General features: G+C 36.5%; 1 protein-coding gene and 1 pseudogene across 1 annotated transcript; both read left to right on the forward strand.

Moving 5' to 3' along the window:
- Positions 1-6,200: 6,200 nt before the first annotated feature.
- Positions 6,201-6,329, forward strand: LOC111753762 (U2 spliceosomal RNA; annotated as a pseudogene).
- Positions 6,330-9,211: 2,882 nt separating this feature from the next.
- On the forward strand, positions 9,212-54,952 carry Naa16 (N-alpha-acetyltransferase 16, NatA auxiliary subunit). The gene is given in 28 exon segments (XM_063232820.1): positions 9,212-9,274; positions 10,107-10,149; positions 10,152-10,190; positions 10,800-10,911; positions 12,310-12,373; positions 12,375-12,421; positions 12,423-12,465; positions 14,642-14,673; positions 14,675-14,715; positions 14,718-14,773; positions 16,869-17,022; positions 19,735-19,824; positions 19,827-19,853; positions 23,200-23,295; positions 23,380-23,432; positions 34,282-34,354; positions 34,781-34,833; positions 39,281-39,338; positions 39,341-39,408; positions 49,403-49,466; positions 49,469-49,495; positions 50,019-50,117; positions 50,309-50,336; positions 50,338-50,447; positions 52,455-52,471; positions 52,819-52,937; positions 53,608-53,649; positions 53,651-54,952. Coding segments are annotated over 28 exon segments (1,776 nt in total). The 3' UTR covers positions 53,709-54,952.
- The last annotated feature ends 17,137 nt before the right edge of the window (positions 54,953-72,089 follow it).

Consider the following 72,089-nt stretch of genomic DNA (forward strand, 5'->3'; position numbering starts at 1 on the left):
TCTTGGCTCTAGTGTAGAACCTTTAACCTACCAACACAGCTCCTTCATCTCATTTTCATTGACTCTGGCTTCCATCACTGACCTCTGGGCTTTCTCAGCAGACCCGTAAAACAGACTGGCATGAGCCCTTGTTGTGGGCTCTAGACCTCCACTTGGACTTGTGAGAGAAACTGTCATGCACTCTAGGTCTTCAGCTGGACTCATGCAGGACATTGCTGTGGGATCCAAGCCCTTGGCTGAATATTCTGGGTCTCTAGTGTTGTGGACAGATTTCCTGCACTTTCTTGTGTTTAACTCTGGGTGACCATCATAAATAATATTATAAATTCTGCATCCTGTTTGTAATTGTTTTCTTGATAGTAGCCACTGTAATTGATATCTTGATAGCTACTATTCTTTCTGGGGTGAGGTAAAAATCTCACTGTTGTTTTGATTTGTGTCTCTCAAATGACCAGTGTGATGCTGGAACATTTTTTCACGTATGTATTTGCTGTTTGTTTTCTTCATCTGAGAAGTGTGTGTTCATGTCAGATGCCCATTTTTGGATTGGGTCTTTAAATCTGGGAGGATTGATTTTTTTTTTTTTGAGTTCTGTATATGTTCTCAGTAGTAACCCTTTATCTGAAGAACAGCTGGCAAACATTTTCTCCCACATCGTGCATGGCCTCTTCACTCTGCTGGTGGTTTCTCTTGCTATATAAAAGCTTTTCAGCAGGGTGAGATCCGAGTGGTTGATTCTTTGTGATAGCACCTGTGCAATCTGAGTTTTGTTCATAAGTCTCTGCCTACACCAATGTCTTCAAGAGTTTTACCTATTCTATCTTTGAGCACATTTTGTTTTGTTTTGTTTTTTGTCTTTTTGAGACAGGGTGTCACTACACAGTTCAGGCTGGCCTTGAGTTTACTTTGTAACCCAGGCAAGTCTCAAATTCACAACAATCTTCGTACTTCAGCCTCTCAGGTGCTGGAATTGCAGTCTTCCAGCACATTTGGTGTTTCTGTTTTAATATTAAGATCTCTGATCCATTCTGATTTTAGCTTAGTCCATGGTGAATGATGATTTTAACCTTAGGCATGTATAGAGCCAGATGCCTGCCACTTTTTCTTTTTTTAGTTTATTAAAAAAATAAAGAAATTTTAAAAAGAGGAGATTGAGATAAAAGAGAACATAACAACACAGGTCAGAACAGAGCAATTTAAGCAACATAGTGTTTCACCACAAGATAACCCGACATAACAGTAGTTACCATAGTGTCTCTTTCCTCGAAATTATCTGAGTATAACTTCATATACTATAGCATCAAACATATCAAGACAATGTAAAACCATTCAAGACAATGAAAGTATTACAGGGTACTGAGACCCAATTAACAGAAAATACAAAAAGGTTTCTATATTATCTCCTTGTCCATAAAAATTTTGTTTATACTAACACATATAATAAAATCCAATAAGATACAACAAGATAAAACTGATGGAGACAGAAGAACAAAAACTTGATGGGACTTCAAAACAAGATTATATTAAATCAGCACTAGCTATTATGATGTCATGTTTTCTTCAAAATAGCTGTTTATACCATCACAGACAATAAAATCAAACAATCCAGAATAAAACCATTCCAATTAATGAATGAAAACATTATAAGTCTTCAAAGCAATATAATGGGGAATCATGGCTACCACATACTTTTATGTATTCTTATCATTTCTTACACTAGGGAAACTATTTGGTATTTATAAATGTGAGTTTGATTTATTTCACTTATGAGTATGGACTCAAGCTGTGCCCATTTATTTATAAATATCTCAATGTGATCCTTCTTTATAGCTGAGTAATACTCCATTGTATAAAAATACCACAACTTTTTTTTTTATCCATTGCTCAGTTGATGGACACTTAGGTTGTTTCCAAGATCTGGCTATTACAAATAGTGCTGCTATAAACATGAGTGCACATATATCACAGTGATATGAAGTTTTCAGTTCTTCTGGGAATATGGCTAGAAGTGGAATAGCTGGATCGAATGGAACTTCCAATCCCTGATTTTGGAGAAATCTCCAGACTGACCTCCACAATGGTTGCACCAGTCTACACTCTCCAACAGTGCAGGAGAGTTCCTTTTCCCCCACAGCCTCTCCAGCATTTGTTGGTAGTTTTCTTGATCCTGGCCATTCTTTCAGGAGTGAGATGGAATCTCAGTGTGGTTTTAATTTCCATTTCTCTAATGAGTAATGATGATGAACATTTTTTTCCATGTATTTGTTTGCCATTTGTATTTCTTCATCTGAGAAGTGCATATTCATCTCAGATGCCCATTTTTGGATTGGATCTTTGAATTTTGGGGGTCTGATTTTTTGTAATTCTTTATATGTTTTAGACAGAATTCCTTTGTCTGAGGTACAGTTCACTAAGATATTTTTTCCCAGTTTCCCAGGGTTTTCTTTTCACTATGCTGGAGATTTCTTTTGATATGCAGAAACTTTTTAATAAGAGGTGATCCCAGTTATTGATTCTGGGAAGCATTTCCTGTGTGGTTTGAGTCCTGTTCATGAATTCTCTACCTACCCCTATGTCTTCAAGGTTTTTACCCAATTTGTCTTCAAATAGATTTAGTGTTTCTATTTTAATATTTAGATCTTTGATTAATTTATATTTTAATTTAGTACATGGTGATAGCCCTAGCTCTAGTTTTAGTTTTCGGCAAATGCAGAGCCAGTTTTTCCAACACCATTTATTAAAGAGACTGTCGTTCTTCCAGTGAACATGTTTGGTCCCTTTATCAAAGATAAGGTGGTTGAGTGTGTTTGTAGTTGTGGTTGTATCTTCTAATCTATTCCATTGATCTTCGGCTCTGTTTTGATTCCAGTACCCTGTTGATTTTACTACAGTTGCTTTGTAGTATAACTTCAAGTCAGGGATTGTGATGCCTCCTGCCTTGCCTTTGCTGCTTAGAACTGTCTTTGGTATTCTAGGTCTCTTCTTGCTCCAGATGAATTTTGGGATTGATTTCTCTAGATCTATGAGGTATGTTGATGGTATTTTTATCGGGATTGCATTGAATCTGTATAACAGTTTTGGGACAAAGGCCATTTTCACAATATTTATTCTTCCTATCCATGAGCAAGGGATGTTTTTCTACTTTCTGAGATCCTCTTTAATTTCTTTTTTCAGTGTATTATAATTTTCTCTGTATAGGTCTTTCACTTCTTTCGTGAGAGTAATTCCTAAATATTTCATTTTTTTGGTTGCTGGTATGAAGGGTGTGGCTTCTCTTATTTCTCTTTCAGTGATTTTGTTGTTAGTGTATAGGAATGCCATTGATTTTTTTTGAGTATTGATTTTGTATCAATAATCTATATTGCTGAATTTATTTATTATATCTAAGAGTTTTTCAATGGAGTTTTGGGGGTCTTCTATGTAGAGTATCATGTCATCTGCAAATAATGATAATTTAACTTCTTCTTTTCCTATCTTTACCCCTTTTATTTCTCTCTCTTGTCTAATTGCTCTGGCTAGTACTTCCAGTACTATATTAAATAGGAGCCGTGGTAAGGGACATCCTTGTCTTGTGTCTGATTTTTAAGGTAAAGGCCTTCAATTGTTGGCCATTTAGTATGATACTGGCTGTTGGTTTGTCATAGATGGCCTTTATCATATTGAGGTAAAGACCGTCTATTCCAATTTTCTGTAAGGTTCTTATCATGAATGAATGTTGGATGTTATAAAAAGCTTTTTCTGCATCTATAGAAATGATCAGTGGGGGCTGGGGGTTTAGCTCAGTGGCATAAGCGCCTGCCTTGCAAGCAGGCAGTCATGAGTTCGATCCCTGGTACTGATAAAAACAAAAAAGACCAAAAAAAAAAAAAAAAAAAAAAGAAATGATCAGTGATTCTTACTTTTGGCTTTATTGATATGGTGGATTACATTTATTATTTACATATGTTGAACCATCCCTGCATGCCTGGGATGAATCCCACTTGGTCATGGTGTATAGTCTTGATAATTTGTTCCATTCTGTTTGCTAGTATTTTACTGAGGACTTTTTTTTTTTTTTTTTTTTTTTTGTCTTTTTCCTTTTTATCGGTACCGGGGATCAATTTACTGAGGACTTTTGCATCTATGTTTATTAGGGATATTGACCTGTAATTCTGTTTGGTGGTTTTGTCTTGCTTTTGTTTTGTTATTGGGGTAATACTTGCCTCTAGGAATGAGTTGTGGAGAACTGCTTCCCTTTCAATTTCATTAAAAAGTTTGAAGAATATTGCCCTTAAATCTTCTCTGAATTTTTTGTAGAATTCAGCTATGAATCTACCAGAACCTGGGCTTTTCTTTGTTGGTAAGTTTTTAATTATGTTTTCAATTTCATTAACTGATACTAGGCTATTCAGAATTTTTATATCCTTGGTTTGGCTTTGATAAATCATATGTTGCTAAAAAATCTCCATTTTTTTTCTATGAGTAAAGATTTTCCAAGTAAGTATTTAGGATATGAATTTCCACAGGATCTGTAGTTATATCACCCTTTTCATTCATCACTCCATGAATTTGAGTTCTTCTTTCCTTTTTTCAATAAGATTAGCTAGGACTTTATCAATTTTGTTTACTCTCTTTTTTTTTGTCTTTTTCGTTTTTATTGGTACCAGGGATCGAACTCAGGACTGCCTGCTTGCAAGGCAGGCACTTATGCCGCTGAGCTAAATCTCCAGCCCCAATTTTGTTTATTCTTTCAAAGAACCAACTCTTTGATTCATTAATTCTTTGTATTGTTTTCTTAGTCTCAATTGCATTAATTTCTGCTCTGATTTTTATAATTTCCTCCTTCTCTGGACTTTGGGCTTGATTTGCTTTTCTTTTTCTAGAAGCTGGAGTTGCACATTAGGTTTATTTGTGCTTGTTCTGTTTTTCTGATGTAAGAATTCACTGCTATAAATTTCCCTCTGACGACTGCTTTCATTGCATCCCACAACTTCTGATATGTTGTATTTGCACTTTTATTTGATTGTAGATACTATTTAATTTCTTCTGTATCCCATTGGTTGTTCAGGATGGTGTTATTTAATTTTCATGTGTTTATGGTTTTTTTGTTCTGTTTTGTTTGCTAGTGGGGATCAAACTCATGACCTTGTGCTTTCTAGGCAGGTGCTTATACCACTGAGCTAAATCCCTGGCCCAATTTATGGGGTTTTGGGGTTTCTTCTGCCATTGATTTCCAAGTTTGCACTATTGCCAGGTAATATTCTTGGGATAATATCAGTGTCTTTGCATTTACTTGAGCACGTTCTATGGGCTAGTATGTGACCTATTTTAGAGAACATCCCACGTGCGGTGAGAAGAATGTGTGTTCTGATGTTGGGCAGAATGCTCTGTAAATGTCTGAGTCCATTTATCCAATTTGATTCAGCTCTGTCATTTCTTTGCTGACTTTTTTGTCTAGTTGATCTACCTTTTGTGACATTGGGGTATTAAGGTTCCCCATTACAGGTGTGTTGTTATTTATTTGATTTTTTAGGTCTGTTAATATTTGTCTTATATACTTGAGTGCTTCCATATTTAGGACATGTATATTTATAATTGTTGTCTCTTTCTCTTGAATTTTCCCCTAACAGGTAGGTAGTATCCTTCGTTTTCCCCTTTGATCATTTTGATTTGAAATTCACATTGTTTGCAAACAGAACGGTACCCCTCCTTTTTTTCTAGGTTCCTGTTGCATAGAGTATTGTTTTCTGCCCTTTGACTTTCAATCTGTGAATTTCTTGTTGACTTAAATGTGTGTTTTATATGCAGAATTTTGTTGGATCTTTGTTCTTGAATCCATTCTGTTTGTTTTGATTGGTGAATTGAGGTCATTTACATTGATGGTTATAATTGGTATGTATTAGTTTATCTTTTTCATGTTATTTTCCTATTCTTGGTTTCCTGTTTTCCCACTCTGTTTCATTGTTTCCCTATCTTGTAGTTTTTTTCTCAAGCCGTTGTTGGAATTGTGATAGTTTCAATCTCTCTATAAAATGTCTTTCAGCTCTTTGTAGGGTTGGCTTGGTGGTTATGAATTTTTTCAGTTGTTCTTTGTCATGGTAGTATTTTATTTCTCCATTAAATTTAAAGGCAGGGACTAGGGATATAGCTCAGTGGCACAAGTGCCTGTCTGTGAAGCACAAAGTCTGAGTTTGAATGCCAGTAACTGCCCCTCCCCGGCCATCGTTTCTCAGCCTTTTGGCTCAGATCAAGTATAATATCTGTTTTTATCCTTTTCCTTTTGAAAGATAGTTTTGCAGGGTACATCAATCTGAGTCACAAGTTGTTTTCTTTCAGGACCTGAAACACTTCATTCCAATCTCTTCTTGACTTGAAGGTTTGTGTTGAGGATTCTGTTGGGTTTCTAATGTGCTTTCCTTTTTAGGTGATCTGTTTGTTTTCTCTAATAGCCTTTAATATTCTGTTTTTGTGCTGAATTTCTGGTATTTTATTATAATCAGTGTAGATTTATTTATTTTGGTCATGGCTGTTTGGAGTTCTATATACCTGTCTTATTTGTATGTTTAGATTCTCTTTCTATGCTTGGGAAATTGTCCACTATCTCTTTAAGTACTTTTTAATGTCATTTGTGTTCACTATTGCTTTTTCATTGACACCTTCCAGTCTTACATTGTTTCTATTTGCATCATCTTGGAGCTGTTGTATTGTTATTTTTAAGAGATCTTTCCTTTTGTAAAGATCACTTGTTGTGATCCTGTCTTCAAGATCTGAAAGTCTATCTTCAGTTTTGTTCAAGTGGTTTTGCCAGTTTTCAATGCAATGTTTAATTTTTTGGGTAACTGTTTGAATCTGTTTTATGCATTGTTTCTTACATTGTGAATTTAAGATTTTCATCATTTTACTATGCTCTCTTGTATTTTTTAATCTATGTCATCCTAGCTGTGCTGAGCAATTCCTTAATTGTGGTTGTCTTTTTTTCTTTTTTTTTACCTGAGAGATTATTTCAGGTCTGATTTCCTTTGTGGCCTCATTAACTTTTTTCTTTACTTCCCTTGCTATCTCTTCTGAGATTTCAGATGTGTGGCTTCCAGTTTCCTTTTTGTTGATGTCTCCTGTACTTGTTCTGGGTGTGCTGGAGGTCTGAGATAGATTGCATTTTGCTATTTTCTATTTCATAAAAAAAAATTTTTTTGTGATGATCCTTGTGAGTTTTTTTTAGTTGGAAGATACATCACTCTTATAAAGTCTACTCTTCAATGATGTCATCTGTGTATAGGAGATTCTTACTTTATGCCTATTGTGGCATCCTGCCTTCCCTATTAATTAATAGTGAGATTTTGGTATGTGCTTGGCTCTGTCCTCAGTCTTTTGGTATTTTTCTGTGGTAAGGTTATTACTCCAGAGCGTCCCAGTATTGTTACAGAAGTAAGAACACTGATTAAAACAGACATTATATCCTAGCTAAATAGTACAATTAGCAATAACTGTAGCATCAAACACAATTTAGAAAGAGACAAACTTTGGTAACTAATGACTTTGTATGATGTATACTATAGGAGCAGAGGCTACCATTATATAACAGAACTCTTGTACATTAGAAGGTCATATGGTAAGTGTTTCCCTTTGACAGAGTGGTTTTACCCAATTTGTATTTTGGTCTTTCAGTCTCACTGCTTTTGCCTGTCTATGGTGTGTGCCTTAGTCAGGGTCCTATTGTGTGACCAACATTCCCCTAGTCACCAGGTTTGCAGTGTGGGGAGGGGCCGTTTGCCTGAATTCCTCCTGTAGGGCCCGTTGGTGAGTCCTGGATTCCTTCCGAGATGCTTTGGACTTTTCCAGGCCACCCGTCCAGTCTGTCCATCCTGCGCACCCCGGCTGGGGCCTTACTGTGTGACTGGTGATTTTGCAGGCCTACCCAGGCCCTCTGGATGGAGGGAGGGGTCACTGGTGCCCTCGCAGGCCCACCAGCGTCCAAAGGATGGAGGAAGGGTCTGTGTTACTATACTTATTGAGTTGCCCTTATTGGTTTAAGTCATAGGGATGTTTGTCCTACACAAGATTCCAGTTTTTCTGGAGCTTATATGTACAGAAAACAGTTTCTAAATAAGTAATCAAGTAAGAATTTCGGACAGTAAGAGCACTGTAGAAGAGAAAAGTAATACTACAGAGAATAAGTTGGAGGGTGAGGTGGAAGCCTGAAGGGGCCCATCAGCAGATGAATGGATAAAGGAGTTACGACATTTTAATACAATGGAGTACTACTCTGCCATAAAGAAGGACACACTTGAGACATTTCTAGGTAAATGAATAAATACTCTTTAAGTGAAATAAGTTAGACACACCTGTTTAAATACTGCATTGTTTCTCTGGTGTGAGAAATTGAAAGGGTAAGTAAGGTACAAAATGTATAACAGATGCCAGGAGATAGGGAGAAAATATCCAAATGGGAAGGGGATCAAGAGAATGGGAAGACAAAAGAAAGGAAGGGCAAAAAAAGAATAGAAGAAAAAAGTGGAAACAAATCTTTTGTAAATAAGGAGGGGAAGAGGGTTGAAAAGAGCAGAAGAGATTGGGGGAAAAAGAAGAATCCAGATATATTATCTACAGGTACAAATTATGTACAACTAAAATAACAATTAAACAAATACTACATGATATCACTTATATTTGAAGTCTAAAAAATGTTGATCTCAGTTGGGTGTGCTGGTAACCATCTGAATTGTAACACTGTGGGAGGCTGAGGCAGAAGGATCACAAGTTTGAACTTGGTGCCGGCAACGTAGTAACTTAAGGAGAGCTTGTCTTGAAGAAAAAGTTGATCTTATAGAAGCTGACTAGACTGGTGGTTATTATCCAGAACTGACTGGGTTCCCTACCTGGGTGAGTACACAGCAAAGGATTAAAAACAATGAACCGAAGTAGTGTGGTATTTGGGGGTTCAGGAAGATCAGAGCTCTTGTGGCTAGGACAGAAACTTCTCCAAGTTGCCCACTATTTACTCGGGCGTACAACCTTGGCAGAGGGCGTGCAGTGCACAGAACAGCTGAGAGGTAAGAAGCTGTGAAAGTGAGCGAGGCCTTGTGAAGATGGCATGAAGACATTCCAAGCAGTAAATCTTTACTTAATGAGAGATACGTGCTTAAGGAGAGGTTGGCAGTGTTGCCCTTGAAAATCTGGGGGAGAGCTCGTGCCCGCAGCTGTGGTGCATCTGACCTTCAGAGATGTTACAGTCATGGGCCACTACAGAGTTCTGTTTTCTGTTTGTGGAGCAGCAGGTTGGATCCTGGGACAGACGGTAAGTTAATGCAGAAAGCCAGCTGATGAATTTTAAAGCCTGCCCAGTGCCACCTCAGTGTGGTCTCCGGCGGGTTACCAGAGGCCTGCAAAAGTGGGGTGGTGGGGCTGGGGATTTAACTCAGCGGCATAAGCACCTGCCTTGCAAGCAGGTGGTCGTGAGTTCGATCCCCGGTACCGATAAAAAAGATTTTAAAAAAAGATAAAAAAGATTTAAAAAAAAAAGAGTGGGGTGGTGTGGGGAATTAAGAAAGGTTATCAGTGACAGCTTGTGGTTTGACGGGAGCAGAAAGTTCTGGCATGCTATTGTTCAGTAGATGTCTATAAAAATAGATAATGGACAGTCTAAAAAGCTAGAAGAGAAAATTTTGAAAATTTTATCCTAAGAAAATAATGTTTGAGATGACACATTTAACCTGATTTTAAAACTATACAGTGTGTATATCTTAAGTTACAGGCACAGTTTTTATGTATTAAAAATGAAAGAGTTAAGATACAAGATTTATATCTTGTATCTTAGTAGCCACTCAGTAAATGGTAGTGTATGTGTGTGTGTGAGCATTGGCTTCATTTGTTGAGTAACAAACACTTGGAATTCCTAATATCATTTTATAATGTATGTTTTTTCTTTTGGATTTTCAGTTAACTTCGGTGGTGGTTGAGATTGACAGTTAAATTCCTTGTGTATAGCCATTTAAAGTGAAAATACTCAGTTTCTAGAACAGTTTGGCAAGGAGTGGGTATCAAAAAAGGGTACCTGTTAAAAGTAATATCCAGTGATAAAAAGGTTTTGTGCATTTATTATAAAATAATTTGTTGGTTTATCTTTACAGAAGTGTTATGAACAGAAGCAATATAAAAATGGCCTCAAGTTTTGCATTTGATTCTTTCAAACCCCAAATTTGCTGAACATGGAGGTAATGTCTTAACTTTGGGGAAATCTAGCAGCTAGGATTCTGAACAAGGAAAGAATGCAGTACTTTTCCAGATTCCAGGAGCTGCAGGTCCCTGTTGAGTCCTTAAAAGTTCAGCATTTTTAGTTATATTTCATATGAGTTTTATTCTAGACTACTATGATTTTATGGTATACGTAGGTGTCATTATTTTTAGACGACAAGTAGTTTATCTATTGGGAGAAAATTGGTTGAGGTAATGTTGGTTTCCTGTATATAAAATTAGGATAGTATTTTCGCTGTAAAAGTAGTATAAAGATAAAATCACATGGATTTTGTTCTTTGGTAGATAAGCCTTTCATATTTCTGATGATATTTATGTATAAATATAGTACTGCTGATCTACCTTTAGATTTTCTTTTCTTTTTTCTTTTTGGTACTGAGAATTGAACTCATGATCTCCTGCTTGCCAAGCAGATTTTATGTTTTGAATTTTTTTTTATCATTAGTGTTAATACAATCTTATGTTTGTATAAGCATTGGAACAGTAAAAGTTTTTCAGATTTCAAATAAAATTGCTCAGAGAATAAGTTGAATTTTTCATGTGTAAATAGAGGTTAAATTATTTTTCAGAGACTTTGGCTATGAAAGGTTTGACATTGAACTGTTTAGGAAAAAAAGCAGCATATGAATTTGTTCGTAAAGGCCTTCATAATGATGTCAAGAGTCATGTCTGTATCATTTTGCAATAGCTACATAGTTTAATTTTATTTAGTATTTTTTGAATTCAACTTTGAAAACTCTGCTATGAAAATTTTCAAATGTACATAGAATTTAATGAAGTCAGTAATTATCAACATTTTGTAAAACGTTTCATTTTTGTCTTGTTAGAGTATTTTAAAGAAAATTTGTGCACAGTATGTATAAATGTGTGTACTAGAAAGAATTAAGCTTAGTGTTAGAGGATAGTTACTTTGATAATTATTTGTGGCTTGAAACTATTATTTTGTTAGATGTGTGAACTGACATAGTTCCCTATTATTCCAAATAATGATATTTAGTTACTTATTTACATGGAAAATTTTGTATCCTTTAAACTTCTTTTAGAAATTTTAAAAGAAAATTTAAATAAGTTTGGTTAGAGATGTAGCTTAGTGATTGAGTGTTTAGCATATGTGATTCTCCAGCATCACAAACAAAAAATAACAATAAAATAATGATAATAATAATAAACAATAAAACACCAGGTTTTACTTAGTATTAAGAAAGACATTATACTGGGTTTTATTTTGGTTTATGTTATGTTAGCTGCTACTTTACTGAATTTTTGTGTATGTTCTTTGGCTTATTTTAATATGAAACAGAATACTTTGTAAGGTTGGATCCTTGAAATTGGTTTTTCTTTTGCTCATTTATATATTTATTCACAATTTCTACATAGTACCCTTGTATTTTAGTTTTTCATTTAATTCACTTAGCAGTTGAATAGTAATGGACATGAAAAGTCTCAGTAATGTTTTTCCATATTAAGCTTAAGGTACTCTTAAAATATTAAACATCTTTTTTCTGTGCCATTGCTTACCCCAGAATGAAGAGCGGGGGCATGTAAGTATGATAGTTTTGAGTTTTGTGCTTTTGTTTTTGGCTTAATATATGCCAAGACTTTAATTGCTAAAAAATAAAACTTAAATTTTGTAGTCTTCAGCATGACTAGGGAATTAAATGATGATTACATTATTTTAGAATTGATCAATTGCAAATTTGTTTTAAAAGCTAATTCCATTTTTTGTATAAGTAAATGTAGTTTCTAGAAAAAAATGAGGGAAGAGAGGGTAGAAAATGTAAAGAAATTTTGCCAAGAATTTTTTAAAGTTATGTAAACTATTACATAAAATTTCAATGCATAAAAAAGCAGAAAGAATTGAATAGTGAACCCTATGTGCTCATCGCCTCACTGCAACAATTTAATATTTGTTGAATCAAAGCTAATCTGGTTCCTGCTTTAGCTGTTCCTCACTGTCCCATTCCATCTGACCCCAAATCATTCTGAAATAAAATACCATTTTCTTAAGGTTTTGCATGAGAGATACAGCATAGTATATTCTAGTGTCTATGAGTGTCTTTATTTCTTTAACTTCATAAGTTGGCATGTATATGGGCTCCTACAGCGTTCTGATAAAAAACATGATGAAGCTATTAAGTGCTATTAGAAATGCCCTCAAATTAGATAAAGATAATCTGCAAGTCTTGAGGGATCTCTCTGTTGCAGATCCAAATGAGAGATCTTGAAGGTTACTGTGTAAGTACTCAGTTTTAAATGAAAAAATTTTTTTAAATTTTTTCTTTGAGACAGAATCTTACTTTGGAGTCTCTGTTGGTCTTGACCTCACTGTATAGTGTAGGTGGGCCTCAAACTTGGAGCAGTCCTCTGGCCTCAGCCTCCAGAGCAATGCGATTACAGGCGTGTATCATTCATCCATGCCAAGGATGAATTTTGTTTTTTAAACGGAAGGTTAAATTTAAAGTCATGTGAATTTAGAATAAGGTGAACAGCAGCCAAGATCATATCGATTTGATTCAGAAGAATCTATAGCAGAAAGGGAAATTGCTTAGCACTTTCCAAGAATATTAATTCCAAAACTTCATATTTGAGTATTAAATAGAAATTCATTGTATTCTTGTGTAATTTTTAAAAAACTACAATGTCTTTATATCCTAGGTGCAAATGCTGTGCTACAGTCCTTGTGGGTTTGACATTCAGTATTTTTGGTGGGGTTTTGATTTGTTTTGTTTTGTTATTTGAGACAGGGTCTCTATGTAGTTCAGATTAGCTTTGAACTTACTATAACACAAGTTAGCCTGGAACTCTGTACACTTTCCAAGTGCTGGGATTACAAGTGTGTGCTTGGCTTTGACATTCAGTTTCTATAGGTAAAATATAAATAGAAATATCAGTAGCCTCCTTTCCACATAATGGGGATTGAACAGAGTGTACATTGCTAGGTAAGCAGTATTTCACTGAGTTATCACGTCTCTGTCCACAGTTAGCTTTCTTTGTGGTAGGTTAGGAAATCTAAAATAATGTGAGGCCGATTGCCATGGTCAGTCTTTTTGCAGTTTAGACGTCTTCAGAATTGTCTTCAACTCTCTGTTGGGCATCTCCATGTACTTACTATTGTTAGTGTCCTAGAATCAGCATGTCCAGAATTGAATTTTCTCTTACGTGAAGGAGCTACTGCCTCTTAACAGATCTGATCAAATAAATTCTTCATTTCTACTTTTGCCCTTCTCCTGTCATATAAGTGTTTAAACTCACTATCAAAATTTTTCAGAAGTTTCAAGAGCCCAGGTGAACTTTATAATGGCACTATTTTTCAAGGAGCATGTGTGTATTTCTTCAGCTGTGCATAGCCTGGTTGTGGGAGGAGTTAAAATCAATTACTACTTTTATGAATGAAGCATAGAAATTACACATTTTTGGTATTCTGATGGTGATTAAACTGGACTGAACTAAATTAGAGAGCTGGTGGTGAAAGCTGGTGGGAACTAGAGGTACTGATGAGGTCAGAGAATACAAGTAGGCATAAAGGAAAATAAAAGTAAGACTATCACCAAGTGAGAGTGTCGGTAGCATAATAGCTGTGGTTGGCATGTCATTTCCCAGAGTAAGGAAGAGATAGAATGATTCAGCTTAGTGTCATATGCTAAAAAGAACCAGATGCACATGAGGGTACAGGTTGTCATTTTACCAAAGTTTTCTTTTTAAAAAGGAATGGGAAATTATCCCTGTGGCACATAGCATGTCTGGACAACAGAATCATGGAAACTGAACACTATTTTACAGTTTATATTTGTCATGATACCTGGTTCCTTCAAGAAGTATCACTTGCTTAAGACTTGGAGAAAGAAATGAGCTCTGAGGCATGGGGAATCTCTTTGGGGTCTTTTGGGGAGGCTGGTTTTTCTGCTCGGGCAGATACTTTGATCTTTTATTCCATGAATATGTGAATACATGTGATTTGACCCTAATATTAGCGGAGTTGAGGTGTCCTAAGGGACTGTGGAGGTGTTTCTGCTAGAGGAGTCAAGTCAGTGACTGTTTTCCACGGCTGTGTTCATCTTGAGGTCAGTTATGACCATGTGAATAGATGGAAGTTCTTATCATTTTTAAATGACTCTAGTATGATAAGAAAATATTGTGGGATTTTCTTGGAAAAATGTTTAAATTTATCAGAAGAAATTTTAAGGTAATTTTGTAAGGAAACCCATAAGCATGACCCCCAAAGTTAAGGTTTCATTGACAGCACCATGGTATCACAGAGTATTAATTATAGCTATAAAGAAACCCAAGTAATTTTGTTAAGAAACAAGAAAACTTTTTATGTACTATTCTGGAATTGATATTTATTGCCTTCACTTAAAAATGTTAAACACCTTAGGTTGTTTTCTTAAAAATAAAGGATTTTTTTTTAAAGGAGACAAGATACCAACTTCTGCAGTTGCATCCAACAGCATGCTTCCTGGATTGGATGTGCCATTGCATACCATTTGTGAAAGATTATGATATGGCACTAAAACTATTGGAAGAATTTAGACAAACTCAGCGAGTGAGAACTTCATTTTAATATTTCTTACCTTTACAGACTAAAATAGTCGATTTCTAAATTCACTCCACTCCCAAATTTGAATTAATCTTTGAAACCTATGGAAAAACTAGAAACTTTTTTTTTATGAGATAATGGAAGTACTTAAAATGTAGAATTCTTAGTACAAAATAAATAATATAATAATTTGTGTACTATACTTTCAACAACATTCAAATAGGTAAAAAAAGAAAATATGTGAAAATAAAAATAGTTTTAGTGTTGTAGAATTGTTTCTCTGTTGTACGTATGTTATTTTATGTAGCTGAAGATTACCCCAGTATTAGAATGCCTGCTTAGAATGCACAAGAGACAAGCTAAGTGTGGTGACCCTCACCCATAATCTCAGCACTTGGGAGGCTGAGGCTGAGGATCATTGCAAGTTTGATACCAGCCTGGGCTGCAAAGTGAGCTTAAGGCCTGACTACATAGAGGACCCCATCTCAAAAAGAGCCAAAAAACAAAACAAACAAACAAACAAAAAACCCCCAAAATACACAAGACATAGTACTAGGTTTGATTTCTAGCACTACTAAAACAAAACAATGTATATATGTAAAATTTTTTATGTTACTATATTTTAATATATTTATATTCCAAATAGAAAAATTGAACATATACTTGTGTATTGTCAAAGTAAATATTGACATTTTACATAATTGGTCTAGATTTTATTATTAAAAACAATGAAATGTTGTAGAAATAGCTGAAGTCCTCCCATGTGCCTCTCCAGAGGTAACTACTATTCTGAAATCGGTACAGATCAGTGGTGATCATCACTTAGGGCATGTGTACTGCAGCTGGCTGTTCATTATTATTAAAAGCTCTGAAAGTTTCTCCCTTGCTGTATAGATCATCCTTACATTATGCATAAATTGATAAAACATTACACTGATTTTAAGCGTATCATATTTAAAAAACTACATGAATAAGCTGGGCATGGTGGCATAGCCACTAATCCCAGTACTCTGGAAGCTAAACGCAGGAGTATAACTGAGGGTTCAAGGCCACCCTAAACGACATAGCAAAATCCTGTCTTTAAAAAAAAAAACCCAAAACAAACCCAAAAATGTGATTAATATGCTTTTTTCATTCAATAGTTTTTGAAATGTGGTCATGTTAATATGTGGTGGACTAGTTTATCCATGTTAAACTAGTGTTTGCTGTTCCATTATATAATAAATAAACATTTTTTTCTACTTTTTCTCTGTTAAAAATAGTACTTTGGTAAATATCTTTTTCTGTAGTTTTGCCTTATTTATGAGTTTGTCTTCAGTGTAAATCCAATACTGAAATTATAGAGCTCTGTGTTTATCTTCAACTTTGCTATGTACATTTTGTATGATCTTTGGGAAGGAGCTTTACTGATTTAATGTTTACTTAGCAGGGTTTCATAGTTTTTCTTTGTATCTTTGCTAATGTGGTATCGGCTTTCTTAGTTTTTACCAATTTTGTGGAAATGAAGTAACATGTCATTTTTCTTTTAACTGATGTTTCCTTGAGTATTAATTGGGTTAAATTAATTAGATTTATAATTGGTCTATAGTTCTGATACTTTCTAAGTCTGATTTTGGTATTAGGGTAATACTGTCCTCACTGAGTAAGTTATGAAGTGAAACTTTCTGTTCTGAGATTTTGTGAAGGGCTTGTAATCACTCACTGGAATTCACCTGTGTTACCGTCTGGTCCTGGCCTTTTCTTTGTAGGAAGTTTATCGATTACTATTGATTCTCTACTTGTAATAGGTCTATTCACAGTTTTTATTTCTACTTGAGTCAGTTTTGCTAGTTTGTGTTTTTCTAGGAATTCATTTTGTTTGCGTTTTTAAATTTGTTGTCAGATCCTCCCCCTCCTCCTCCCTCTACCTCTTCTTGGCCAGTTCTGTATCTTTATTTGTTAAATACTGTAATCTTCTGTGCTGTTAACCACTGTAGCTGCTTGTGGGTTTCTTTCTTAAGTCTTTGTGAGTGGCTCTCCTGAGAGAATAATTTAATTAAAGATCTGTAATTTATGCTTTATGTCATTACTCCGATAATATAATTTGGTTGCTTTCTTACAGGTTCCTCTCAACAAAGTAGACTATGAATATGGTGAGGTAATACTGTATCAGAATCAAGTGATGAGAGAGGCAGATCTATTTCAGGAATCTTTGAAATATATAGAAACATAGGAGAAGCAAATATGTGATAAACTTCCAGTGGAAGAAATGAAGGGTAAGTTAACATACTTTTTCCTTTTTTAATGGCCTCAAGGGAAAGAACAAAAATTATATATTTTATTTATTCATAACACTTAGGTAATACTTGCCATGTACTAGGTGATTGGCTGAGCACTTTATTATTGAACAATTGCTAATTAAACTTTATAACAACCTTATAATGTGATTGTTATACACATTTGAAAAATGAAGGAGACTTCAGTTTTGAGAAGGGGTCTTGAATTTTGTTTTATAGTACGGCAGTTGCTTAAAATGCCTTATTTCATTTAATTTTTTAGCGCCTTTACGATGGGTACTATTTATTGTCTTCGTAACTGAGAAACAAGCATAGGGAAATCCATGACTTTCTAGACTATAGTTTTCAGAACACTTAATGTTCTCAGCAACGTTGAGCAAATCGCACAAAGGCTTTCCACATGTTACTGGTCCTTGCTCCCAAAGCCTCTTCCCCTGTCACTGTATAGGTTTTAACAAACATGTAATGACACACATCCACCTTTTAATGTCATGTCTAAGTCTTCATTTCAGTGCTCCCCAATTCTTCCCTATTTCTGCCTGTTCATCCTTCCCTCATAACCACTGATCTTTTTACAGTTTCCATAGTTTTGTTTTTTCTGAAAATATAGTAGAGTGTGAATCATACAGTTTGTAGCTTTTTCGGATTGACTTCTTTTACTTTTGCAATCCATTTAAGCTTCCTCATACTACTTTATGAGGAGCCTTTATACTACTTTATGAATCCTTATACTATTGCGGTGTGTTTTGTTTGTTTGTTTTTGAGACAATATCTCACTATGTAGTCCAGGCTGGCCTTGAACTCACTATGTGTTCTAGGCTGCCTCTGAACTTACAGTGATCCTCCTGCTTCAGCTTCTGAGTTATGGGATTACAGGCATGTACCACCACACCTGATGCTAGTACTTGAGGCAGATCTGTGTCAGCTTCCCATGTGCTGGGATTACAGGTGTGTACTACCATGCCCAGCTTTCTACTATATTGATTCAGTTTTTATTGTGATTAGTTTTGCCAGTTCTGATGACAGTACTATTTTTTAAACTCTTGATACAATTAGATAAATAAAAGTTATTTTTCTTTCTGATATGTTATTGCCGTTTTGTGATTGGACCTAAACAGTAGAAGGTTGCTGTTTCTGTCTGATAAAATCAATAAGAAATAGTTTTAAAGAGTAAATATTATATGGTGAGATCAGCTCTAGTTTAAAAATTCTGAAAATTCCTTGGAGCCGTATTCAGTCATATTTTGCTTTTGAGGATAATTTGGGGACTGCCGATCTTGTATAAATAGTCATTTCTCTCTGGCTTATTGGCAGACTATTGGATTAATTTTAATTTTTGCAGCGTACTTTACAGTTCCAACTGGTCCACCTTTATATTTTTGTAATCATTAACTTATTAGATCCTTTTAAGAGCTTCACAAGTTAGTTTTCACATACTTATGAATATGCATGAATGCTTATTTATCCTGTGTGTCTCTCTAATACTAATCTTTGTTTCTTGTTTGTAGCAAATACAGATGTTTTTAGAAGTGAAAAATATGTTGTTGCTTATTATATCTAGAGTAAGCAGGATAGTACATTGAACTGGCCACAAAATAAATATGAAAATAATATGAATAAATGGGGCATAGTTATAGGGTTTTTAAGTAGCCAATGTTTATGTATGTAGACTGCATACCAGAGCTCACTACTTGCTCAAGATCACAGAGTAATAAATGTGGGAATGGTAATTAAACCTAGCTTAGTCTTATTATGTAGCTTAGATATACAGAAAGAGAAAAATAATTGTATATAGAACCATCTAATAATGTTGTTTCATCGAGTGTAGTGAATGCTGAAACAGTAGTATTGGAGACATTTCAAAGGATTATTATTATTATTATTTTTGTCTTTTTCCTTTTTATCGGTACCAAGGATCGAACTCACGACTGCCCGCTTGCCAGGCAGGCGCTTATGCCGCTGAGCTAAACCCCCTGCCCCTCAAAGGATTATTTGAAAAGGATTCTTTGGATAATGGGAACAGGAGTCTAAGACATACGCATTTTTGAGAATCTCTTTTATCTTGGTTTATGTGTGCTTTCTGTTTGATTTGAGGTTTAGCATCTCATTTCCCACTCCCATTTTGAATTTCTTGTGAATTAGTAAAAAATCTGAACTCTTTAGGTGACTGGCACATGAACAGGGCTTGAGAGATTGCTTTGCATGAAGTGTTGTTTGGTATTACACTTTTTCTGAGTTTACGTCTCCAATTTTAATGACCTTAAAAAGAATAGAGTTGAATGGACAGTTGTGTAGTAATAAGAACTGACCAGAAGAGAGAGATGCATTAAAATCTTGGCAGTAGGAATGTAGGCATACTTCATTAGAATCATTAGCCAGTCTTAATTTTGCTGTTTGGTGGGGAGGGCTTTAGTTCTCACCAAGGTTGTATAAAATGTGTATATTGTAAAGATTTTTAAGCTAGCAAGTTAATATCCTGTGTGTATATTTGGGGAGTGAGGGGGGGAATATCTGTTAACTTGATAGAATGTATAAATGAAGGTTCATTTCTGTGTTCAGTCTTACCTCAAAAGGAAACATACAAGAGTTATGTCTTTCATAAATATTCAGTAATATTTAGTAAAAGTCTCTGGGATCAGAAAAGTATTTAATATCTAAGTAAGATGAATGTGACTTTCAATTTAATTTTAGGGGAAATACTGATGAAATTGGGAAGATTAAAAGAAGCCAGTGAAGTATTCAAAAACTTGATCGATCAGAATGCAGAAAATTGGTATTATTTTGAGGCTTGGAAGAAGCTCTACAACTTAGTAGGTAATGATTTTCTCTCTACCTTGACTGATGTTTGAAGTATAGCGTAAACTTGTAATAGTACTTGAGAACAAATAATTTTTATCATTAGCACTTGTTTTTTCATTTAGTAAAATTATAGATTAAATGTGAAAGTTAATTCAAGTATTTACATTTACATGAGAATGCTCAGGTGTAATTTTAAATTCTTTGGCCCACTAAAGCCTTACTAACTAACAGTAACTACAGAGATGTTGAACAAAATGAGCATTCATTTTCTAGGAAATGTCATAATTACTTAATATTTTTAAGTCATTAGAGTTCTGTTACTGTTTACCTTTAAATATAAGAATTGACACACTTGGGAGCTGATGCAGGAGAACAGCTCTAAGTTTGAGGCCAGTCTGGACTACATAGTGAGTTCAAGCCCAGCCGGAATTAAGCAAGAGCCTGCCTGCCTCCCCAAGACCGCCTTCCCCCTGAATATAAGAATTGAGGCAAAGAAATCCAGCTGAAGGTAGATAACATATAGCATTAACAGGAAAATAACTCTTTTAATTTCAAATTAGGTTCATTTATAAAGAACAAATTATTATTAATCTTTTGAAATTATGTAACCCTGACTTCGTATATCTAGTGTTACTCCAAATTTTCCCTGATAAGTTTCAGAATTGTTGTTTAGAATAACTGATATCCCTGAAATCATATTTACATTTTGATAAATATACCTGAGATAATTATGAATCGACAGTATTTCCTTATGTGGTTTTTAGATTAGAATGATTAGAAAATATTGGTTATATAAGTAATCTGAATAAAAACAGGACAAAAAACATATTGCCAAAATATTGGAAAAGGGCTAGAGATATAGCTCAGGGGCACAGCGCCTGCCTGGCAAGCGCAAGGTCCTAAGGGATTCCCAGTACCAAAAGACAAAAACAAAAACAAAAACAAAACTGTAAAAGTGAAATAACTATGGTTTTGCTTTATACTACTGTGTTACCTAGTTACTGACCTTGCAATGAACAATAAAAGTTTTTAAATGTTTTAATGAGGTAAATGTAATGTTTCGTGTGTCACGATCTTTAGTTCCTATAAACTGTATTGACCACAAAGCTTTAAGCTTTTTAAGTGTCTTAGATCTTTTCTGCCCCATGCTAACTTCTGGGACTTCAACTTGTCACTCAAGGAGGCACTGAAAAGATCTATCATTCTGTTTTAATTCATCTACATTGATAAGAATTGTTATATCTGGAATAGCAAAGAAACCTTTTTAAAATATAGCTTGTTCTCTATGATTAGGAATAAGTATGAGAACTCCTTGTTAAATATACCCATAGCCTTTATTTTAAAATTTATACAAGGTTCTTTCATATTTTATGACCTGTCCAAATCATTAACGGAATGTGAAAAAATATTTTTCAGATATCTTAGGTTTAAGAATTCAGCCACACTGGAGCTCCAAAACATTACTGGGGGAAGAAATGAGTCTACAGAAAGCCATTATCTCTGCCAAAAGCTCAGTGTTTTAATAATGATACAAAACACTACATTTGCTCTGAAGATACATTGTTTGCTAGCACCCTGGGTCACTGTTATGTTTCTATTCTGAGTTACAATACACTTAAAACTTTCTAGTTTAAAAACAGATATGTTTGCTATTGTAAATTCTTGTTGCTAATATAAAATAATCTACCTTTGTATATTATGTGGAACCTTATTTACAATAATGATTTACAATCAGATCCTATTGTAGATAGTAACATTGCAGAGTAACCTATAGTTTACATGTGTTAGTATGAAACTAGGTGATTCTTGGGAGGGAAGATACTTCTGATAGAAGCATGTGCCATCTCATTTGAGAGAAATAATTGACACTATAAAGAGTCTGAGTTAGTAGTATTCTTTACAATGGAGGTTCATTGAAGGTTTTGTTTTATTTTATTTTGTTTTGCTTACTACTGAGGGTTGAACCCAGGGCCTTTGCACTGAGCTATATTCCAGATCCTTCAAAGTTTTTCTATTTATATTATTTTGAGACAGGGTCTTGCTAAGTTGATGGATTGCCTGGGTTGGGCTTGAACTTGGGGTGTTTCTTTCTCAGCCTCCCATTGTGTTGGAATTACAGGTACACACATCCTGCTTCCATCCATTTAAAACTTTTTTGTTTTCTTTTTTTTTTTGAAACAGGGTCTTGTATGTACTGTAGGCTAGCCTTGAATTTACTTATGTAGCCCCTTGGACACATGGCTGTCCTCCTGCCTCAGCCTCCTGAATGCTGGGACTACAAATATGTGCTACCAGGTCTGGCTAAAATTTTTTCACATGTTTTGAGACAGGGTTTCACTAAATAAGAATTTGAACTTAAAAGTCTTCTGCCTCAGCCTCCTGAGTATTGGGGGTTTACATATATTCCACCTCAACTAGCTCATTGAAGATTTTTAAATGTCAAAGCAACCATAGCAATTAATTTCACCTTTTAAACTGTAAGGTGGTTGTAGTTGTTATCCTAAAACTGTTGATTCTGTAACCCTAGTCAATAGGGTTTGTAGACTTTTATGAGGATATCTATAGGCTTTATTGGTTTAGAGTGTTACATGTCATATAAAGTGTATGTTATACAAGGGCTTTTTATTTCTTTTTAATTTTTTTTTACTTTAAAGAGAATAAAACAAAACAGAACAAAGCAGAACAGAGTAAAGCAATGCAAATAACACAGGATTTCTGAAAAAGAGCAGAAAATCAACAGTGGCTACCATAATGTCTCTTTTTTCTTCAAACTAGTTCCCACAGCTTCACACACAATAAGTTAATACACATCAAAACAGTATAAAAGCAATCAGAACACAAAAATGAGAGCTTTCAGGGTTTTCAAGACCAGACACTAGGAAATCAATAATGGCTACCATAATGTCTCTTGTTTTCTTCAGAATAGCTGTTCCTGTCCTTCATACATATTGAAATCAAATAATTGAAAAGACTAAAACCAATCAAAACCAAGAATAAAAGCATTATTGGCTTTCAAATCAAAATGACATCAGTGGTTACCATGGTGTCTCGTTTTCCAAGGATTTTTTATTTCATGATTAATCGCTGAGAGTATAAGAATTATAGCATATCTTTATGTTACACGTATGTTTTATAATTTGAATTGGGTATACAATATATTGTGATGAAGTATTAAAATTCTCCAGGGACTGGGTTTAAAATGATAATTTACTGCTTATAATATTTTTCTACCAAAATTGAGAGCAGCTTTAATATCGGTAATGCAACTTTCATTTGTAACATAATTTAAAAGTTTATTAGTGTCTTATTATGGATAAATGTGGACCTATGCATCTTACACATGTTTACCGATCATAGGCACGTTAGCAGAGAGGCTTCAGATTTCTGAAGAAATTAGTGAGCAGCACCCCAGAGCAACTTCACCTACAAGATTACCTCTGAATCTTGCCCCAGGTATTATTAGATTTCTTTTGTACAACAATAATAATCATTGGTTGAATTATTCTGTGCTGTTCATATGTTAAAAACTTGTTTCAGGTATAGAGTTTATGTCCCAGTCCTTTAATGGAGGTGATCAGCTACAACTTTATGTATGTGCTAATAAGAATATTATACTTCAGTGTATAACTAAAGGTTGGTTTTAAGGATCTGAAGTTACATGTGTAAAACCTTTTTTATTTTTTGATACTAGGTACTAAACCCAGGACCTTCACACAGAGCTATTTCCCACTTACTTGTTTTGTTTTGAGACAAGGTCTCATTACATTACTCAGGCAAGGCTTGAATTTGTCACCCTCCTGCCCCAGCCTCCCGGAATGTTGAGGTCTTTTTAAAATTTTTATTTTTACTTTTATGTTTATGGTTATTTTTGGTACCAGGGGTCAAACTCACGATCTTGCACTTGCCAGGCAGATGCTTTGCCACTGAGCTATATCCTTGACCCAAATGTGAGTTTTAAAAAATACATGTTTAAAAGATAAATGAAATTCCCTGCAATTGATGACAAAAACATATATGAGGTATTATAATTTCAAAGTATGTATTCAGAAAAGGAGATGTGTTTAAGATAAGGATACCATTCCTTAGAAGATTTTTCTCTTTAGTTAGTAAATTTAATCTTCTGCTTGTGATACCATTGCTTTTGTGTCTAGAATGCTATTTTATATCCTTAAAAATAAAGAACTTAAGGGCCAAAGATATAGCTCAGTAGCACAGCGCCGGATGGACAAGCACAGGGTCATGAGTTCAATTGCCAGTACCTAAAAAAAAAATTCTGTTTGTACTTTGGTGTGTATTTTGTGACTTGTTTCTATTGTTTAGAAATATATTCATGACCTTGAACCAAGTTGTTGAATGTAGCTGAACTTGCATTTACTTTTTTTTGGTGCCGAGCATCAGAATCATGACCTTACCTTTGCCAAGCAGGCACTTAACAGCCACTGAGCTAAACCCCTGGCCTGTGTTTACTTTTGAACTGAGATATTCATGATTTTGTTTTTAAAAAATTGTGCTTTTGTTAGTATTTATTTTTAGTTGTAAGTGCCTCCGATTATGAAGTATTTATTGAGACTTACTGTGGCATTTCTTTTGGTACTAGTGAGACTCTAGAAAACTAGTATAATTCAACGTCTATTCTCAGACTAGGCATGGTGGTGTCTTCCTGTAATCCCAGGACTGAGGAAGGGCGAGATGGGAGGACTGCACTCCATCTCTCCAGCAGCTGGCACTGCTGGGGCTGGGGGTGCCTGCATGAGGTTTTAGGCTTTTTATGTAGCATAAGTAATGCCGACAGACTTTCAGGATTGACAGGCTTTTGGATGGAGGATAATTGTTTCTGAGGGACCTTTAGCTTTCTTTGTAAAATCATTCTCAGAATTATTATTGTATTTTCACTAATTTAATTATTATAGAAAGATTTTCATGTAAAATGCTATTTTTTTTTTTTTTTTTTTTGGAGACAGGATCTTGCTGTATAATTTAGACTGGCTTTGAGTGCACTATGTTCCCTAAGCTGGCCTTGAACCTGCAGTAATCCTCTTCATGCTGGGATTACAGTTATGCACCACTATGCCTGGAAAAATGTTATAGTTTAATAATCTTCTCTATTATAGTAATGTTATTCTCCTTACTTTTAATCTACTAGATGTATACTTAATTGCATGTACTACAGTATCAAAAGAAATGTCAGTTTACAAAAGGAAAAATATTATAAAGGTTGTTTATTTTTTAATGGATATGCTTTTCTAGTAGGATTTAATTTTGGGAAGGCGTCTTTTTGAGACAGGGTCTCTATGCAATTCAGGCTGGCCTTGAGCTCACTTTGTAGTCCAGGCTGGTTTTAAACTCATAACGATCCTGCCTCAGCCTTCCAAGTGCTGGGATTACAGGCGTGAGCCACCATGCCTTGCTTTTAAATTTGATATTTTGCTAGAAAAAAAATTTTTTTTTTGAGACAGGGTCTCTCTATGCAGTTTACGCTGGCCTTGAGCTCACTTTGAAAGCCCAGGTTGATCTCTAACTCACAACAATCCTCCTGCCTCAACCTCCTGAGTGCTGGGATTACAGATGTGAGTCACCACACCTGGCTCTAGACATCTGTATTTAGACATCTATTTTACACATCTCTATTTCATGATTCCTGTTTTTTATAGCTATACCTATTTTTTATAGTATGATTATGGATTTTGCCATTTGTGATATATGTGCAGTTATAGTAACATTAAATACTATTTTTTAACAGAGTACAAATGACTAGTTTTAACAGTTAGGCTACATTTTAATAAATATAGGTTTAGCTAACCCTTGAATACTTTCTTTAAAATTGGTACTGAAATCTCGATCATAAATTGGAAAGATAATTAAAAGTTAATAGCAATATTTATAGCTTTATTTCCAAGCATTGATTCTAATTTATTAATGTCTAAATATCTGGCATTTTCTTTTTTAAATTTTTTTGGTACTGTGGATCAAACTCATGACCTTGCACCTAACAGGCAAGCGCTTGACCCCCTGAGCTAAATCCCTGGCCCAAAAAATCTCTTATTTTCTATAGTCACATTTTTTCTTTATGAGACAAGGTCTCACTGTGTACTGCAGGCTGGCCTTGAACTCACAGCAGTCTTCCTGTCTCAGCCTCTGGAATGCTGGAATTAGATGTATCTACCACGCCTAGCCACAGTCAGATTTTGCAAGTTACTACTGAATAAAGAAAAAAATTTAGTTCAACCTTTAGTTAAATCACTTTGCTTAGCTTTGACTCATAATTTTTAATTGTGAATAATAAAAGCAAGCTCAGTTATTAGTATAGCTGATCAGCAGGCAAATAAAATTTGGGGGGACAGATTCAAACCATATCAGTACCATGGTGGATGGTGAGTCAACAGTAATCATTTCATGTTTCACTGTTACATACCGCTCGGGGAAATTTTGGTGTGAATTCCCTTGGAATTCCCTTGGAATTGCATAGTTTGGAAGTCTGACTGTTCACTTACTTTCCTGAGAAGTTACCTGAATCATAAAGTTGGGGTAAGAATATATAAAGGATTGATGTATGCTTTAAATTATTAAGCTTCTAAAGTACTTGATGCAGAATATTCAAGAAATAGTAGTCGTACCTTGCTACTCAGTTGCTTTGACACTTGTTGGATTTAGTATCAAGGTTTATTTTTGTCTTTTTGAGACAGGGTCTTGCTATGCTGTTCAGGTTGACGTTGGGCTCACTTTGTAGCCCAGGCTTGTCTCGAATTTGCGGCAATCCGCCTGCCTCAGCCTCCCAAGTGCCGGGATCACAGGTGTGAGCCACACACCCGGCAAGCATTTTGACATGAAAATTATTTCGCTATACTCACTGGATGATTGATTGCCTTATGACTTGCTGCCATTTTTTAGCCAAAACAATTTGTTTTGTTTTTCAGTACTTGTCACATCTTTCAGCATCAAACATGATGAGTATGCAGGAGCCACTTGCTTTACCACCCTTCACCCACGTATTTCATTTCTTCAGGTAGTTACAGTGACTTTATGGTTATTGTTGAGCAACCTGCCTCTGTAACTAGCTTCTTCGAAACCAAAGTTGTCACTACTTATGCATTTGTCAAGAATTTGGCAGTGTGGTCTTCGTTTCTAAACTATTGTGCTTAGTTTCCTATTTTGGTTAAAAAAGAAAGATAGCTTCAGTGACCTTCTTAGTTACTTTTTTTTATCATTTCTGAGACAAAATATCTGACATCCAAAGTTAAAGGGGGAAAGTTTTATTTAGCTCACAGTTTGTGGAGGTTTCAGTCCATAATTGGCTGGCTCCAAGGCAGGGTGGCCCCTGGCAGAGCAAAGAGTTGAATGAGACAAGGTGAAAACTGCCAAAAGTTTATTTTAAACACAAGGGATAAAGGGGTAAGGGAGAAACAGGCTCTTGACCCAAACAAAAGGAGAAAAGAGAAAAAGAGCAAAAATAACAGTTTACCCTGGTGTAGACGAGGTGAGTCATGATAGTGGGCTCCTCTTGGTGTCTGTGACCTTGTATGTCTCCCACATTCCACATCCTAAGGAGTTCTATACATGGAGGACCTGGGAATTATTTAGCGCTGTCCTGTGATCTTGTAATTAACAAGACCTGCTTATTTTCTGAACAAGCCACCTTTGCCTTGGGCACATCCTATCTCGTACTTAGGGAGATTATCTGTCTTGGTCACCAGGGTTTCCCAGGTTATATTTCAGTGAAGATAAAGCTTATTCAATTCTAATGAAATACAGTTGTTAGAAGAAGGCACTTAAATCAGATGAAGATGATTAGACTTGGGAAATTTTTCAGGTTGTAAAAAATTTGGGGCCATTTTGTTAATAAGCTTTCTCTGGCTGTGACAAATTATCTCAGACACCAACTTGATAGGAGGAAATACTTATGTTAGTCCACAGTTTGACAGGTTTTATTTGGTCCCCGGTTGTTTCAGCCTGTGGCAGGGGGAGACATCCTGGTCAGCAGAGCAGAATGGCTCACACTCAGATGCCCAGGAGGTGAGAAGGGAGAGGGAGAGGCTGGGATCCTGTTCACTGCAGAGACGCTGCCTCCGTGCCCAGCTTCCTTTCTCTAGGCCTCATCCCCTCAGGTTTCCGACACTTCCCAGTGGAGCCATCAGATGAGAATCAAGCCCATGTGAACCTGACCGGGGACATTTAAGATCCAAGCCATGACTTCAGCTGTCCATTTTGAGGTCTTAAAGTTTTTACTTTAATTCCTAAATACCTAACTTACGTGGATTGGTTTTCTTGACTTTAAAATGGCAGAAGCATGATGCTGTTTTTAAGATGAAAAATTTCATATTATAAACTACCTGCTTCAGGTATAAATGATCAGGAAACTTGAATACAATGGATTCTCTTTGTTTTGAATGAAGTTTATTGGTACAATTTAGATATGCTTAATGATCATATTCATCATAGGGAATTTGTACTTGTACATGATAATATTTGATTTCTATTTTTTCCCACAACCCTTTCTCCTCCCTTCAGCCCCTCTTCCTCTCCCTAGTTTCAAAGCTTTGCTTCCATTCTGTCCTTTTTTAAAATCTTTTTTCCCCCTTTCCCTTAAAGTTGAGCAAAATGGAATCTTAAGCCCAAGTAAAACTCCTTATACTGTTTTACTAACTTTCAGAGAAAATTAATTGGATATTAACTAAGAAATTACAGTGTTTACGGCATTACTGAATCAGAAGTGACTATAATATACATTCCTGAGATCTAAGAAATACATAATGAAACCAAGAAATTCAATACTGAGGTTTTTAAAATTTCATGTGAATGTGCCATTATCTTGATTTTTTTTCCTTGAAGTTTTGAAACTTAAGATCTATTTGATAGCGTTAATACAATATTTATGAAGGAGTATGTATAACTTTGGTATGTTATATATTTTTTATTTTAAAAATTTTGTTACTGTAGTTTTTATTAAAATTGTCTTTAAAAGTATGTTTTACTCTGGAGATTCATGAAGACTGCACGCAAAAACCTGCTTTAGATGCAGTTTTTACAGCTGTCAGTAGATGGCATTGTAAGTTCATGAAAAAAATTGCCTCTTTAAATTGAGCAGTTAGAAAACTAAATCTCCTAAATTTGCAAAAAATTTTTAAAATTACAGGTCATTTAATTGAGATTAGTGGTGTGATAATACTGGGTTAAAGGGTGTGTGTTACTTTTAAGTTTTGCTTTATACTAAAATATTTTTGCAACATTTTTGTTAATGCTTTTCCTAAAAATTGTATATCAGAATTAACTAAGAGGATTGTTAAATACTGATTGTATAGAATAGGAGTTTCTGACTTTCTCAGTCTAGGTCATGATACAAAAACTGTATATTTCTAATAAGGTACTGGGTGCTGCTAAATCTTGGTAATGCTGATGGTTCAAATGCTTCACTTTCAGAACCACTTTTTATAAACCAAGTAATTATTTTAATTTCCAAATCATCAGTTTATTTAATCTTCAAATTTTGGTAAAAAGAAATTAATGCCTGACTTTTACACACAGACACATGTATATATATAGAATATACAGTACAGGGTGACAATTCAATATGTATATATAATGTATAATGAGCAAATAGTTAATTAACATTTCCCACTCCTTAAAATGTATCATTTTTCTGTGTTGGGAACCTTCAAACTTGTCTCTGCTAGTTCTTCATGGAATGAATTGTTATGAATGTATCGATAGCCAATGGTGCTATAGAACATGGGACCTTATTCCTACTCTGTGTGTGGCATTTTAGTACCTGTGACCCACCTTCCATCTGTCTCCCTGCTCTTACCTTTCCTAATCTTAGTGACCGCTTTTGTCTCCACTTATATGAAGTCAGCTTTTGTAACTTACACTAAACTACTGTTTTTAAATTAAACAATCTGACTTCTGGGAGAACATGGTGGATAGATAACAGCAGTTTGGAGGCTCTCTAAGATAGCCAGCTTAGATTCCAGGAATGGTGCAGTGTGGGGAGTCCTAAGCAAGGGGAGATACACCCTGCCGACCCAGGAATGAACTAAGTTGAGAGAAACCAACTGGAAATGCAATCCCCTTGCTTCAACTGGAACAGCTCAAGTTGCTGGAACCCGCACCTCTGGAAGCTGTGATTTGAATTTCCTGCTGCTGCCAGCCGCATCTGAATTGGCACAGCAGGGATAGAAACGCAAAAGCTCTGAGAGCAGAATCGGAATCGGCAAACCAAATTGAGAGCAAAGCTGGTAGGGAGCCCTGCATTGACCTGTGGTGAGTGAAAGAAACAGGGACTCTTCCATAGACTAGGAGGCTCCAACAGAGGACATTCTGGGACCAGGCAGACTAGCAGAACAGGATGCTGCAGTGACTTCAGTCACATATTCCCCTCTCAAGCAGGATTGGTGGGAAGTGCTTGACTTGGGTGATGCCACGGACTAGGACCCAATAGGCTAGCCCCAACCAGGTCCCTGAGACTGACAGTGCACCCTAATGCAGTGAAGCCTTCAGCAGGTTGACTGACCTGGAGGGGCAGGCCCAGCATAGGCTGCCCACGTCTATGTCTCCTTAGTAGACTGCAGTGGGCAGGAACACCTAGCTGGTGCGATTCAAACAAATTGCAACCAACAAAGAAAGAAACTGGGCCTCCAATATACGCTTGTATGGAAGGAACAAAAAGTATGCAAAGAGGGAGCAACAAGAAAGGGTCCTCAGTCCCCAATCCTGAGAACACTGATCCAGGAAAAGTAAATGCAAAGGAGAATGAGGACAGAAAACACTCAATATGAGACATGGCACCAATAGACATAAAGCGATATCTCTGGAGCCTCATAGACGAATTCAAAAGTGAAGTATTTAACAAAATAAAGCAAGATATAGGTAGAATAGTTAGAGAAATGCTAAGCACTGCCCAAGAAAAAACAGATGGTGGGATGGAGGAACAGAAAAAAAGGGGAGAATTGTTTGATGGAGAAAATAGAGAAAACGTAGAACATATGAAGCAGGTTCAAAGAGATTACCAGGAAACTAAAAACTCTATTGAAAGCTGACATAACAGCTTGAAAGAAACTAAGGATAGATTATCTGAACTGGAGGACAGATTTTTAAGGTGGGAGCATGAAAGGAAAAACTTCTTAAAAACAACAAGGAAACAAGCAGTACCAACACAAAGGCTAGAAGATGATAAGAGGATCTATAACTTAAGAATTAATAATGTAAAGGAAGAAGCAGAGATACAAACAAATGAACTGCAAAGGCTATTCACAGAGATAATCAAGGAGAACTTCCTTTAATATGGGAAAGGGTAAAGATACTCAGATGTATGAGGCATACAGGACCCCAGCCACCTACAACCCAAACAGAACTACACCCAGGCATATAATAATCAAAATTTCAGAAATCCAATATAAGAACAGAATATTAAAAGCTGTCAGAGACAAGAAACAGATCACTTACAAGGGAACACCCATCAGAATTACAGCAGATTTCTCAGCACAAACCATCAAATCATGAAGAGCATGGGGGGAAATAATTCAAGCTTTGAAAGACAATAACCTCCAGCCAAGATTGATATGTCCTGCACAACTGTCCCTAGAAATTAATGGAGAAACAAGGTGCTTCCAGGATAAAGAGGAACTAGGGGAATTTGCAACCAACAATACAACTCTACAGAGAATACTGCAGGACATTCTAAAAGAAAACAATACCAAGATTCCAGAAACAGTGGCAGAGAGGCCACAATGAATGGAGCAGAAAGTGAAATGAAGAAGACAAACTGACAACTAATGACAGAAAAAGAGCTCAGCAGAAATGAGGCAGAGAAGGTTGGATGGTATGAACAGCTATTTTGGAGAAAACAAGATATCATAATAGCTAGTGCTGATTTAATATCATCTTATTTTGAAGTCCCATCAAGCTTTTGTTCTTCTGTCTCTATTGGTCTTAACATGTTGTATCTTATTGTATTTTATTATAAGCGACAATATAAACAAAAACTTCTATAGACAAGGAGCTAATACAGAAACCATTGTTCATTTTCTGTTAGTTGGTCCTAAATACCCTGTAATACTGTCATTCTCTTGAATGGTTTTACATTGTCTTGATATGTTTGATGCTACAGTATACAAAGTTATACTCAAAGATTTCAAGGAAAGAGACACTATGGTAACTACTTTTATGTTGGGATATCTTATGATAAAACACTATTTTACTTAAATGGTTATGTTCTGACCTGTGCTGTTTTGTTGTTATGTCCTTTTTTTTAATCTCAATCTCATTTTTTATTATTTTTTTATTTTTATCTTTTTAATTAAGGGAAAAAATAAAAAATAATAGGATATATTATAGTAACCCACTTTGATTTCCTATTAACTTGATTTGAAACCCTGTATTGCTCTCACTTGTTTTGACTGATTTTTACTCTATTCTGTTTTGCTTGATAGTACCAAGTTTGAGAGTATAGGCAACAACTGTGAAGACAATAAGATTAACTATGATGCCCGTTCTGGTTTGACTATTATCTTCTTTTGAAATCCTGTAATGTCTCCAATGTTTTGGTTTTATTGGTTTTGTTCTTTACTATTTTGTTCAATTTTATTATACCGGATGATATAGGCAACTCTTTTTAAGATAGCAAGAGGCATTATGGTAACCATTGTTGATCACCTTGTATTCTGTTTTTACATTATGTACTATGTCCATCCTTTTGATTTGACTGACTCTGTTTTGTTATGTCACGTTTGGTTTTATTCTCTTAAAAAAAAAAAAGTAATGAGAACTGTGGGAGTAATAAAACCCAAAATGTGTAATTGTCATTGTAAAAAAAGAGAGGAAAAGAAAGTGCTCTAAATGATATAACTGCATGTATATTTAAGCATATAAGATAGATAACCATGTTACTGAATTTTTGTTGGATCATTGAACAAACTGTTTGCAGTCTCACTGTTTGAATGTCCACTTTATATGCTTTAATTTAGTAACTTGAACAACTATTTCCTAGATGACAATATGTAATCTATTAACTAGTGGTTTCCTACTGTTTATTCTTTCTGAAATTCTGAAATTCTGTAACTTGTACCCTTTTTCTGTTTTTTTCTTTTTCTCCTTAAATACAATAAAAAAATAAACTAAACAATTTTTTTTTTTAAAAAGTGCCCCTTTTCTACTACTGTAATCTGTTTGGTCATATTTTTGTTGAGTGTTTCATTAAATGTATGTTTCAGTGAAGGCATAAATATGTAAATTTTTTTATATTCTCTTTTTCCATTACACATTTTTTTCCATTTTTAATGTGTAATTCCATCTTATTTCTCCATTCCCTATCTTAATTCTAGTGAGTTGTGCCATGTGGTACAGTATCATAGTAAAAGGATAATACATCTTTCTAAGAAGTTTTTAACTTTGGCCTTTTTTGAGAGTGTTGGCAGTAGGATGGTCACTTGGGTTTTAACCAATGTGACAGTCAGTGGCTTTTACCAACAGGATGGTCAGTGGCTTCATGGAAGCTCTTCTGTGACTTGTGGGGGTAGAAATTAATATTGATTCAAAATTAAGCTAATTAAATCATACTGTCTTCCTTTTATTAAGTGGAACCCTAGCAGAAGTTTCTTTCACAGCCATATGATAAATTTTAAAGGATTTGGTGACACACGGGATGCTGTTCAGTGGTAGGGAACCATAGTAGCTTTTGGTTAGTTTGTAAAATGGTCTGGGAAAGAAAAGAAATACAGTGTTTTCTGAAAATAAAAATGTCTAATGTTCTAGTTTTCACAAGACCTTAAGCAATGTTTTTGACATTATTTTAGTAGTATGTAGGTAAGCTGAGTAGGAAAACTCTAATTTCATAGATTCTGATTTCTGCTGTTTACCAAGACTGCTAACAGTAAAAAGCAAAACAGTCATTTTTACCTTTGTATGAACCTTTCAGACTTGAATCGTTTCACTTGACTTTTTGTGAAGTAACATTTTTAAAAATCTGAATTTTTGGGGCTGGGGATTTAGCTCAGCGGCATAAGTGCCTGCTTGCAAGCAGGCAGTCGTGAGTTCGATCCCCGGTACCGATAAAAAAGGAAAAAGACAAAAAAAAAAAAAAAAAATCTGAATTTTTACATAGTGACATAACCACAAAACAGGAAGCAAAAGACAAATTAATAATTTCTACTAACATATATGTTGGCAAAAGATTAAGTATTTTTCCTGCACAACCTCAAACTGCTTATTGAGATGAGAAATGACTGTGATCTGTTTTATTGTTAATAAAGGCAGTAGTATATTTTCACTTTCTTATTATTCCTGCTCTGAAATTCATGTTTATATTAGTAGTGGCAGAAACACAGCACAATAGTTTATTAAATTTTAGTTTTGAAATAAGCTATATATTTTACAAACCTAATTTAATCTATAAATAAAAATACCTTCTATAAATATTTTTTAAAATTTAAACAATGTTTTTGTAAACAGGTTTCAATAATCCAGGAACTTGTTACTAATTATGAAGCCTCTCTTAAAACATGTGGCTTTTTTAGCCCTTATGGTAAGTTTAAATTAGACTGACTTGGAATTTGATTACTCATTTCAATCCATTTTTAATCGGAATAGCACTGCTTTATGTTGCTACCTAAGAGCTGCTTATTATTTTTGAATTAAAATCAAATGAGAGAACTTTCAATCTTATTTAATCTAAATTTTCCATAATCCTGTACAGTGGGAATTAGCCTTATTTTAACACAAAGAAGCCCAAAGAAACATTTGGCTTAATTAAAATCTTGTTGTCCTGAGTCTCTGTAAATTCTCTACTTTTTCTAGTATTTTAATTTCTGGTCCTTTGTTTCTCTGATTGTGGGGGCATGCATAAATCAAGGCCCTTTAATTTAGAAGACCTTTTAGAATGTTTTCGGCCTTGCAGATAGTAACTTTAGTCTGGGTCCTTCATGTGTCTTTCCATGTCATTACCCTTTAGATATTTTCAAGAGAAATTCCAGACAGGAAAGAGCTCTTACTACTGACTTGTATGTTTGTTTCTACATGTATTTTGACTAGAGATGACTAAAAGTCCTCAGTAGAATCCAATAGTTTGTTAAAGTATGATCAATATGCTATCTTTTATTGGCTAATAAAAATTATTAGCCATCCTGGTAGTTGGGCAAATTTAGTGGCTAAGTCCCCAGTTGCCTGTTTGAGGGGCACACTGAAGGATGAAGAAAAAACAAATTTAGTCATACATCAAAGGGTGACTGGGAGGTCAATGCCTCTGGATGGACAATGACAGTAACACTGAGGTAGCCACTATGTGTTGGGTATATGCAGTAATAAGGGGCATTGTTAGATAACTCAGAGGGCAGTGGTGGTCTTAAACGCATAAAGAAATTACCTTGGAGCTTCTATAGTCTTAGTAGCCTTATCATTTTAGTCTTAGTAGGTGGGAGAGGATGGCCCACCCCAATGAGATAATGAGAAATCTCAAAAGGTAAAGTTAGCCATTATGGGTTTGTATTTTTATGTGTAAAGTTGTGCTTATATCCCAAACTCTATGGCTCCCTAGTGATCTGTGACAGCTTTTAGTTCTTTTACATTATCTTACTTCAGAGCTATTTACTTTCTATGTATACGTAATTTCTTTTTCTTTTTTATAAAGAGGCATAAAGAGGTTTATTAGGAAATTAAAGGACCCTCGAGAGAGAGGCACATTGTAGTACGGAGCTGAAAATACATGTTTTTGGCAGTCTATGGAATCTATGGAATTTGTGAATTTATGGAAAGTTTAGACTTGGTTTATAGGATGTAGAAGTAATTTCTTTGTACTACTAGTCTCTAACATTCTGCAATTAAATTATTAAAATTTTTTTTATTTGTACTGCATAATGATTACATTTATTTCATACGTTATCATGTACGTAACACACCTTAATTCCTTTTATTATCCCTTTCTCTTTCTTCTCCCTTCCCTGTTGGGAATTAATTTCTCTGATATTATTGAAGTAAATATCCGTTCCTTTCCTGTCCCTCCTTCGCATTTCTTTTTTATTCTTTTCCACATAGACTTTTTGCTATATTATGAAAGTAATGCATGTTTATGGTTAAACGTATAAGTAGACTAATATAATTCAAAGCTTAGAAACAGAGCCTCGTATTTTTGGAAACTTATAATATAGCTAGAAGGTGCTTTTAAACTTAGAGATGAAACGGCATTGCTGGGACCATTAGTTACTTAGGCTGAAAACAAACTGAACAGCATCCCTGTCTCTCACTGCACACAAATGAATTTCAGGTAGATTAAAGATCTATATACTGAGAACAAACCTTTGCGACTTTTGAAAGAAAACATAGAACTTTGTCTCAAGGCTAAGGAAACGTGTTTTATGTTTGAGATAAAAGCATTGCTGCCTCCTTCCTCCTCTTCCTCCCAGCCTCCACTTTTTAAAATTAATGTGTGATAATTTTACACATTAATGGGGCTCAGTGTGATGTTTCCATACATCCGTACAATGTGAGCTGAGCAGATCCAAACACCCTGTAAGCATTCGTTAAGGTATTAAAAGTATGACTGAAATTAAGTAGTTTGTTAAAATTTATGTATAACAAAAGAACCAAAGCAAAGCGAGAAAAGAATTGAAGATATTTTCAACCCGTGATGATAAAGAACTCTGAATAATTCACTGAAATAATTATGCAGTACATGGTAAATGTGATATTGAGGCGTAATAAGGAAATCATGTTTACAAGTTTGATTTCTAGGTTTTAATGAAGATGCTTCACAGTAAAAATTTATATCTTCAAAATGCATGTTATGTGCAAAGTAGAGGGCGTTAGTGATATTGTTTGCCATTAAGTTTTTGTTCCTGCTAGTCCTGAGATGTTAAGATATTGCTGATGTGGTTCCAGTTCACCCTCTTAAATGTTAAGTAAATTCTAGGTGTCTCAGTGTTTAGAAAAATCCTTTATAATTTAGAAGCCACAGAATAACTTGATCTTGTATTTTAAAAATTTTAACTGCTTGGGAAAGTGATGTTTTAGAAACATAAATAAATATATGGCAGTAAAAATGCAACAAGAAAAAAGATGAGACACTACAAATGTGGCCAGAAGATACAAATAATTAGTTTGTAGAAGTGAAGAATGGAATGGAAACAAAAAGAATGTCCTTGCTTGTAACCAGCAAAATCAAATTAAAACAATAGGGTAGCACTGTATCCATCAAATATGCTGAACTTTAAGTCTGACATGACTAGATACTGACAAATGACTTTGACATACATACCTGTGCACTCATGTGTTCTCAAGTTTTATTAAAGGCTGTACATTTAGAACATTTGGCTTTTGTTTCTTAGAAAAAAGATTTTCTTGTTAGGTGTGGTGGTGCATGCCTGTAATCCCAGCATTTGGGAGGCTAAAGCAGGAGGATTTCTGTGAGTCCTAGTTCAAGAACAGCCTGGGCTACATAGTAAGACCCTGTCTTAAAAAAACACACAAGATTTTCTTATATGAGCTAGCCTGACACTTGGTATATACAGTAATGGTAGTAATTTATCACTTACAAGAAGAAACAGAAAAGTAGATTTAATACTTAAGTACTGAGCTAAGTACTTTTTATGATCATAATAATACTATGTACTATTACATCCTTCTCCCCATATCATAGTTAAGGAAATGTTTAGAGAGATCAAGCCCCATGCAGGTTGCAGATCAAATTATTCGTTGGGAGTCAGGATTCTGCATTGGGAATATTTGATTTGAAAACCTATGTTCTTTGCATTAAACCTGGCTGGAATTGTGTAATATTAGCAGAAACTGCACCAACTGGTGTTTCTAAAACTCAGCTGCCTTGGGAACAGTAGCATATGCAAAACAGCATAGGTTATGTTGGGAGAGAGAATTAATGACAATAATGGGCTTTAAAGGGAAGAAATACTATTGGAGAAATAGTAATGCTGTTTATGCTCATGTAACACTTAGGTTCTGATATTTTACAGCAGGGTAATTGAAGCTCTGAAGAGGATTATTGGTCATACTGTAAATGGTGCTATTAGGGTTCAAACTCTTCTGATATCCTTTCTATCACGGTTATAAAGATTAGAAGAGAATATGAGTAAAAAAATGAATAAATGAAAATGAACTTTTAAAAACATTTAGGTTTTTAGAGTGCTATCTGGAAGGCTGAGGTAGGGATTAGAAATAAAGTACAGTGGACTGGAGATACAGCTCAGTGGTACAAGCGTCTGCCTGGCAAGTGCTAGGTCTTGAGTTCAATTGTTGGTACCAAGAAATAAAGTGCAATTAAAATTGCATACAGTTCAAGACTTACTATGTTAAATAAATCCATTGCTTTACAAGCAAAATCCAAAACTGGGCTTGATGGTACACTACCCATAATCTCGGTGCCCTGGGAGGCTAACGTGGGATAAAATTATCATTAAGTCTGAATTAATAAAAATTTTAATTTTTCTGTTCTTGTGAATCAAACCTAGGGACAGTCAACTACTGAGCTACACCCTCAGCCCTTTCTATGTTTTGCTTTGAGATAGTCTTGCTAACTTATTTAGTTTGGCCTCAAATCCTTCTGGTGGTGAGAAGTTTCCTGCTTCAGTCTCCCTAATTGCTGGGATTATAAGTATGTGCCTCCGCACCTGACTGTAACTATTAACAATTTCAGTTATTTGGTTTTGTTAGCACACTGCAGCTGAGATCACAAAATAAGAGTTGTCATGAAGCAGGAGATGCTGTTTGAAGCAGACATACAGGCACAGAAAAAGTGACAACAGACAGCTGACTAGGAGAGGCTGGAGAACTGTAAAATGTGATTGGAATTATTACTAAGTGAGCAAACACAATGTTGGGTAGACATAGTGGCAATCCTGAGTCAGCAAGGAAAGGTCACGTGGAAAGAAAAGGAAAGAGGAAGGAGAAGAAGAAGGAACAAAGACAGGTAGTGCTTCGTAAAATTATTGTTTGTCTTTTTCCGTTTTATTGGTACCGAGGATCGAACTCACGACTGCCTGCTTGCAAGACAGGCAATTATGCCGCTGAGTTAAATCTCCATCCCTGGTAAGCTTAGTTTTTTATTTGTTTGTTTGGTCTTTTTGAGACAGAGTCTCACTATGCTGTGCACAAGCTGGCCCTGAACTCACGTTGCAGCCAGGCTGGCCTGGAACTCTCAATGATCCTCCTGCTTCAGCCTCCAGAGTACGGGGATTTCAGATGTGCGCTACCACACTTGGCTAAAACTAAGCTCTACTGATCTGGGGTCTTTCCTGCATTAAGTGTAGAATCACAAATATGTACTAATAAAAATTTTTAGAAACAGCTATAGGGCTTGTAATTTTTGACTTAGAAGCTTTAGGAAACTCATTAATACATTTGCTAATTGTTAATTGTTACAATAATACATGTAGCCTTATCTTGAGATTTTTAGGGTGTTTTATTGTTTGCTTGTTATAGTTACAAATCCCTCCTTACATTTTAGGAGGGAGTATCTTCCATGGAAAATCTAAATGAAATGCCATGTATGTGGTTCCAGACAGAATGATTTCAGCTTATCAGTGGTTGGGGAGACACAGAGATGCCTTAAAAAAATGCCATGAAGTAGAAAGAGTAAATTGTTAGGGCTTCAACTTCATTTTCCTCCAATAAGATGGTGGGAAAAGCACCCATGTAGATTTCTACACAGAATTTAGTAACTACGTTGACAGCTTCTTTGTATCTGTAATACACCAAACATTCAATATTTGTATGCATACAGGTTTTTTTTAAAAGTCCTGGAATAGTTTTGCTTTTGACATTCCTGTATATTTTCAACTCAGGAAAGAAGGAAAAAGGTTAATTTAATAAACTTAATGCTATTACCATAACTCAAAATTTCTGTTCCCTGATGGAGCAGTTCTATGCTCATCACTAGCCGAGGAGGACACACAGCTGATGGCAACTTCTTGCCCCTTTAAAATGTCAGGATCTGGTTCACAGTCAGCCTCTCTCCAGGCGTCTTCCCAGGATATTTGTTCTTATGTCCAGTATTTTGTGTAGCAATGTGTGGCCAGTTTGCAAGCATATTTTATTACTTGTTTTTAGAATCGTGTGTGATGTGCCTTAGAAAGGAGACTTTTCCTTCGCGTGAATTTTTGTTTTCTTGTTCTTTGTCATCTCTGAAGCTCTCTCCCTCCAAAAAGGAAAACCACAAACGTACCCCTGAGGCAGCCCTCAGTTGTGGGGCACCACCACTGCTGACGCAGTGTAGGACCACAGGCGGCATCAGGTGAGCCAGATGTCTGCCCTGTGGCAGTCACTCTGGCCTTCCTCCCGTAGGAAACTTGTGATATTACCTAGAAAGAAGGCTGTATCTTGTGGTTTTTGACGGGAGCTGGAAGTGGGGTAATTCTTTAAAAACCTACCTAGAAATAACCTCTGGGTCTTTTTTCTTTCCTGCCTTTTGCTTGGGAAATACAAAGTCCTTGACTCATATGGGAAATAGACCTAAGAAATCCAAGTTTACATCAGGCTCTCTTATTTCTGATAAAACTGTATAATGCTAGCTTGTTTTTTTTTTTTTTTTTTTTGTCTTTTTCATTTTTATCGGTACTGGGGATCGAACTCACAACCGCCTGCTTGCAAGGCAGGTGCTTATGCCGCTGAGCTAAATCCCCAGCCCCAATGCTAGCTTGTTTTGACACTTCTAGATGACCTCTTTAAAAATATTATACTTGTTATTAAGGAAAGATACCTTTTTTATTAACCAAGATGTAAAAGTTATATTTTTTTATTAACCAAGATGTTCTCAGTGAGAGGTAAATTGCTTTGGAATAAAGAAGTGCTAGGCATTTATAGATAGTAATTTTAGCAGGTTATAACCAAAATTTCATTTAAGTGAAATTTGAATGTTCTGAGGATCAACTATAATAATGAACTTCTTGAACTTAGATGGCTTCCCTCAAACATTAATGTCTCTATTTGCTTTATTCTGATATTTTTTGAGAATTGGTAGATTAAATGGATCTTCTAATTATCAAATTTCACTTAGATGATGCTTGCCCTTAGGTCTGTTGTGACTTTGGCTCTGTGGCATGGAATAAATTCTATGCCAGATAAGCTACTTTAGTTCAAGACATAATTTAATTGGTAGACAGCATTTATGAAGAAAAATGTTACAGAAAATCATTGGCTACAAAGATCAAAATATAGCAGAAATCACCATTTGGACATGTTATGTAATTATTGCTATAAATTTTAATTTTATTTACAGTTTGCTGTTGCCATTTGCTATTAGCATGGAGGAAGGGCTACAAACAAAACAAGAAACCCTTTTATGACACTTTTAAGCTACTCTTTTTATAAAGAATATATCTATATTAAAAGTCAGATTTAACTCTTAGGATTAATATGTATATTTTGCATATGTGGTTGTATGTAGATACGTGTTTACTACAAATAGGATTAATAAACATTTATTGATGAACGCCTTAATGTTTCTTAAATTAATTTCCAGTAAAATTAGGATAATCTTAAAAATTATTATGTCATTTGGATGGTTCAGGAATAATTAATTGCAAAATTGAAAGATTCTAATAAGTATTTCCATGTTATTGTATGCTTAGGTTTTAAATATGTTAATAAGGAAACAGATGTTTCAAAAAAATGAACTTGGTAGTTTACCTTCTAAGTAGAATTGAGAAATAAGTTCAAATAAAGGATATTTTTTTTGCCTTTAAGAATTCATTCAAGAGTTCCTTCATTGAAGGCAGTTTTAGCTATAGTACATATTATTGTGAGCTCTTAGTAATTAGACTTAAAATACTGGAATTTCAGAATGGTCCACAAAATACTTTTTCTGTGTTAATCTTACCCTTCTGAATTTTAAGATTATGTGTAAAGGTTATATAGTCCAACCCAGTCTGACATTTGAAACTTGAGTTTTATGAAAAGCAAACACTTAGTTTAGGATATTGGCTATAAACATGTTCAGAATAATATCTTAAACTCTTTTATCTTTCAAGAATTAAATTTTTCCCTTTTGATGTCTCATTACTTAGCTTTATAACATTTGAGCTATGATATATATATGTATATGTATAACTGTGAAAAGATCTAGGATTTTGACAATCACTATCAAATTGACATGTGCTTTATTTTTTAATTTTTATTTATTTTTTTTCTTCATTTTTATCAGTACCAGGGATCGAACTCACGACTGCCTGCTGCAGGCAGGCGCTTATGCCGCTGAGCTAAATCCCCAGCCCCGACATGTGCTTTATAATAACAGATTCTCTATAAAAGAAATAAGGTTGCTATTCCTGTAGTTGATCTGGTTTTTTGTTTGTTTTGTTTTTGAGACAGAGTCTCATGCAGTTCACTCTGGCCTTAAATTCCTTGTGTAATCCAGGTTGGTCTCAAATTTTTGACAATTTTCCTGCCTCAACCTCCCAAGTGCTGGATTACAGGTGTGCACACCAAGCCTAGGTGATCTGGTTTTCATTTTCAAGTCTAGAGATTTTTGTTGCTTGTTTGTATGTAGGCTTTTACGAGTCTCATCTAGGAATTATGAGAAGTGATAGACAGGAAAGTATAATCTAGAAAAGGGGGATTAATATGGAATTCCCAAAGAAAATCACACTGTGAAAGTGTGAGTGGCTTTTCTTAATTCTGTGATGACTTGAGTTATTTTGAGTCAGGCCTAACTTTGACAGCTTCACCTACCTCTTCCCTCATTTTTTAAAATATATGTAGAGAGAACTAGTGTTTAAAATGAAGGGTAAAGAGTTAAGACCATGAATTGTATGTTAATTTGCTGTATGTTGTGATTTGGATACCAAGTTTTCTATAGTGAGCTAATAAGTGTCCTTACAGTGCCCTTTGTGTTTGTTTTCAAAATGCACAGAAACTAACTTTGTTTGCTTTATATAGAATTTTTTTTTTGTCTTTTTTCTTTTTATTGGTACCGGGGATCAAACTCATGACTGCCTGCTTGCAAGGCAGGTGCTTATGCCACTGAGCTAAATCCCCAGCCCCTATGTAGAATATTTTTGTGAGGTTTTTTGTTTGTTTTTTTGGGTACCAGGAGTCAAATGCAAGACCTTGGGCTTCTCAGGTAGGCACTTGTGCCACTGAACTATATTCCTGGCCCCAAATTTTTGTGTTTATGAAGTTGGGAGACTTTAAAAAAAATCAATCCAAAAAAACAGAAAACGAGAGCTTTATGGTAATGGAATAGTTACTGGTTGTGGTAGCGGTTGTGGTGGTCTATACAAGATAAAATCACATAGAACGATAGTGGCTCATTGTATCAGAGTCAGGTTCTTGCTTTGGGTACTACTGTTACATGAGCAGAAACCTTCGGAGGTAACAGAGAGAAGGGCGTATAGAACCTCTGTGTAGTAGCTCTGCAGCCTCTTCTGTGTTTAAAAAAGAACATTAACTCAGGATTATTTAGTTGTTTATGTTGTATTCTACAATGCACTGTTTCTTCCAAAGTAAAATTATTTCCAGTATCCTACCTCCTTTTTCTGTAGTGAATATCTACCGTGTTCTACTTTTTATGATTTAATCTAGCTGTATTTTCCCCCAGTTATTGAGGAGTGATTAACCACCCAGATTTTTCCATGAGTGAGCATGTCCCAGTGTTTGAAAACCTGGGAGAGCTTCTGGCAAACGGGGATAAGTTAGTCACCTTGTTTAAGGAAGACACTTAACTAGGGAGAGGCAGTTTATGGGCTGTTACTGATGAAGAGGCGGCTTAAAGGTTTGTGGTTCCACGTGGCTCCCTCCAAAATGTGACTTAAAATCTTTGTCCACTGTGGTTCTAGGAGTATCCTTTGAAGCTTCTCATCTTCCCTCTTAACATTTTCCTGCCTAGAAAAGTCCTGTGATTCTTAGATGTTTTCATCCCTTTCTGTGTTCCAAGACTTTTATTTTTCTCTTTTTGAGACAGGGTCTGGCTATGCAGTTCAGGCTGGCCTTGAGCTCACTTTGTAGCCCACTCGCACCGATCCTCCTGCCTCAGCCTCCAGAGTGCTGGGATTACAGGCGTGAGCCACCACGCCTGACTGTGTTTCAAGATTTTTATAACTGCCATCTTTCCTTAGTTGTATTGAATTTTTAAGATATTATAGCATTAGATGTAACGTGATGTGTATTAAGGAAAACCACGAGGCTAGGTTTTTTTGCTTTGTTTTGTTTTTTCTCTTTATAACTAAAAATAGCTTTAGCTACTTCAGGAAAAATGCGTATTCCTAAAATTCAGGTACATATTGGTTGAAAGTCCTGTAAGAATGCCAATGAGAATATTTGTATAGCTTTTTATTCACTAGAATGTTTATATTTAGGAATATTTGAAAAATGGTAACTTGGAGGCAAGTGTTTGAACTTTCATTTCTAATATCTATATAATGTTACGAATCACAAGTGTGTTTATGTGCATTATCCCTTATCTCTGACTTATTCTGAGTCTGTGATATTTGTTCTGCACATAGCTTGCAACTTGAGACTGAGAAGTATAATGTGATTTGCCTGAGGTTGTTTATTGTGTAGGAGACAGAAATGGGCTAAAGGCACTTAATTTTAACTAATGCAGCCAGGACTCACTGGTTCCTTTTTGTATATGAGGTTTTTACCCCATTATTTTTTGTTAAAAGAAAAAAAAAACAGTAACAGTGGTACAAAATTTCAAAATAAGATTGTGGGAGAGTAACAGTAGTTAGGCCATTGTGTATTATTATTTTCAAAGTAATTGCTCCTGTTACAAGCTATAAGCATGAAAAATTGATCAACGTAGGCACATACCTTTCTTTTCAATGAACGAGCATCAATTAGTTGTATAACTATCTTAACTGTTTCGTGTGTGTGTGTGTATATATATATATATATATATATATATATATATAATACGTATATTTTTCCTTGTCCTTCCCTTCTTTTCTCCTTTCCTCCATCCCAGTTTCTTTCCCTTTGAACAGCTTCCTTTCACTTCATAATATCTATTGTACATTCTAGATCTTATTTACTTTTTCAGCTTCTTACATTAGGGAGACAATAATGTTTACACATGTGACTGATTTATTTCACTTATGAATATGGTCTCAAGTTGTATCCATTTTCCTAAAAATGTCTCAAGTGTATACTTGATAGCTGAGTAGTGCTCTATTGTATAAATACGTCCTCTTTTTTATTCATTCCTTGGTTTATGGATATCTGGGTTCTTTCCAAGATTTAGCTATTAAAAATTGTGCTGCTATAAACATGAGTGCATATATATTGCTGTGGTATGATGTTTTTAATTTTTCTGGGAAGAGATCCAGAAGAGGAATAGCTGGGTCAAAAGGGACCTCTAATCCTAGCTTTTTTTGAGGAATTTCCACACTGATTTCCACAGTGACTGCATCAGTCTACATTCCCTCCAGCAGTGGAGAAGGACTGCTTTTCCTCAGAGCCCTGCCAGTGCTTGTTACAGATTTCTTGATGATCGTCATTTTTTCTGTGTTATTTTAATTTACATCTCTTGAATGACCAATTATGTTCAACATTTTTCATATATTTATTTGCCATTTGTATTCTTCACCTGAAAAGTATATTTTCATCTCAGCTGCCCATTTTTGGATTGGATCTTTTCTTTTTTTTATAAAGACAGGGTCTTGCTACGCAGTTCAGGCTGGCCTTGAACTTGCTTATGTAGCCTAGGCTGGCCTTGAAATCACAGAGGTCCTCTTGCTTCAGCCTCCCAAGTGTTGGGATTGCAGGAGTGCCCAACCCACCTGGCTAGATTGGGTCTTTGAATTTGGAGGGTCTGATGTTTTTCAGTTCTTTATATGTTCTGGATACAAGTCCTTGGCCTGAGGGACAGTTGGCTAAAAATCTTCCCCAGTCTGGGTTGTCTTTTTACTCTGTTGGTGACTTCTTTTAATGTGCAAAAGCTTTTTAATAAGATGAGATCCCAGTTGTTGATTCTTTGAAGTGTTTCCCGTTATTTTGGCAACAAATTTTGGGAAATATTTAGTTTTCTGACTTACTTAAGGTAAATCTGATATAATTATTTAAAGTGTTACTTTTTCCACAATTATGAGAAGCTTTTATAGTCTTTGTTTTTGCTGTCTGTAGTATATAACTATCAGTACTTGATACATCATTTCCTAAAGTCTGTGGGATAATTTGAAGTGGTATTATATTTTTGTTTATTTAAGGAGAAAAAAGAAAAAAAACAGAAAAAGGGTACAAGTTATACAGAATTTCAGAAAAAATAAACAGTAGGAAATCACTAGTTAATTTCATACTATCATCTTAGAAATAGTTGTTCAAGTTACAAAATTAAAGCATATAGATGGGACTTTCAAACAGTGAGACTGCAAACAGTTTTGTTCAATGATCCAACAAAACTCAGTAATATGGTTATGTATCTTATACACTTAAATATACATGCAGTTATATCCTTTAGAGCACTTTCTTTTGTACAATGACAATTACACATTTTGGGTTTTATTACTCCCATAGTTCTTATTACTTTTTTTTTGAATAAAGTAAAACCAAATGTGACATAACAGGACAGAGTCAGTCAAATCAAAAGGATGGACATAAATATATAATGTAAAAACAAAATACAAGGTGATCAACAATGGTTACCATAATGCCTCATGCTATCTTAAAAAGAATTGCCTATATCATCAGTTATAATAAAATTGAACAAAACAGTAAAGAACAAGACCAATAAAACCAAAACATTGGAGACATTGGAGGACTTCAAAAGAAGATAATAGTCAACCAGAATGGGCATCATAGTGAATCTTATTGTCTTCATAGTTGTTGCCTATACTTTCGAACTTGCTACTATCAAGCATAACAGAATAGAGGAAAATCAGTCAAAACAAGGTGGTGAGAGCAATACAGGGTTTCAAATCAAGTTAGTAGGAAATCAATGTGGGTTACTATAATATACCCTGCTATTTTTTATTTATTTTTCCCTTAATTAAAAGGATAAAGATGAAAAAGTAGATAATAAAAAGGAGATTGAGGTAAAAAAAGAGGGCATAACAACAAAACAGTGCAGGTCAAAACATAGCCATTTAAGCAAAATAGGGTTTCACCACAAGATAATCTCGAAATAAAAGTAGTTACCATAGTGTCTCTTTCCTTAAAATCTTTGGGTATAACTTCGTATACTGTAGCATCAAGCATATCAAGACAATGTAAAACCGTTCAAGAGAATGGCAGTATTACAGGGTCTTTAGAATCAACTAACAGAAAATGAACAGTCATTTCTGTATAATCTCCTTGTCTATAAAAGTTTTTGTTTATATTATCACATATAATAAAATCCAATAAGATACAACAGGTTAAAAGTGATGGAGACAGAAGAACAAAAGCTTGATGGGACTTCAAAACTAGAGGATATTAAATCAGCACTACCTATTATGATGTCTTGTTTTCTCCAAAATGGCTGTCCCTACCATCCAACCTTCTCTGCCTCATTTCTGTTGAGCTCTTTTTCTGTCATTAATTGTCAGTTTGTGTTCTTCATTTTGCTTTCTGCTCCATTTATTGTGGCCTCTCTGCCACTGTTTCTGGAATCTTGGTATTTTTCATTTTTAGAATATCCTGCAGTAATCTCTGTAGAGTTGAATTGGTGGTTGCAGATTCCCCTAATTCCTCTTTATCCTGGAAGTACCTTGTTTTTCCATCAATTTCTAGGGACAGTTGTGCAGGATATATCAATCTTGGCTGAAGATTATTATCTGTGAAAGCTTGAATTATTTCCCCCCACGCTCTTCGTGATTTGATGGTTTGTGCAGAGAAATCTGCTGTAATTCTGATGGGTGTTCCCTTGTAAGTGATCTGTTTCTTGTCTCTGATGGCTTTTAATATTCTGTTCTTGTATTGGATTTCTGGAATTTTAATTATTATATGCCTGGGTGTTGCTCTGTTTGGGTTGTAGGTGGCTGGGGTCCTGTATGCTTCATACAACTGAGTATCTTTACCTTTTGCTAAATTAGGAAAATTCTCCTGGATTATTTCTGTGATTAGCTTTTGTAGTTCATTTGTTTGTGTCCCTACTTCTTCTTTTATGTTCTTAATTCTTAAGTTATAGATCCGGTTATCATCTTCTAGCCTTTGTATTATTGCTGTTTGTTTTCTTGTTATTTTTAAGAAATTTTTCCTTTCATGCTCCCACCTTACAAATCTGTCCTCCAGTTCTGATAATCTATCCTTAGTTTCTTTCAAGCTGTTATGCCAGCTTTCAATAGAGTTTTTATTTTTCTGGTAATCTCTTTGAACCTGCTTCATGTATTCTATGTTTTCTCTATTTTCTCCATCAAACAATTCTCCCCTTTTTTTCTGTTCTTCCATTCCACTATCTGTTTTTTCTTGGGCAGTGCTTAGCATTTCTCTAACTATTCTACTTATATCTTGCTTTATTTCATTAAATACTTCATTTTTGTACTCATCTATGAGGCTCCGGAGATACCGCTTTATGTCTATTGGTGCCATGTCTGATATTGCATGTTTTCTGTCTTCATTCTCTTTTGCATTTACCTTTCCTGGATCAGTGTTCTCAGGATTGGAGACTGAGGACCCTTTCTTGTTGCTCCCTCTTTGCATACTTTTTGTTCCTTCCATACAAGCGTATGTAGAAAGCCCAGGTTTTTTTTCTCTTTGTCTGTTACAGTTTGTTTGAATCTGCCAGCTAGGTGTTCCTGCCCACTGCAGTGTACTAGGGAGATGCAGACCTGGGCAGCCCGCCCCTCCAGATCAACCTAGTGAAGGCTTCACTGCTAGGGTGCACCGCCAGGCACAGGGACCTGGTTTGGGCTAGCCAACTGAATCTTAGTTTATGGCGTCACCAGGCCAAGTGCTCCCCACCAATCCTGCTTGAGAGGGGAATATGCGACTAAAGTCACTGCAGGGCCCTGTTCCAGCTAATCTGCTCATTCCCAGAATGTCCTTTGTTGGAGCCTCCTAGTCTATGAAAGGGTCCCTGTTTCTTTCACTCACCACAGGTCGATGCAGGGCTCACTGCCAGTCGCACTCTCAATGCTATTTGATTTGGCGATTCCCTCTCACAGAGCTTTTGCACATCTCTTTCCCTGCCATGCTGACTGGGATGCAGCAGCGGCAGCAGGAAAGCGGCTTCCAATGGCACGGGATCCAGCTTCAGCACTGAGATTTTATCTGTTCCTGTTATAGCATCAGGATTGCATTTCCAGTTGGTTTCTCTCAGCTTACTCTGTTCCTGGGTCGGCAGGGTACATCTCCCCTCACGTAGAACTCCTCACACGGCACCGCTCCTGGATTCTAAGCTGGTAATCTCAGAGAGCCTCCATGGCTACTGTTATTTGTCTGCCATATTCTCCTGAAAGTCCCGTGGTGTTGTATTTTTATAAAATCATTTTGATTTTTTAGTTATAAAAATCAGTATAGTTATTCTTAATTTGAAAATTATTATCTGTGTACTTCAACTTATTTATAGGTAATTTTTAATTTTTTCTTGATTGTTTAACAAAGAAAAGTAAACTGCTTTAGATATATGTCAATGTAAAATTTTAGGGAGGTTTGACTTGGATAACTGTATTGCTTAAGAGATTTTTTTTTTTTTAATTTTTCTGTTTCAAAATAGGTAGAAAATCCATTCGAAGAAGCCATTAAGTTCCTGACTCCTCTTAAGAACCTTGTTACTGGTAACAAGCATTTGAAATATATTTTAGAAAAGGTAATAGTTTTTTAGGTTCTTGACTTTTTGTTTCTGATTTGCTTTGAGAACAGCACCTGGGGTCAAATCAAGGGCTTCATGTGTGGTAGGCTCAACCTCTCAGCCCACTCTGCCTCAAGCTCAGTTTTTAATCCTTAATCATCTCGGTGATCTTTCTCACATCTATTTTTGTTTCTTAAGTTTCATTTCAGCCTTCACAAAGGCTCCTCGTGCCCTTTTCTTTTTTTTACAACATCGCTAAGTAATATATTAGAATATTGTAATCAAATCCAGATTGAAAAGTTTGAAAATTGAAAAATTGTTTATGTCTAATAATTTTACATGATTTTTCAAGCTTTTCTTTAGAAAACAAAAACTGTCTTTGATAATCCCAAATCAGCTTTGGATTTGGTTTATGAACATAAGATGATAAAATTTTGTTACTGAATGTTAAGTCAGGCTAAAAGAAAGTGAAAAAAAAATATTGATGCTATTATTTTTTTCTGCACTCTTGTATTTGAATGCTGTTATTTTTTTGACACAGAAAAATTTCTGTTAATGCTCCAGTCTATCAAACGAGGTTTTGCCATCAACAGGAATAATCCATGGTTACATGAATGTTTAGTTAGATTTTGTAAGTCTGGTAGGTATAAAATGGTATGTTTATGAAGAAGCAAACATAAGTGAATCTGAGCTGCCTTCATTTAACTGACCGTTAAAAGAGACAACAAAGTAAAGCAAAAAAAGTGGTGTTCACTGCATTTAAATGAAAATATTCTATAAAGTATTAGCTAAATGCTAGCAATTGAAGTTCAAATGTTGTTATTTTTGTAGTGTCCCGCCATAGTAGCCTCCCAGACATTCAAAGTTCTGTCTCAAGAAATGCAGAAAATACTTGCCAACAGGGATTTGGAAGGCTTTCATGAAGATTTTCTCAAACATAACATTACCTCTCTGCAGCATCTATTTTCAGGTTTGTATTTAGCTGCCACAGTTATAATGTTTATTAAAAACATTTGGAAATATATTCAGCCTGGCTGTTTGCCAGAGGAAAAAGAAATGACCTCAATGCTATTTTTTTTTCAAATTAAAGATTTTTAAAATTTGTCAAAATAAAATGTGCTGATGATGTGGCAGTCAAGCACTGTTTCACTTTGCTTCTTTGAGTCTAAATTGGCTCTGTCACTTAGAAAAACACCATGCCATTCTTTTTTTATTTTTATTTTTGATACTAGGAATGAAACAGGGCCTTATGCTTGCCAGGCAATTTGCCCAAACCTCAAAAACCTGTGTCTTTTGATTTAATAATCACAGTTTTGAAAATCAAAGAATTAATGTCAAGCAAAGAAAGAGCTTGGTACGGGAAAAGGGTGAGAACAGATGTAATGTATATGTAGTAACAGGAGGAACCAGTGGTACGTTGATAGGATGGGCTACCATGTAGTCGTTTAAAGTAGTGTTTACTCATACTGTTTGTAATAGTAGTAAAAGCTTTCACAATACAGACTGAAGGATTGAACACACAGTGTAATCTGAACTGTGTAAAACCGTGTTTGGATAAAAGCTAAAAAGGAAATATGTACCAGGCTTTAATGTTGCATTTGAGAATTGTAGTTATAATTAATTTTTCCTTGAATTTTTGTTGCTTGTGTATGTTTTCTGTCTTGAGGATTTATTTATATCTTATCTTCATAAGGGAAATATTTTAGGGAGTTCATATAAATTCATAAAATGACAGTATGGCATAAATTAAACTCAAAAATGATTATAAAAAAGAAAATAGAAGCAAAATGAAAAATGTGCATAGTGGCGCTCGCTTGTAATCCCAGCACATGGGAAACTGAGGCAGGAGATGCTCTCTTTGAGACCAGCCTGAACTGCATAGTGAAACTGTCTGAAAAAGGACAAAAAGAAGGGGCTGGGGACTTAGCTCAGTGGCATAAGCACCTGCCTTGCATGGGCCCCAGTATAAAAAAAAAATCATAGTTACCTCTATTTTAAGCCATAGATTTAAATATTTTAAAGAACCTTCCTTGTTAAAGATTAGCTTCTCATATCCAATATCTATAGAAAAAATATTACTTATGAAAAACTACTTTTCTTGGCAGGAGTAGATATGAATATCTCTTTAATAACAGGATAATAGAAAACTTTTTAAAGTAATTGTAGGAAATGCTTTTTTAAATGTATGAAATACTTTTTCATTGTTGTTTGGTCATTTTTTAAAGACAGAGTCTCACTATGTAGTTCCGGTTGGTCTTGAACTCACTGTGCAGCCTAGGCTGGCCTTGAACTCCGGGTGATTCTCTTTCCTCAGCCTCCCAAGGGCTTGGATTACCCACAGGCGCCACCATTACATGAAATTCTAAGGAAAAGAAAAATTTCAGGCATAAAAATTAAAATCAAAAGGCCAGTTGAAAAAAAATACTCAGACATGTAATTTGTCAAAAGCTAATATACGGGCCAAGGATATAGCTCAGTGGCACAGTGCCTGCCTGGCAAGTGGGAGGTCGGGACTTCAAGTCCCCAATACAGGAAAAAAAAAAGCTGGTATACAAAGACTTAATAAAATTTAATAGAAAAACAAATATAGAATATAAAACAATTTATATATAAATATAAACTTAATTATATTGAGAGAAAGTTAAAGTACTGTTTTCTGGTAAATGTTTAATAACCAGTTATTAAGGAAGACAACTCTGTTTTATGTTGTGTCATGATGGCAATATTTGTGTTGTGGCCACAAGCTATCAGGGAGGTGTCTGTATAGAAAGTTGAGAAGCATATGTTATCTACATGTATCAATTTCCCATAATTAAAAGAAATTGAGAAGAGATGTCACATTGAAAGCTGGTTAAAATCAACTCTAGCCCACCACTGATTAACACTTGAAACCATATTTTAAGACACTGGTCCATACAAATCACGTAAAGTATGAGTCATAGGAGTTTACTCATCCTGGATTGTCTTGGAATTTCAGGTGCTAAAATGATGTTTGTTTTTTTTTTTTTATTTAAAGAGGAAAAAAAAAAACCAAAGCAGTAAAAGGGTACAAGTAATACAGAATTTCAAGAAAAAAATATACAGTGAGAAATCACTAGTTAGTAGATTATATATTGTCATCTTAGAAACAGTTGTCCAAATTACAAAATTAAAGCATACAAAGTGAACATTCATACAGTGAAATTGCACACAGTTCTGTTCAAAGATCCAACAAAAACTCAGTAATATGGTTTTCTATTCTACACACTTAAATATACATGCAGTTATATCTTTTAGAACACTTCCTTTTCCTCTCTTTTTACAGTAACAATTACACTTTTTGGGTTTTATTACTCCCACAGTTCTTATGACTTGTCCAGAAAATACATCATTTCTCTTTAAAAGACAAGTCAAGACAAGAGAAAGCAGTTGCTCTAGCTACTAGGCTGGATGAAACTGAAAGTAATGTAAAAATGCACAGGTAGAGCTTTTCACAGGCGGAATGACCTAACAAAACGTGTGTCTTTGCAGTGTAATTCTTAGGTGAATCTCCACAGTTAGGTCTGGATACAGATCTGAGCTCCACCAATTGTTAGGTGTGTGGTTTTAGGCGAGTCGGTAGCCTTTACTCCCTCTTTTTGAAGATGAAGATGAGGCACTGTACAGCCCATCTCTCAGAGTCAGTGTAGGGCCGCCCCTGGGGACCCCTCCTGTCTCTCGGGAGCTATCCCCATTCCCCATTCCCCATGCCTGTTCTCCAGTAAGCTTTCCTGTAAAAAAGTCAATGTCTGAGCTATCGGGAATAACAAAGCATGAAGTAAATATGGGCTGTTACTTATAAAGGACACTTTATTTCTAGTGACTGTGATTTTAGAGGGTATTTTCAAATATTAGATTTTACTCTCCCCCACCTCACCCCTTGCCATTTTCACAACTTTGTAGAGTTGATTTTTACTTTTTTGAAGCAGTTTACTACCATGCATAGTAAAAAGTTATTTTAGACTGAGGTCTTGTTATCTTTTCTGGTTTAATTAATAAAATGCTTGTTTGAGTAAAGTGCATAATGAAAGCTTTTTCTCTAAATAATTTATATTTTCCCTTGCTTCATTAGTCCTTCATAAAGGTTTCTGAGGCACTGCTTGGGAGACTAGCGCTCAGCATGAAGAACCCAGGATGGCGTGCCATAACCGCTTCCTTTACATCTGCTTTTCTGCCTGCTGTGAGTGAGTCCACCGTCCTAGCACAGCACTGAACTACCCAGCTAACTCTGATGTATGGGCAAAGGAAACTTGGATCCTGCAGAAAGTTGACTCCTACAGAATCTCAACTGAATTTACTTCACAATGTCTTTGTACGGCGTGCATTTTAATATAGGTGTGAAATGAAATATTTGGATAGAATTTTTAAATGAAGCATCTTGTAAGTTTATTTTCTTTATGTGACTGTCAATTTACACAAACATCTGTTAAAGTGACTTTTTTATATGTGTACAGTGTTTTGTAAACTCTTAAATTATCAGCACTGTGTAGTTACTATTGCTTCTGTGTCATATTGAAGGTAATTTCTTTGTTAAGATAAGTATATATGTCCTACCAGTATCATTTTCTGTAGATCTCAGTTTCACAATCTGGTTTTTTTTTTGGGTACCAGGGATCAAACTCACGACCTCACACTTGCCAGGCAGGCACTTATGCCACTGAGCTAAATCCCCAGCCCCTCAGGATCTGTTTTGATCCCTTGTTTTACTGATTTGTTTTTTTCTTTTTTTTTTCCGTTTTTTAAAGTGTTAGCATTGGTTTAAAAAATAGAATTCCGCTTGGCAGACAGTGGTGGGATTTAAAGTTTAATTTGCTTTTTAATAACCCTGATTTTTCATCTCTTAGTATTTATTTTGTAATATCCATAAAAAATTATGCTTTATAGATGATTATGGTTACTCCATTGTATGTAGACCACTCAGGATGTGAAGATTGGTTTGCCTTTCAATCATGGAGGTTCACTGGTAGGTTTGTTGGGTATCATAAAGTAGACTTAAAATCCACTCAGGAGAATTAAATTTTCTTGCCTTGTTTTGCTTGTTAACAAGTAGTTTATCCTAAAAGCATGCTTTAAAGTATGTAACAGTACAGAAAACAGAAATCAAACAGTTACTCTTACAGCTATACATTAAATATATTTTTATGTTTCTCAGTAAATGAAAATTTAAACTATCATGAATTTAACCTTTAAGTCATAATATTGTCTAACAACTTTGGGTAGGTAGGTTTTTGTTGAATATTGTAAAGAACATTAATAATCACTTAGTATGTCTCAGAACTGTATAAATATGACTATAATGTTAATGTGTACCTTTAAACAAATATAAATGCAAAAGTAAAATTTAATTTAGAAAACATATTACCCTAATTGTCCTAGAGTCACTATTGCTGAGAAAGAAGAAAACTCACTGTGAAATGCCAACCTCGATGATACTATAATAAATTATTTTGTACACGATTACTTATTTGTGTGTTCATTATCACTCACACTATCAAAATCCCTTTTTAATATATTATTTGACAGGGTAGAAAATGATCTTAATCCTTATAAGTTTGTAAAAAAAATGCAATTCTCAGTAACCCCCTACCAAAGTATATTTTGGTGCCTAAGCAGCTGGGTGTCTTTTTCATGTTTTAATAATTTTGGAAGCAGTTGCTAATCTATCATGTAATATTTTGGCAAATAATTCTTCATTATTTTCAGCGGGATGCCATTTGTGTAAAAGATGCTACTTTGTCACAACGTGCAATTATGCTTTTAGCAGCAAACTGAAACTTTAGGGATCATTTACAGTGTTTCCTAGTTTGGGGTTAGATGCAGGTAAGGCTGAGGAGTTAGGTTTGAAATACACACTGGAAAATGTGGAAGGTGAGAAGGGGCAGGTGGTCTCACACTGCCAGCGGGTAGAGGTTATATATATTTTCCCTCACACCCCCATTTTACCTGGAGCATGAAATGAGCATTGTAAACCTGAGACACGGAAAGGATACATAAAGAGCAAAATAAAAGTTAGATACTAAAAAGTTGGGAGATCTTTTTCAGATAGGAAGGAGAATAAGAGATGGAGGAAGAGAGGGGAAAGAAAGGGAAAAGGAATTCAGGGCTGGGTTAGAGATACAGAGAAAAATATGACAATAGGACTGTAAACGGGAAGGAAAAAGACTTGGAGGGGTGAGTGGGAGGGGCTGACAAGATGGGTTACGTACAAGTACAATCACCGCATGATAAGTATAATCATTATGTACTATGAACATGTACTTTGAAAACAAACAGGGACACGGGCAGGGTCTGTGGTCTCCTTCCAAGCTCTACACCCATCCTGGGAAAGGCCTTTTTTTTCAGGAGATATAAAGTAAAATGAGGTTAAACCAAAAGGAGACTTCTGAAAACCAGATTCTTAAGAGTTATGTGTCTAGTCTCAAACCACAAGTCCTCTTTGGATGATCCAGCCGAGTTTATCAGAACAGACAGGAAAAGACTTTAGGATTCAAGGCATGTTGTGATCATTTAAGAACTTGGTCTCATATTTTTTGTGATTTGTTTCTTGCGGAATTGATTGAACTTGGTTATAAATATAGAATGTAAAGAACTGTGCTTTTCAGGATCGCTTTGACTTTGGGGAAGAGCCAGAAGTCCCAGGCTGCTAGATCTGGTGACTATTAGCGGGTGAGGACACTGCACTCCACAGTAACATTCCCTGTACTTTGGGGAGGCAGTTGAGACAGGGTCTGACCACATAGTCCCGATTGGCTTTGACTCACTATTACCCCAGGCTGGCCTCGAACTTGCCCCATTTCTCCCAAATGCTGGGATAACAGGCATGTGCCACCACCCCTGGCCGACATTCACTGGACTTTTGATTGTGCAGGTAAAGACACTCATGAAAAAGGACTTCCTGCACTACTTCAGAAATTGGCCAGAAGGATGGGATGGGTGCAGTCTGTTCAAAATCAGGGGGAGGGGCTCGAAGGCAATGTATTTTTACTGTAATAAACTTTATTTAAATACATGGTTTCTGATTAGCTCTTGTATTGGAACAAAGATCGAAGTTTTTCGGTAAGGGACCAGGGAATAAATACTTTAAGATACGAAAGCTCATAACTGGTCTCTGTCACAGGACAACTCTGATGTAGTATGAAACTAGTCACAGCCATGAGCTAAGCCAAAGGGTGTGATTATTTGCCCAAAAAAGTTGTTTGCGTAAATAAACCTTGGGCTAGATTTGACCTTCAAGTCATACTATTTTATGAACACATGCTTAAAGACCATGTATAAATGTGGAATATTAGAGATACTTTTGAATTCCATTTTTTGCTACTCAAAGTGAGGGTGAATTTTATGTATATTTAAGTCCAAAAACCTTGAAACTTTATGTGAGCTAAAAGAACTATTTTATTAGGCATTGTTATTTTCTTATTTTATTTTACTGCTATTTTTCATCTAACAAAGCATCTTCCACATGATACTTTTGTGTATGTTAACGATTGGAGATATTTCATTGAGTATATTTTACATACCAAGCAGTTTCCTGTAGGTCAAGGATAATGTCCAAAAAATCTAACAAAATCACGGGGATTGCACACATTATTAAATTAATGGAAAAAGAATCATTCAGCATGTGTTTGCTAGGCACATATTATACTCTCTGGCTATGATACATACAATAACGAACAAAATTTAATTCTCATACATTATGTTCTAATTGGGGGAGAGAAGGAAAAAAGAATGTCAGGCAATTGCTGTGAAGAAAAATCAGAATACATAGTGGTTATAGTGAAACTTAATATCGGGAGAAATCTAAAAGCTTACAAAGAAAAAGATTCTCAAAGAATCAGGAACATAGTGTTCTTCAAAAGCATTGTTGAATGTACAAAACTAAGTATTCAAGAAAACTGAGTGTAAAATTATCATCAGATAAGCATTAGAATGTGATAGCATGTTAACAATACGTACATAAATCTCAGAAAACTGGCCATACAGAGATCTACACAATTTACTTTTGGAACAATATTAAAGAGACAGAAAAGAAGTCTGAGGAAGGGTGGTCAGTTTTCTTAAGTTTGTTTTTATCACAGAGAAACTGTAATAAACCTGGGCATTATCATAACTGGAGCTAGAGATGTAGACTTCTGATGCGAGGGCATAGTGACGGTGCTTTTTCCTAAAGACGATGTCGAAACGAATGGCTACCCAATCAGACTTGGATTCTTAGATTGGGTCAAGATTGTTTTTAAGAGAAACACTTGAAAATAAAAACTGAAGCAAGGTGAACTCATTGTTAGCTCAGGCTGGTGTTAAACTCATGATGATCCGCCTGCTTCAGCCTCCTGAATGCTGGGCTTAGAGACTAACAAGTATCTTTCAACTCATTTGCCCATTTATTGATTGGGCTATTTGACTTTTTGATGCTAAGTTTTTTGAATTAATGTATTTTAGATGTTAATCCTCTGTCAGAAGGGTATTTGGTAAAGATTGCACCCATTCTGTAGGCCATGGTAGTTTCCTTGGCTATGAAAAAGTTTAATTTGATGTAGTTTTAATTGTTGATCCTTGATATTATTTCCTGTGTTACTGTAGTCCTAGTCAGGAAATCATTACTTTTGTCCAGGGCCTCTGGTATCCGCCCTATGTTTTCTTTCAACAATTTCAGTTTCTGGTCTATAACTAGGTATTTGATCTGTTTTGATCTAATATTTTTGTGGCGAGAGAGGGACTTAGTTTCACTTTTCCACAAGTGAATATCCAGTCTTTTATTTATTTATTTGGTACCAGGGATGAAACTCACGACCGCATGCTTGCAAGGCAGGCACTTACGCTGCTGAGCTAAATCCCTGCCCAATAGCCAGTCTTTCAAGCATCATTTGTTAAAAGAGGCTGTCTTCTTTTTTGTTTATTTGTTTTGTTTTGTTTGTTTTTGATATGAGATCTTGCTACACAGATTAGGCTGACTTCAGACTCACTATGCATCCCTGGCTGACGTCAAACTCAGGGTGATCCTCATGCCTCAGCCTCCCAAACGCTGGAATTACAGGCATATACCACCCGGCCTGCTGAAGAGGCTTTTATCCAGCGTGGATGCTGGCTCTTTTGGCCAGGCTTCGATGAGCAGGTGTGTGGGTTTGCTTCTGTGTCTTGTGTTCCTTTGCTCTTTGTGTCTCTGTTTTGTGCCAGCACCATGCTGCATTTGTTACTATGACTTTGTAATGTAATTTGACATTTTTATGTCTGCAGTATCACTTGTTGGCTGAGGATTGATTTGGTTTTTGAGTCTTTAGTGTTTCCATATGTGTTTTAAGGGTTTTGTTTTTGCTTTTGTTTTCTGGTTCTGTGAAGAGTATCATTGGTATTTTGATGGGGAATGTATGAATCTGTAGATCATGTCTGGTAATATGATCTTTTTGACAGTACTAACTCAGGAACACAGGAGCCCTTGCCAACTTCTTTTTTTTTTTTTTTGTCTTTTTCCTTTTTTTATCGGTATCGGGGATCGAACTCACGACTGCCTGCTTGCAAGGCAGGCGCTTATGCCACTGAGCTAAATCCCCAGCCCCCTCCTTTCCAGTTTCTTGCTTCAGCTGGGCATAGTGGCACATGCTTATAATCCCAGCACTCAGGAAGCTGAGGCAGGAAGATTGCCCTGAGTCTGAGGCCAGCTTGAGCTGTTTCGTGAGTTCAAACCCTTATACTACAAAGTGAGATCCTGTCTCAAAACGAAACAAAAAACTAAAACGACCCCAAACAAAAAAAAAATTGTTTTGAACTGTCCTGGTTAGCTCATCCAGTTTTTTTTAAACCTATTTGCCTGAAATTCAACATGGGTTTATAGAGATCTCTGTGAACTTTTATTTCCTTTTTGAACTCATCTATTTTCTTCATCCCTTCTATGAACTTTTCATAGATTTCTGCTACCTGCCTTGAACTCAGCAAATTATAGACTGAAACTTCCACAAACTGACAAAAATAAGCTTTCCTTCATTAACTTTGGATTCTGAATAGTTTGTTATAGCAATAAAAGAAAAGTGACCAATAAGTAGGGCCCCTTTAAGTGTCTTCTGCAATTCCAGCTTAGTGGTTATGAATTTCTTTGGCTTGTGCTTACCTTGGAAGATCTTTATTTCTCCTTCAGTTCTGAAACATAGCTTTGCTGCATGTGATCATCTAGGTTGGCAGTTATTTTCTTCCAGGGTTTGAAATACATCCTCCCATGCCCCACTAGCCTTTAGGGTTTTGGCAGAGAAGGCTATCAAGTTTTTCTCACAGGTTTCCTTGTATAAATTGCTTCCTTACAGTTTTCAATAATTTTTCTTGTTCTGTGCTCTTGCCATTTTAACTATAGTGTGATATAAGTAGGTTTTCTTCTGGTTGTACTTGTTTGGAGTTTTAAATCCTCTTGTACTTGAGCAGTTTTACTAACATTTGGGAAGTTTTCTTTTATTATCTCATTAAATACGTTTTTGGTGCCATTAATTTGTACTTCAGCACCTGTTTTATACAAAAAAATTATAAGCTTGTCCTTTAACTGTGTCTTAGAGAATTTGGCTATTTTGTTTGTAATTTATTATTTTTCCCCCTGTCTATGTGTATTGATTCCTCAACCTTATTTTCAGGCTCTGAAATTTTGTTTTTTTCATGGTCCAGGCCATTGGCAAGGCTTTCTGTTGGTTTTTAAAATCTGACTTACTGTTTTTCATTTCCAGAATTCCTATTTGGTTCTTCAGAATCTCTCTTTATCGAGTTGCTCTTTGGATACTGAATTATCTTCCTAAATCCTTTTAGACATTTATTTCCATCCTCTTTGAGGTTATTAATCATTTTATAAACCAATCATTGGAATTCTTTGTCTAGTATCTCCTCTGCTTTGATAACTTTGTATTTAGCTATCAACAAATTATGAATATTTGGAGGTGTCATTGTTATGTTTACACCAGGAATGTCTCTCAGAGGCCTCATGTAGTCACAGAGGGTTTTGTGGAATGTGAATGCATCATAGTTGCATAGTTGCATATTCATCATCTAGTAAGTTTCAGCAGCAGAGTGTGCTGTTGAAAGGTGGGACGCGACCGGAAGAGAGATCTCCGGGGGGTGCATGCATCCCCCTCCCTGGGTCCTGCTTTTTCTCTCTCTCTGCTTGTTAGCTACCATGATGTAAGCAACTTTTCTCTACCCCAGGCCATTCCATTTTGCTTTTTCTGGGTGTCAGATTATCAAAGATGAACTGGAACTTCTGGAATTGTGAGCCAAAATAAGCCTCCCCTTAGTTGCAAGTGTCACGTATCATATTCCAGCGACAAGGCCAGTTGCTTGTGGTTTGATATTTGTATTTCTCTACTAAGAATTTTGCATCAGTTGGGATGGATAGCTGTTTAACTATTCTTTAACAGTCTTCTTAGATACTCCTCTTACTTAAAGGCTTCATCTCAATACCATTCAGAGGAGAAAATGAACTGCAGTAATCTTCATGACACAAAGAAAAACAAGATATTGACATACAGTAAAAATCAAAAGGCACAACTATGCCACCATTAATGATAGAAATCAACAATAATAAAAGACTTATAGGGGCTGGGGATTTAGCTCAGCAGCATAAATGACTGCCTGGCAAGCGCGAGGTTGTGAGTTCGATTTCCGGTACTGGAAAAAAGCAAAAAAAAAAAAAAAAAAATCAACAATAATATTACAGATACAAGGTCATACCAGTAATTTATACACAATAAAGAATCACTAAAAGCAACAATTGTACTGCCATGGGCAATAGAAAGGAAATCAGCAATAATATCTTCGAGTAAACTTAAAACTAAAGATTAGTAAACTAAACATTAAATTAATAGTAATAGTAATAAAAATGGAGGAGTGGGAAAAGAAAAATAAAATTTTAATGGTGTGAAGGCATAAAACAAGAAAGAAAAAGGAGATTAAAAAAATCAACTGAAAAAAATTTCAGAAATAAATAAAATTAGGTAAAAGTACCAAAAAGGAAAAAAGAAAACAGACTCACCCTCCCTCATAAAAATGTTTAAAAATTCAAAAATTCCTGCACATTGAGGTATTTGGGTGGGTAAATTTCTTTCCAGGACACTCAGTATTGGAATCCATCGGATGTAGGGCAAGGGTGGTAAATCAGAGCTGGGGCCTATTGTGTTTCCACACCCACTTGTGCTGTGAAAATGCTGAGTCCTGCTTCACCTTTCCTGCAGGAAAGGTGTGTTGTCCGACTCAGGATTGTTTTCGCTTCAGAGGCGGAAGGTTTTTAGTGTTCGTGCTCTTCTCCGCACCCCAAACCGCTGATACTCCAACTGACCTTGCAGCCTGTGGCTCCCGAGGGGCACTGCTTTCAGGGTATCTGTCTACCCTGCTGGGACTTGCCCAACATCCCAGAGAGCCATATCAATGACCAGATTTGCACGTGGCAATTGCAAACAGGCCACTGAGCTCTGTGCTCGAAGCGGGCAGCAAGGAGAACCAAGAGGTTCCCTCGACTCAGCCCCAATACTTTCAGACTCAGTCTCAAAAAGCCACATTTGATTGGCCTGGTTCTCATTACAGAACAGGACCAGTATGTCCTCCACTACCTGAGCTCCCTGCCGCTTAAACTTTTTAGGGGCCCACTGTGTCTTAACACTGTCTCTTTAGGCCACCTGCTACCCAGTTGCTGCAGTAGTGACCCCAAAAACTGAAGAGTCATAGTATAACTTCTGATTCCCAGAGTAGCTCAGCCTGAAATAATAACCCCCATTTCAAAATGCCCCGTAATTATATCACTGTAAAGATGGGGAGCAGTACAATGAATTTCTTCTCCAAAACCATCCCGCCAGGCAGTCACTCTCAGAGTAAAACCCTACACTGTATTTGCAGCTTACATTAACCATGGTTTTTTTTTTTTTTTTTTTTTTTTTTTTGGCAGCTTATCACTGAGCTGCCAAACTTCCCTGGACTTCCCTGTGTCAGTGGAGTCCGAGGCCCCTTCCCAGCAAGCAGGGTTAGTGTTCCAAACTGCTGGGTTTTGTTTTGTTTTGTTTTGTTTTCTCTGCAGTGTCTTCTGCTTCTCCACGATATTTAAGCTTTCCTTCTGCCTTCAATTTCTGAAGCCTCTTTTCTCTTTCTTCTTGCAAATGAGTTGTTTTCCGTGACAATTTCAGTTCCTGAAAAGGCTGTGATTTTGTTGGCTTATTAAGTTCTCATTCTCTTTATTGTCTTCAAGATACAGTTAATTGCATAGAAAGTATGCTAATCTGTACCATAAAAAGTAAATCTATAGACATTAGTAGAAAATATCTTTTTACCTTCTTTCCTTTCTACAGAAATATTTGGTGCATATTTTTCCAGGTTTTTTTTAAGACTGGTGATTGAACTAAAAAGGTACTTTATATCAAAGCTACATCCTCAAACGTTTTTAAAGCAGAAGCTTGCTAAATTGCCCAGGCGGACACTGAATGTGGCAGTCTTCCTGTTTTAGCCTTCCTTGGAACTGAGATTACATACATACACCACCATGCTCACTTCCTGAAGCAGGAGCATCATTGCGAGTTTGAGACCAGCCTGGGTTACGAAGCGAACTCACGGCCAACCTGAACTGTGTAGAGAGACCTTGTTTCAAAAAGACAAAAAAAGGCACTTCTACCTATCTAGTGAACAATCATCTATTTATCTTTTAAGCAGTTAGTCTGTGTCATCCAACTTATCAAATTTGTGTGCATGGAGTTACCCCCATCCATAGTTTAAAGTCCATTAGATCCAAACAGTGTAATTGTTATTGTAAAAAAGGGAGGTAAAGAAAGTGGTCTAAAGGATATAGCTGCATGTATATTTAAGTGTGTAGGACAGAAAACCGTATTACTGAGTTTTTGTTGGATCATTGAACGGAACTGTCTGCAATCTCACTGTATGAATGTCCACTTTGTATGCTTTAATTTTGTAATTTGGACAACTGTTTCTGGGATGACAGTGTATGGTCTATTGGCTAGTGATTTCTTACTGTATATTTTTTTCTTGGAATTCTGTATTGCTTGTACTCTCATTGCTTTTTTTCCTTTCTTTTTTCTCTTTAAAAAAAAAAGTCCATGAGATCAGTAAGACTTAATTTCTGATATTAGTAATTTGTGTCTTCTCTCTCTTTTTCTTAGATCCAGACATGGTGGTTCATGCGTGTAATCCCAGCACTCAGGAGGCTGAGGCAGGAGGACCGCCATGAAGTGGATTTGTCTGTTTCTCTTTTCACCTCTGCTTGCAGTTCTTCACTCACTTTGATGTTTGAAAGTCAAGCACATACGCCTCATTAAGGACTGTTATGTCCTCCTGGAAAAGTGACCCTTTTATCATTGTGTAATGCCCTTCTTACCCTGATAATTTTGAGATAGGAAATTACAGAATGACAAGAGAACAGAATTAGAGAATTAGAGAAGGTTGGCTGGAGAAGGAGGTGTAACCTGTTAATGACAAGATACTGGAACACATGTGCAGAACACTTCCCAAAGCCCTGCTCACGGACTTCTGCTCATGAGCTTCTCGTGAGAACTTTAGCGGGTTTTCCATAGGACGGCCGAGATCGGTCGTCAGTCTGAAGCATGGGATCCAGCACCCCTCTTGTACTTTTGCAAATACACTTTGCCACTGCCTTTTGCTTGTTTCATTTAATTCTTTGAGATGAGAAGAACCTGGAATCCAACTCCAGAAGAAGACATGAGCAACCCAGAACCCAGTAACCTTTAATTGGTGAGCCACTTTTAGGAGGAGCTGCCCAATAACATTTTGGCACAGCCAGGAGATTCTGAAACATTTTGGTGAGCCAGCCAGGAGTAAGGCTGAGGTATCAGAGACCAAGATAAGGACCGTGTTAGGCACAATTTTGTTTGTTTGTTTGTTTGTCTGTCTATGAGGCTTTTTTCCTTCTCTCTTCTTCCTCATTCTCTCCCATAAGCTGGGGGATTCTTCTCAAAGTGTCAGAGAGGGGCTTCCTGACCTGGGCGTGGGATGGAAGGACATACAGACTTTTTTTCCTAGCTGCTTGTGCTCTGGGGGTCCTAGTTGTCTGTATTTTTGTTTGTTGTATTTTGCTGCTCTTTTTGGAAATTAACCTGGTCTCCATTTACCCTGGTTTTGTAAATTGCTTTTTCCCCCCTCAGTTTGTGTTGAATTTGCTTGCTATCCTTTTTGGGGGGGACGATAGGGGAATTAACCTGATCTCCGAACCCCAGTTTTAGAAATGGCTCCTTTTTTTCCCCTTAGGTTTTGTCCTTGTGTGATGCTCCGATTGAGGGTGCTCCACCCTGGGTGTTTCTGTCTCAATTTATGTGATGCTAGGATTAATGGTAATATGCAAGGATTAACAGTGCCCTACCCTGGGTATGGGGCCACCAATAAATGGGTTTAGGGCCTGCAGCTAGATGTGGGCCTAGGTCAGCTGTCACCATTTTTTTTCTTTCTTTTCTTTCTTTAACTAACTGACCTTATGAACTAGGCCTCTGATTTTTAAGAAGAAGTGGGCAAACCTCATTTTTTTTTTAACTTTTTTACCTAGCATAGTGGCTCTTTTCCACAGAGAAGGGAAATATTTATCTGTTGCAAAAGAATGCCTAAGGCTTTCCTGGAGCAGGGAAACAGCCACAAAGCCCTGTTCAAGTAGGCTTTAGCTGACTCCCTTTCTCTCTGTTTTAAATCCCATCTGGGGTTGTAGTTTCCTGAGTATAAATCAACAGCATTTATACTTTAATTAACAAGACTGAGTATAAGAAGGCAGAGCCATCCCCATCCCCATTCTTAGCCTTGTTACTATTGGAGTAAATGCAAGATAAAATTTTCGCAATTGGCTTATGGTTATATAGAATCATCAAGGTGAACTGTCAAGGAGTTCAGCTATGTGGCTACAGGAACTCCGCGTGCGAAGTTCTGCCCCTACTTCCTGGCAGCTGAAGGACGAGGAAAGGCCAACAAGTGGCCTCACTCACTTCTCCCTAATGAGTTAATGGATCCAAGTATAGATCGGGGGTTTCTGTCAGTGCTTACTGATGCCAGCATCACTCAGACAGAGACAAATGTCTCATCTGTGTCGGGTCTCACAAAGAAAGCTTTATGGAAGCCACGGGTCTCCTTCTGCATGGATTAATGGTAATATGCTAGGATTAATGGTGCCCTACCCTGGCGAGGGTGGCCGTCTTAAGGAGTCAAGACCTAGCTGTTGCCTTTCTCTAGGCCCAAGTCAAGCCAATGAGAAACCTCTCGGATCTTGCCACCATGCACATTTCGCCAATTTTGCCATCAGGGCATATTCTTGATGAGTGGGAAACATTTGATCACAACAATATTGCAATATGGTTTGGGATCATTAAGAACCAGGAGGTATCAAGACGTGGGTATGGAACGGTACTTTAAATGATGACACTATTCCCCAGTTACAGCATTTTTGCTTAGAACATAGAAGGGACAATGAAACATCTTATGTTCTGGCTTTTGTGACCATCAAAAGGTGTACTCAGAACTGGTGTCAAGAGTGGGCCCTTAGGACCAGAGAGATGTTCTGGTTGGTTCCATCCCGAGACCCCCACCTGGCTTAGAGATTCAGGTCTCTGATCTGTTGGATGAGACTCGGTCTCTTCTACTTCCCGCTTACTGTGCCCCGGTCAATACACTGGCTTCCCTTCTTCAGTTACAGTAGTACAAGAGGCTGAGAACTATACAAATGCACAATGTGCTTTACAAGGGAGAGAAACCACCCTGGGAAGGTTACTCCTCCATCAGCAGAACCAAACTGGAACTGTAATTCCGGTGGGAGACTATGAACGATGTCACATACGCTAGCTGCTCTCATCAGGGAGACAGACAATTGTGTGGAGTCTTTCATAAATACACTCATACATTTCCATCTTCCAGGGATGGAGAAGCACTAGTGGGACATCCTTCCATTTGTCAGTCGGCCCCAGAGGAGAGACAAAGGCTGGGAGTATGACTGTTGCTGTTGACAGTGCTTTAAACCCACCCACGTAGTCTAAGGAAAAACCCAGCGACAGTTAGGGAAGAGTTACTGTTTCAAGTGCAAGAGAACTGGACACTGGACACAAGCTTGCGTGAAGCCTCCGCCTGGTCCCTGCCCTGCATGGGAGGCAGCCAATGTACCGACTTGTGGCATTGGAGGTTTGACTGTCCCCACTCTTAGAGAGGAGTTAGGACATCTGGAACCCTCATTTACTGCTGTGAAGAGCATTAAACCCTCTTCCCTGAAGAGGATCAGGGAAACCTTCGATGCCCTGTCTACAGACATCCCCATCTCCTCTGAGGAGCCCTGAGAATCCTCTACAGAACCAGTTACTCTCTCGGTCTTCACTTTGACTTTTTCAAATAAATTTTGCCGGTGCTTTTTGCTTGTTTCATTCAATTTTTTGTTTGAGACAAGAAGAACCTGGACTTTAACTCCAGAAGGAGATGCAAGCAATCCAGAATTCTAACATTTAATTGGTGAGGTACTTTTAGGAGCTACCTGATAGATAGCTTTTTGTCATAGCCAAGAGATTCTGATAACGATATTTCTTGTACTGATTTCTGCTGGGTCTGAAATTAATGTTACTACAGGGTTTTTTTGATGGATATTAGTATAGTGTGTCTTTTTTGTGGTCTCTGTGTCTTCACATTTAAAGTGGGTCTCCTGTAGATAACACGTAATGGAGCCCTGTGATTATTGATAGAGTTTGATTAAGTAGTTCGATCTACTGCTTTTCACTGACCTTTCTCTTAGTTTTCAGAAATTTCTCTTTTTTTGGTACCGGGGATTGAACTCATGACCTCGTGTTTGCCAAACAGGCACTTATGCCACTGAGCTAAACCCCCAGTCAGAATTTTCCAAAAGGAATGAGAAACAGCAAACTGCATTCTAGGAAGCTCAGCAATCACCAAACACCAAAAACACTAAAACATTTACACCTATGCATATTGAAAATTATAAAAAATTTTAAAGATCTCACAAAAATTCAGGGGAAGCAAAAAATCTTACCTATAAAGGAACAAAGATAATTCAGACTTCTCTTCGGAAATCAAGCAAGGAGACAATGAAATAGTTACATTCCTGAGAGAAAAAGCTAGCTAAACTGGAATTATGTATCTGGGAAGATTATCCTTCAAAAATGAAAAAGTAGCTGAATACACATGTAATCTCAGCACTCGGGAGGCTGAGGCAGGAGAATTTCCATGAGTTTGAGGCCAGCCTGAGCTACACAGTGAGTTCAAGGCCAGCCTGACACCATCTCAAAAAAACCCAAATCAAACAACAACAGTAACAAAGTGAAGTGGTAAAGTTTTTCTCAAACAAAATTGAGAGCATTTGTTATCATTGTACTTGTCTTTCAAGAGATGCTAAAATTTCTTCAGAGGGAGGGAATATTATACAGGATCAAAAATTTATACCTCTAATGCATAGAGAGAAGAGGAATGTTAGAAGAGATAGAATGAATTAACACAGAGCAAAGTCCTACGTGTTGTTTTCTTTAATACTCTTTTTTTCTTAAGATCTATGTCTTAATTCCTTTTTCTTTTCTTTTGAGACAGAATCTCATTACCTCCTTGCAGACAGTCCTGCCTCAGCCTCCTGAGTCGTGGGGACCGTAGGCAAGCACCACCGGGCCCTGCTTCTTGATTCTTACTCTTACTTGATCTAAGAGATGATAACTTTTCAGATAATGGCAGCGATACACTGAGTGATTATAACTTGTGAGGGATGACTAACAGCAATAGCACCAGGACATGAGGAGGGAACAGCAAATACTCTTCCTCATCCGGTCTATGCTGCCCATGAGGTTGTAGAGTTACTTTATAGTGGACATAGATTAATTGTAAAGAGATACTGTAAATGCTAAGGCAAGTAGACAGTGAAATCACATAGCTCTTCCCAGAAAAGCTACGTTTTTGCAGCCTGTCCACCTGGAGGTGAGGCAGTTAATTTTGTATAAACCTGAGATCTTTGTCTTACAAGGTTGAAAATAAAGTTCCGGGCAAAAGGAGGAAGTTAGGAGAGTGATTATTGGAGATAGCAGGAAGAAAAATAAGCTCTCGATAGATACCCATGGGGGGATTTTGAATAAAAGTCTATTGCTTTCTTGGTTTGAGACACGGTCTCACTTTACATTTGAGGCTGGACTTGAACTATGTAGCCCAGGCTAGACTCAAAACTTGGGGCGATCCTCCTGCTTCAGCCTCCCAAGTGTTTGGAGGTGCCACTATGCCTGGCTGCTTTCTTGGTTTTGAACTATGTAGATAGAAATAGAGGTTTTGTAGGGTTTTGAAAAGTCATTTATAAACTTAGTTGGATACTTAGCTGGAAACCAATTACTCTGCATGTAGGCTGGCTTTGAACTTGGGTATATAGCTGAGGCTGGCATCGAACTCACAGTGATCCTCCTGCCTCAGCCTCTTGAGTGCTGACATTACAGGTGTGTGCCCCCACTACAGGCTTATTTCTAAATCTCTCTAGCCTGGAGTTTAGGGAGGAGCTGTTATCTGAGCATTCCTGGGAGGATAGGTCCTTATCTCTCCTCATTTGAACTTTTATCTTTTGTTCTTATGTTTTAATTTCTAACCTTAATTAGTTGCCTGAGTTACCAAGTGGGCTGTTGTATTTTAGGCCTGTCCTTATGAAGAGATTCCTTTTGCAAATCTTTCAAGGGAGGCCTTTGTGCTATCAGTTACTTACTTGGGCATTTAATGCTGTCCACTCATCTAGCTTAATTATAAGCTCCCTAAAGTCACTTACCTGATCTGTCTTGAGGATGAGGCACAGAGCAGGTATCCATCTAAATGTAATGGGTGAATACTCTCAGTCACCAAGGACTTTAATCTAACTTGACCCTCCCATTGCCCTATTTTGAGAGAAGCATTTTTATTATTCTTATTTAGATACTGATCTATGGGGTCTTTTGACCCAGAGATTGTAGAAATGAGACTGGACCAAATATTGCAAGTATGTATTCTCCTTCTCAAGGAAAGTTTATTGTGCAGAGAAGGGGAAAGAGCTTCAGCCACGCTGGGGCTTTGGTTGCAGAGTCAGACACTGGTTGAAGACTTGGCCAAGCTGCTGTTTGCAGAACTAAGAAACAGCAGGTTTTTATTAATTTGCTGGTGGGCTAAAGTCCAGTGATCTCCACTGGCCAGGAGCTGGGTTTACACAAAGATGCTTCTTTGTGATGGACTTGAACTACCCGCTGGCCATGGTCAAGTCATCAAGGAAGCTGTTGAATTTTCATGGCTCTTGCACCATCTTATGCAAAACATCTTGTTCTGATGAGTCCGAGTTCTCCGATAGGGCTGAATGTCTTCAGGTACTGGGACTTCAGTGGCGTCTGAAGAAGCCTCGAGGTGGGGACAGAAAAGAGAGAGGAGAGAAAGAAAAAGAGAACAAACAACAGGTCTGGTAGTAATAGGCCAAGTTAACTCTGGATGATAGTCTTGGGGTACCGTCCCCCTCTCCTTCAGTGCTGGGGATTGGATCCAGGAATCCTTTACTACTGAGTTACATCCTCTGCCCTTTTTATTTGGAGACAAGGTCTTGCTAAATTGCCCAGGCTGACCTTGAAATTGTAATCCCCCTTCCCCAGCCTCAGTGTAGCTGGCTGGGTAGGAGTATGCCACCATTTCCAGGTGGATGAAACATTTTAAAATGATCACTGTGTCAATGTGCGGAGCTGAGTAGAATGTGAGCAAAGGTTAGACAGCAGTGGGGACAGGCACAGCATGAGACATGTGCCTGTTAGCCTTTCGTCATGTTGTGGTTGCCCATCAGGTCTCTGTAGGTTCCAGTGGGAGGTCAGTGTTTTCAGCAAAAAGTCTTCACAGCCCCAGGAAGTAAGTTAGGCAACTGTTACATATCCCACACACCACAGGCGTTACTTTATAAGAAAGCTAATGGGGAATAATGATGTATTGCTCAGCTGTGTGACCTCCAAAATTAGTGATTTTTTGAGCTAAGTGCAAATGAAGTAAAAGTGTGTATTTGGGTTTTTGCCTTGGTAACAATTTTTTTGTTTGAGACAGGGTCTCACTTACGTAGTTCAGGCTGGCCTTGAATTCACTGTGTCGCCCAGACTGGCCTCAAACTCAGTATCCCTGTCTCTGCCCCAAGTGCTAGGATTACAGGAGTGCACCACCACATCCAGCTCTGGTAACAGTTTCTAGTTTCATGCCAACATTCTGCTTCTGTGGTTTTAAGAGTCTCATGACAGGACTGTGGAAACATGCCATGCTGCAAAGGGCAATAGTTCACTGTGTGCAGGGGTTTGTTTTGTTGTCCCAACCTTTTGTACCACCACTGTCCCCACCATGGTGGCTCTCGCTGTCTCAAATTCATGTGAAATTAAGCTAACTCCACGTAAGCTTTCTCTAGGGCTGCACAGTTTTCTCGCACAAACCAGAATCCAAACTCTCTCCTTTCAACTTTGAGCTGTGTTTTTCCCTCTTCCTTCACTAACGGCTATCCCAGCCCGCTGTACCCTCCCCACCACGCCTACCAATATCCATTTCAATTTAATGTTCCTGAATGTGGGGCACTGTGCGTTACACTTGTAAACCCAACACGGTGGGAGGCCAACACGGGAGGATTGCAAGTTCAAGCCCAGCCTAGACACTCAGCACCTAAGCAAGACCTCGTCTTAAAATAAAAGATAGAAAAGCACAGGGATGCAGCTCAATGTGAAGATCCTGGGTTTAGTTCCCAGTATTTAAAAAGGAGGAAGAGGAAGAAGAGGAGGAAGAGGCAGAGGAGGAGGAGAAACAATTCTGAAGATAGGGCTCTGCAAAAAACATCAGGATATAGCACAGCAATCATCTTTAATTTCCTATTATCTTAATCTAGAACGCTGTATGACTTATACTGTTTTACTATACCTAATTGTTTTTTGTCTTTTTTTGAGACAGGGTCTCTATGCAGTTCAGGCTGGCCTTGAACTCACTTTGTAGCCCAGGCTGGTCTTCACCTCCCAACAATCCTCCTGCCTCAGCCTCCCAAGTGCTGGGATTACAAGTGTGAGCCTCCATGCCCAGCTTGATTTATGATGTTTTATCATGACTGATCTTAGTTAAATCTGGTTTGTTTTATTGCTGTTTGGTATCCACAGATTTTATTCAAAACTGATATGATTGATAGTATCAAGTCTGAGAGTATAGCTGACAAGACTCTATGATACACATTCTGGTTTGATAACTGTCTGCTTTTGAAGTTTTATACTACATACAAAGTTGTTTTATTAATACTATTATGTACTGATATAGTCAATTATACTATGTCTGATGATATAGCCAATTCTATTGAAGATAACAAGAGACAACACAGAAACTATGGTAGAACTCTTTGTATAAAGGTCTTATATGTCTTTTTCATTTCATATGTTTATAGGAATATGCTTTGTTTTGTCTTGCTTTGTTTTGTTTCTCCCTCTAATATAGAAAGCATATAAACACATGTTAAGACTCATGCATGTGTAGAACCGATAAACAGTTTATGAGAACTCATCTTATGACACATGATGAAATGAACAGATACTTTGAAGAAAAGAGACACTAAAGTACCCAGTGCTGATCCTGAAGTGTCATAATGTGAACCCAGCAATAGTATTATTCTTTGTTC

This window comes from Cavia porcellus, unplaced genomic scaffold (assembly GCF_034190915.1).
Source record: "Cavia porcellus strain 051 isolate PalLab524CR breed Dunkin Hartley unplaced genomic scaffold, mCavPor4.1 scaffold_21, whole genome shotgun sequence".
NCBI lineage: Eukaryota > Metazoa > Chordata > Mammalia > Rodentia > Caviidae > Cavia > Cavia porcellus.